The sequence below is a fragment of the Falco rusticolus genome, chromosome 6 (genome assembly GCF_015220075.1).
Source record: "Falco rusticolus isolate bFalRus1 chromosome 6, bFalRus1.pri, whole genome shotgun sequence".
Lineage (NCBI taxonomy): Eukaryota > Metazoa > Chordata > Aves > Falconiformes > Falconidae > Falco > Falco rusticolus.
This window is the reverse complement of record NC_051192.1, coordinates 36,034,956-36,107,044: the sequence shown is the minus strand read 5'-3', so window position 1 is coordinate 36,107,044 and position 72,089 is coordinate 36,034,956. Positions and strand designations below refer to the sequence as shown.

General features: G+C 40.1%; 2 protein-coding genes across 2 annotated transcripts in view; one reads left to right on the top strand and one right to left on the bottom strand.

The window, feature by feature from the left end:
• Nucleotides 1-2,916, top strand: part of CCN2 (cellular communication network factor 2) — a 3,143-nt gene extending 227 nt beyond the window's left edge. Inside the window, exons 1-5 of the mRNA XM_037392802.1 lie at nt 1-103; nt 200-422; nt 582-833; nt 1,053-1,264; nt 1,580-2,916. The exon at nt 1-103 is cut by the window's left edge and continues 227 nt beyond it. Coding sequence (XP_037248699.1) covers nt 53-103; nt 200-422; nt 582-833; nt 1,053-1,264; nt 1,580-1,876 — 1,035 coding nt within the window. The 5' untranslated portion in view covers nt 1-52 and the 3' untranslated portion in view covers nt 1,877-2,916. The remainder of the gene's footprint in view (nt 104-199; nt 423-581; nt 834-1,052; nt 1,265-1,579) is intronic.
• A 13,184-nt stretch (nt 2,917-16,100) lies between these two features.
• On the bottom strand, nt 16,101-71,656 carry ENPP1 (ectonucleotide pyrophosphatase/phosphodiesterase 1). Its single transcript, XM_037391294.1, has 25 exons — nt 71,407-71,656; nt 57,774-57,846; nt 55,995-56,111; nt 53,697-53,822; nt 53,478-53,538; nt 48,079-48,176; nt 44,417-44,496; nt 42,926-43,045; nt 41,672-41,781; nt 40,384-40,449; nt 40,001-40,073; nt 38,374-38,482; nt 37,089-37,220; nt 35,545-35,576; nt 34,284-34,411; nt 33,312-33,381; nt 30,051-30,138; nt 26,829-27,004; nt 26,250-26,301; nt 23,342-23,496; nt 22,042-22,177; nt 20,985-21,065; nt 19,772-19,904; nt 18,896-19,052; nt 16,101-18,037 (listed from the first exon to the last, which is right to left on the bottom strand). The coding sequence occupies exons 1-25, from the start codon at nt 71,593-71,595 to the stop codon at nt 17,870-17,872; spliced, it is 2,730 nt and encodes a 909-aa protein (XP_037247191.1). The 5' UTR covers nt 71,596-71,656; the 3' UTR covers nt 16,101-17,869.
• Between the last annotated feature and the right edge of the window lie 433 nt (nt 71,657-72,089).

Here is a 72,089-nt window from a genome sequence, read left to right as displayed (position 1 = left end):
CGCCCCTGCCCGTCCGACGCCGCGTCGCCCACAAGCCGTCGACCGCCGCGGAATGGCCCCAGCCAGCCTCGCCGTAGCCCTTCTCCTCGCCCTCCTCAGCCCGGTAAGTGCCGCCGCCCGCGGCGCCTCCACCCTGCCCCGGCCGGCGCGGCCCCGGCCCCGGCGGCCCTAACGCCCCCTCTCTCCCCGCCGCTCGCAGGAGGCGCGGGGCCAGGAGTGCAGCGGGCAGTGCCAGTGCGGCGCGGGGCCCGGCCCCACCTGCCCCGCCGGCGTCTCCCTGGTGCTCGACGGCTGCGGCTGCTGCCGCGTCTGCGCCAAGCAGCTGGGCGAGCTCTGCACCGAGCGCGACCCCTGCGACCACCACAAGGGGCTCTTCTGCGACTTCGGCTCCCCCGCCAACCGCAGGATCGGCGTCTGCACCGGTGAGTGGGGGCCGGGGCTGCCGCCAACCGCGGGGACGGGGACAGGGTCCCGCCGGGCAGGGGGACGGGGAAGGGGGAAGCCGGGGCCGCGACCCGTCCTCGCCGCGCCTGCCGGCCGCCCCCCGCCCCGCCTCACCCGCCGCCTCCTGCCCCTCGCAGCTCGGGACGGCGCCCCGTGCGTCTTCGGCGGCATGGTGTACCGGAGCGGCGAGTCCTTCCAGAGCAGCTGCAAGTACCAGTGCACCTGCCTGGACGGGGCGGTGGGCTGCGTGCCTCTCTGCAGCATGGACGTCCGCCTGCCTAGCCCCGACTGCCCCTACCCACGCCGGGTGAAGCTCCCTGGAAAGTGCTGCGAGGAGTGGGTCTGTGATGAGGCTAAAGAGCAGACCGCTGTGGGGCCCGCTCTCGCTGGTGAGTGGGGGTACTTCTGTGGACAGCAGTCTGGGGGTAAGGGACACTGTGCATGGATGCTGAAGGCAGCGGGACAGAGCACCCTGGCAGCTGGAGTGCTGCAGTAAGTAGAGTTGTCCCACAGACTAAGTGTGGCTGCCTGAATTTCTTGGGAAAGAGAAGAGAGCCTTTAGCATGAGGTCAGGCACTGGTCTCATCTTGGTGGTTTGTCTCCTGCAGCTTACAGACTGGAAGAAACTTATGGTCCAGACCCAACGATGATGCGTGCTAATTGCCTGGTGCAGACCACAGAATGGAGTGCTTGCTCCAAGACCTGTGGCATGGGCATCTCAACCAGGGTCACCAATGACAATGCCTTCTGCAGGCTGGAGAAACAGAGTAGACTCTGCATGGTCAGACCTTGTGAAGCAGACCTGGAGGAGAACATCAAGGTAGATACTCATCTTTATGTATGATCTACTAGACTGCTTCAATCCCCTAGCAAAACCCCAGTGTCTTAACAAGAAGCGTCCGGTTCTGACTGGTAGTCTGTTTCAGGTGGTATTTGACTTTTGCCCCAGTGGTGAATAGTTTACAACTAAACGTCATTAATTTTCTCTCATGGTGCATTGTGGCACCATGTAAGACACTCTTGTCTAATGAGGATATAATGAGGATTAGCGTGTCTGCTTGCCCTTAGGCTTTCCCACAGCACTAAGCTTGCAAGCTATCTTCTAAACATTTTGTATTCACTTATATCCTAACAGAAAGGAAAAAAATGCATTCGCACCCCCAAAATCTCCAAGCCCGTCAAGTTTGAGCTGTCTGGCTGCACCAGTGTGAAGACCTATAGAGCTAAGTTCTGTGGTGTCTGCACTGATGGGCGCTGCTGCACACCCCACAGAACAGCCACCCTCCCCGTGGAGTTCAAGTGCCCTGATGGGGAGATCATGAAAAGGAAAATGATGTTCATCAAGACCTGCGCGTGCCACTACAACTGCCCTGGAGACAATGACATCTTTGAGTCTCTGTACTACAGAAAGATGTATGGAGATATGGCATAAAGCCAGAAGGAGGCACTAACTAGATTCTCAACTTGAACTGATTTGCATCTCATTTTGTAAACATGATTCAATAGCACAAGGTATTTAAATCGAGGTTTTTTTGGTTTTGGGTTTTTTTTTTAATTTCAACAAACTGCTCCATGTGACTTAAGACGATTTTTCTACTGACCCCAAATGGTGGTTTGAAGAAGAAGGTAAAACGGACAGTGGGACCACAGCAAGATACAGCTTCAGAACATGTTTTTTGTGAGGTGGTGTGAAGGGGTTAAGGTAAATAGGCAGGAAAAGCAGATTCAAGCAATTGTTACCTTAATGTGGTACAGCGTGCTTCATCTAGTAGTGCAATTGAGAAGGAGACCGTTAGCACGTTTGCTAGCGCTGGTTTAGTGACAGCAACAGCTGGAACACAAACCCTCACCCAGCAAAGTGCTATGTAGGAGGTGTTCTGTTAGTCAGGACAGTAATGTTTCAGCTCCGACACTCTGATTCATGTACCTTGGTTAACAAGAATCAGAATTATGTCTATTAGACTGGACAGCTTGTGGCAGTTAATTTACCTGTAACAAGCTACTTTTTATTAATATTGTAAATACTGTGTGTATATATATTTGTACAGTTATCTAAATTAATTTAAAGTTTTGTGCCTTTGTTTAATGCTTTGAAATTTCAATGATAGCCTTTTTTTGGAACAAGATAGGTAGGATTTAAAGCTTGTCTGACAATGCATTCAAAGCATGAAATAGGTACTCTAGTGGAAATTGCTCAGATAGGGCCAAATGGTGAGTTGAGATCAAGATGGAGATGTTAGAGGTGCCTGTATCCTTACAAAGCATTCATCTGGCAAAATATGTTTACTTTTTGGACAAGTGGCTTTAAGAGAAGTGGCTCTTCTGTAGCTCATCAGTCTTTCCACTGGAGCATTTGTTTCTTTCTTTGACTATGGCTCTTTCTGAACAGTTTATTTGTTGAGAAGTGTGACCAAAAGTTACATGTTTGCACCTTTTTAGTTGAAAATAAAGTATTTATATTTTTTATATAAATGGCTTGGTATTTCATTTACCTTTAGTCTTCCGTATTACTTTACATATTTCTAAAAGGGCTTGGCTTTGTGCACTAGATGAAAACAATGCATGGAGAGTTGGGGTCTCTTTGTCCAGAAGCACATACGTTTCTGAATAAGCTAATAATTTATGGTTACTTTCTCTGTTACTAGTGAACCCACTGTAGTTTGTTACTTGCCTGAATTCAGAATGGAGGACAGGGCCAGGCTTGTGTTTCCAGGCCTGGTATTGCGCTAGAAAGTGCAGCAGGTTCCTCGTGCGTCACATGTGGTGCTTTAAAATAAGCCAGCTGCTCACTATAGTATTTGACTGCTGCAGTAAAACGCCATGCAACGTGCTTAATGTCATTGAAGTGTTCCACCGATTAAGATTTGCTTTCAACTAAGGCAAGGAAAATGTTTTTAAAGTGTCTGTGTTGAGTGGCTTTTGACTAGAGTCAAATCCAGACGTTCAAAATTCAGTAGAATTCTCAGTAAAGAGTTGTATGATGACAAATGACAGACTAATACAGGTTGGAAGTGGCCTCTTAAGACTTCTCTGATTTAACCTTCATGCAGAGTAGAGCTAACTTAGATGTGGTTTTATTTGCATTAAGACCTTACTATGGTAGACAGAGCACTGAATTCAGACAGCAGATACTTGGGTGATATTCCTACTTGCTGACCAAGGGCAAATCATTTTACGTGACAGTGTGAAATATTCATTGCTTCAAACTCTTTCAGGCCCACAGGTGAGAAGTGTCATAAGAGCTACACATTTTGGTAATAGCCTCAATGTTCTCAGATAAGCAAAAAGCAGTATAAGGACAGTTGTGAATCATTTACCCCATCCCCCTAAAGCTAAAAGGGAAGCTTAAGTCCTGTGCTAGGTCTTGCATTAACAGACTTTTTTTTGGCCCTTGATTAAGACAATGGGATTCTTTGAATTTAAAATTAACCTTTGCACTAGAAGCATTAGTTCTTGTTTTCAGAAAAAACACGTACTCTCCAACAAGAATCCTGTTCAGGCAAACAAGTTCAATCTGGAATTTTCTGGTGGCGAAAGAGTGTTAGCTTACAAAAATGTCCATCCTTCCTGAGCACCTTCCAGTCCCATTGATTTCAGCTAGCATTAGCAGCAGATCAGTGTAACACCAGCTTTGACTAATGATGGACAAGAGTGCCCTAAAGTAATGGGAAGTCAATGGGAGTCTTGCCAGTGGCCTCACCAGGCTTTGCACAAGGCCATAGAAGCATTTCCCCTTCCTCCAAAAATACGAGGAATTCTCTTGGCATGAGGAAGTGGCTTTCTGTGTCCCATATGAAATAGTTTTGGGTAGCCTCTGGCTCTTACGTTCCCTGAGACTCTTCAGCATTTTTTCTCTCTCTGTTCCCCCTCCCCCACCCCCAGGTTACGAATATGATGCAGCCATTCAGTTCAACCTGGAAACACTTCAAACACTCAAACCACAAGGACTGGTTGTCTGACTGCTACTGTGGCTCCACCCCCAAATAACAAGAAAATTCATTTCTAGTTCCAGCAAGGACAGGACATATGTGGACTTCATTCATAGCCATCACTATAGAAGCTCTCAGGATCAGAAGAACAGAAAGAAGCACAATACATCTGCCAGGTTGGGATTGATGGTCTTAAGAGATGGGGTGTTTACGATGCTGCTCAAGCCTGTTCCTTTTAACAGCTCTACTCTACTGTAGGTGCATTCTTTTACAAGTTGGTATCAGACATTATAATGAATGGCCATTCCTTATAACATCAACTTCTTGAGCCTCATGGCTGGCTCATGAGAGTCATTCAGGTTCTGCTTCCAGTCTTCTGTGGTGTGGGCTGTCTGCTATCTGTCAGACACCTAAGATGCACAGCACTGTGGCCTCCCCTGGCACTGTCCACCAGCTGTGTCTGGCAGACCAGGCTGCAGGGCCAGAGAGCAGCAGCAGTGCTGTAGTTTAGGAAGGGTCATCTGTAACCAGACACCTACAAAGGGGGTCCCCCAAAACAGCTTGGGACCACGAACTATCATCCACCTGGTAACACAATGATGCAGCTGCTTTGCCTGCCATCTGACAAATTATCACACTACTTCACAGGCCAGAAGACACCTCCTGTCAAAATATTTTAAAGGTGGTTTGCTGTTGCCAGTGTGAATTCAGGAAGTATGCTGCATATGCAAATCTGTTTAGCAAGTTGTTGCTCTCCCCTAAGCATATCAAGGATCATAAATCTAAGCTATCACTTCATTATAATGATTTGCACTCCCTTGTTTTTTTCCAGGGACACATGTAGTCTTCTGACAGAAGCATGTATTTCACACCACTTTACAGGTGTTAGAGTGTTTTATCTCTGAAGGTAAGTAAATTTAAATACTTTGTGGTAAGGTCTCCTAGAGGTGTAGCTAGGCATCATACTGTTTGTGAGACTTTCTGTCAAAGATATCCTGGGAAAAAGGAGCCCTTGTGTGGAATTTATGGCATCTTAAATGGTGGTTAAAATGTGGGCCTTTCAACCATAAAGATTTTTCCTGGTTTCATTCTTTGTGCCTAAGATACATAGATGCAAGAATAAAAACTGGAGTTCAAAAGTCCAAAGTCACTTACATGGGAGAGAATATTGGTTCACATTCCTTCCAAAACACCTTGTTTTGGAAGTTTGTTTTTGGATGCTCAGAAAATCTTATTATGCAGGTTTGTTACTGTGCTTTTAAAATATTTTATTCGTAGATGAAAACATATACCTTCAAATGACTGGCTTCTTAAAATGGATCTCCAGCAATACTAATAATGCAGTTGGTAAAGAACCACTGTAAAGTCAATACTCATTTAATAAGTGATACTCAATTAACCATTAAACAGAAATTCAAGGTGTCTGGAGACCTGAATATCGAATAATTTGTGAAATAACACTAAGCCGTCATATTTCAAATTTTTGTGCTATAACACTTTTGTATGGATTTGCAGCTTAGCTTTCTAACACAATACAGATGTGAACAACAGACACAGATTATAGCCCTTTCATATGAAATAGGCTCTACTCTCCAGATGGAAATTTGTCAGATTCCTCAGAGCTAAGAAACATCCAAAAGACACTAGTTAAGAAACTCTTCAAGAATGAGCCACTTTTAGTGATCCGTAACCACACAGGAACAAATAAGTCTTTGAACAGTATCCAGTTGTTTGTCTCAAAAAGACAGGGACTCAGCTGAGAAAACACTTTTTGGACACCACTAGAAATAGCATACTCTGAACTAGATTATTTGTATTTTTTTCGTGTAGCATCACTTTTTCAGACATCGCACTTGATGAAAGCATTACACTAAAAGGGACATTAAATGTAAGAAGGAACCGTAATATTCTTACCTAAATGTATAATAATTCAACCATTCTGACTTTGCATCCTACCACCAAAAATTAAGTTGTTTAAAACCAGTGCTTAAATGTGGCTTTAACTGACACTATACTATGCCTACATATGGAAGTAGTTAGCAAGGAGAAGTTGGGATGAAATGCCAGTGTAAGCTTTGCCCAAAACCCAAGAAGAATCTGAGCGAGGAAGTAGCTCAGTTAACTTATTTTTCCTCTAATTTTCCACTTTTTTTCCTCCCTGCAGTTCCTTTGATTCATGCCCATAAATGGACATACCAAAAGCCACCACATTCTCACAGTGTTTTTCAGCCTGCCTGGAACCAGGAAATACCAGGAATTTCTTCAAGGAACCTGTTCCCAAACTATATTAAAGCCCTCAACACATTTAGCATTTGAACGGTTTAGAAGCATGACTAAGGTCCCGTCGCCACTGCACGATCCAGCGACCCAGCATTGCTTCTGCATCAGAGAACAACTGCCTGCAGCCGTTACTGCTAGCCCTGGCTGTTTCAGCTCTTCTCTGTGCTGGTCTGAGCTCACATCCCCAGAGCAGTGAATCTGGGACAATTCTGAAAAGTTCCCCCAGAAACCTCTGACTGAGTGCTGTGGCAGCATTCCTCAGCTCCTTTCCGTTATTGGGGCAGTGCCAAATGCAGGAGTATTTACGTTTGCTTAATGGTAAGTAAATCCAACCCTAATAGTAGTATAATAGTGTTTATGCTGTGACGAACAAAGCATTTTACAGCCTCACGAGCAGGACCAAAAGGTTGCTAACGTGCTACTGCAGTCTAAACACAATCCAACGGTGCCTCCATTCATTACTCAGCCCCATTAATTGGACCGCTGAAAGAAATGCCCAATCTAAAGAAATGTTTGTTGTTTTAAATTAGTCCTATTAAAAAGCAGGTATTTAACAGCTTTCAGCAGCTATAAAATATGTTTTCCAGCTCCTGAGCTAAATGCTAAGAACTAGCTTTTCAGCCAATTCTCAGGACTTAGGTCAGCCTAGGTAATTGACATAACTGCAGTCACACTGGTTTAGACCACCTGTGGCCTAAAGTCCTGAGGCTGTACAATGTTAGGGAACTGCATGGGGCTGTGTGCCTGGGAGGGCTCCCAGGAGGACACAGGCTGACTCCTCTGGCATTTGCTGGGCAATAAGCACTTGCAGGAGCACAAATTTCACAAGAAACTATTCTATAAACAGCTAAAAGGGCAGCCTACTGGGGAAGTAAGCGGTAAGCCAGCGTATCTGGTAAATGAATGTGATGGACAAGGATTCAAAATAGACCTGAAATCCTGTTCAAGCTTTAGACAGTGTAACATCTGGGAAGGCATAAGATATAATCTTAATACACTGTGGTATGGTATGGTGTTAATTATGCTTTCTTAATTACATTTTTCTTAATGTATGCAATGAAAAAAAAAAAAAGTCTTTATTCTTAACCAAGGAAGACACCTGATGTCTTCTGATGAGAGAGAATGTCATCATGGACTTTGTAATTTGGCGCAATGCCATGCTCTGAAGGAACTTACTTTGCCCTAACTCTCAGGCTTTGGTTACTTCACATGGGCTGAGCCATTTGCTGATCCAAGAATATGTATGGCCCAGCCAACACGTCTGTAACAGTGCTCTGGTATCACACAGCTCCAGCCCCAGGTGAAGAGCCTGTTGGGAGGAGAGGATTGGTAAAACAGAAAACAGATGGCCATCCCTCTGGGGTTCAGCTTCACAGCCAACGAGAGCAAGACAGAAAGACTACACTGTGCAAAACTTGCACCTTCGTCTCCGTGAATCAAGAGCAAGAGAGCAATGCCTGTTTGATGAAAAGCATGAGAATTAGTTGAGGACCACTACACACTGTAAAGCCAGGGAGTGAAAGTAGACAGTCTTGCTCAGAAAATACTTGTGTTCAGATTTCCAGTTTCTGCCACCTTAAGGAAGGTCAGCGTTAGAGTTCATTGATCTCAGTGGAAAAGAGTATTTGTTTTTGACTGAATTCTCAAGAACACCATGTATGCAAGAGAGCAAACACGCAGAGCAATGGAAATACTTAGAGAGTCACATTTGACCTTTTCCATTTATACATATTGTTTGTATATCATTCTAGGTTTGTTCTGAGGTCAAAAAGTCCAAGGTCAGTAAGTTGATCAAGCTTCTGAAATCTAACATGGTAGGAGTTAATGAAGAAGGCCAGCTCATCTTACCTTGGGAATTGCCATGAATGTCTCTCAATGGGTTTTCCCATCAGTATCTAGCTGTAGTTGCCCATCTAGGGGAATCTGCTCAGCTGAGGTTTTTCTTCTGCTTGTGACTCCAAATATTTTTATAAGATGGCATAGAAATGAAATGTTTCTTTCTTTCCATTGATCCTTCTGGTCACAGCTCCACAGCCAAGAAGTAGCCGCTTTGGGAAGTCCTACACAGATCAGAACATGTCCCAGCCAGTGATCCTGAATGGATCACAGCATAGCTAATGCCTCTGAGAAGCCATCTGGGATCAGCATTGCAAGGGAAGGCAACATTTGGCTTTGCTTGCTGTGTCAGAAGCTCAGCGTTGCTGCTCGTCCTTATGTTCCATAGCAGTAATACACAGCACTGCAGAATTGCTGTTTTATTTTACAGTTATTTGATTAGATACCCAACAAAATGCTGTTAGAGAAGAACTGGCAATATTACCCACTTTAACAGCCAGAGTACTTGACTCTTAGAGCTAGTCAAAATGGGATACATCTAGTTATGTGCATATATGATATATACATCTTTTATCTCATGAATGGGTTTAGATGAAAATTGATTTTTTGATGAGGCAATTTTGGAGCATGTAATTTCTATGATGCTGTAGGAAGTATGGCAATATATTCTAATATTTAATATAGCTAACACTTAATACACCATCTGAACCACTATCAGACTAACAAGTGCTGAAACAGCAAATACATCCTGTGCTGGGTGCTGGCCAGGCCCTGTCAGGCCCCAGCTGGCACCCAGCTCTGCTGCTGGGCGTTGCCAGACAGAGCCGGGTCCCAGGGAGGAGACCGGGCTCTTTCTCTGCGTCACGCTGACACCGTGTGGCTGCTCTCCCACAACAGCAGCCTTGTGCTCCAGGTATAAGCTTAGGCCTCCATACAAATGTAAACCAAGCTCGTTATGCTCTTTTTGGTGGTAGGTATTTCGTTTCTTACTTGAAACAATCTGTGCTGTTTTGTTAAGAAGGATGGTGTGAATTAAGCATAGACTTGTTTGGAATACAGGTAATCTTTCTGATTTTCTCGAAAGGTGTTTAAAAGTCATAGCTGCACAGGTCTGAACACCATGCATTACTTAGACATACACTTATACATTTGGCACATTATTGTCCCCTATATTAGAGATGCAGAAAATAAAACACCCAAGCATACCGTTAACACTCCTCTGGAATCAACTGCAAGTCTCAGGATGAGGTCCCACTGATCCTCTTTCTCTCCTGCTTTGGGCTGTTGCCATGCTTTGAACTGGCAGCAGAACAGAAGCCCCTTGGAGACCCTCCCTGGGCATCCTCTGACTTCCCAATGGCACCCATCCTGGAGGAACAGATCACAATAATATGTTATAATGTCACAATAATTGTGACCAGCAGATACCTGGAAAGATCATCCAAAAGAGAGGTTTATTTATTAAAGGCAACAATATATAAGAGTATTTTTTAAATGTCTTGCTTTTGATCTTGCATGTTTCTTAAAAACTAATCGACTCTCCAAGGTTCAAGGTTTAGGATGAGCAGAGCTTGCTTCTCCTCCTTAGATGGATACATAGGCGTTGGGCATCTGTCAGAAATCCATGAAATGATTTTATGTAATTGCATCTCTTTTTCCAGTTGACTAATTATGTTACAATAAGCCTTTGAGTTGAATTGTTGAAAGGGAAACTCATTTCCCTCCTGACTTCTTCAACGTGCATAGACAATGAGTCACATTTATTTTGTGTAAGTTTGGTTTGATAAATAGGACTTTGAGTCCGATGCTCTGGCTCTAACTGAAAGCTACTGTAAAGAACCTCTGATCTAGTTCCTTACTTGAGACCCATTTCACAGAAAATGTATGCTTGTACAAACAAGGAGGCAAGAGGGCTGCTGTGCCTCGTCCTCTAGATCCTCTCTACTGCAGATGGCCCCCCAACCAAATTGTGGAGCAGGGTCTGGTACATGGACAGCTACATTACTTAGAAAGTGGTAAGAAATGATGGGCATTTGTTAGACGCATACACTTCCTCCATAATTAAGTTTTTTACAGCTTATTTGAATAACACCTTTATTCACTAGTAGCAATGATGGACTGGCCATTCTCAGTCACTCAGAACCAGAGATTCACCTGCGATTTGCTTTCATTACTCTGCTCTTTAACAGCACTGTACACTTTGTCTTCTTCCTGACCAAAGAAAAGAGGGTTTTAGAGAAAAGTTGCCTCACATCACCTTTGCCAGGTGAACAGCTTCTAGCAAGGAGTCTTCACAGAACTTCAGACCTTTGCCACTGACTTAACTAAACTGGCTGAAAATGCTCAGTAAGCCTCAGACCTGTCACAGGACCCAGAGGCCTTGAGATACCAATACCAATGGGTCAGGCAGGCTTCAAAAAAAATTCTTCACTAGGAGTGCAAGACTCCTTGGAAAGGCGTGTGGACAGCCCAGCTTTGTGCTCACCATCAGCCCAGTCCTAACTGACCAAATTCTTCCATGTATAAATCTCTACTAAGAGTTACATCCAGTAACTACCTGTGCACAAGTACTCTCAAGTTGCTGGTTTGAGAATCCAGGTTAGCCAAACATTTCCTTACAATGTTTGCTTTACACAGAAATCTCTCTACCCTCTTTCTTCATATTAAAGGTGGTGGCTCAGCTAAGCAGGTCTAAGAAAATAATTCCGGTTAACTTATCTTCTAAGCACTATATTCCCCACATAAATACTTTGTGCTGTGATTGAGCCTTAGCACTGCTGTTCCAGCTGCTTTCAGGATGGCTTTGAAATTCTTATCATCCGCACCACCCAACAAAACCAACATCTGCATAAAGTGTCAGCACTGCCCCTCTTTTGATGCCCTTTCAGTAATGGAAAAGTTGGACTCTTGATGAAATACCTACAGCTCTATGATTTTTGTGGACTCTGATATTAAGATCCACATGGCTTTTTCTTGTAGATAGGTCTTTTTCTTCCAATACTTTGGGTGTGCCATTATGTCTTTGATGGAAAATATGTCCGTATTCCATAATCTTTATTTTGGCATGGATGATGCTTTGGCAAATTGTCATTGCAAAGGAATCATTCTGGATGTTGCAGGTATCTCCACACTTTATTCAAAGAGCTACATGTCAAGAAGATCTGTGAATGTATCTTTCATCAAAAGCTGAATCTGAATGTCTGTCACTGTTTTCCCAGAGCTACAGCTCTCTATGCCCTCAGATGACAAAGCTATTGAGTCTGCAAGTCATTGTAATTCATGATAAGGACTTAGAGCCAGCTGGTGGGTATGTCTAAGAATTGGTACCTTCTACCTCAAGGTGTTTTCTGATTTTCCCAAGTTTGTTTGCTCTGCCCTTGACACATACTGAGAAGTGTCCAGTCAAATGAAAACTCTCCTCCACATGAACAGTGTATCAGTCCAAGCCTGGAACTTCAGATCTGCAGACAAATTTTTGGACTTAATGGAAGTACAGACCTTACCACCCAATCCATTAGCTGACTTTCCTCTGAAGTTGTGAGAGTTCATTGCCATACCACCCCACCTCTCATGTTTGAATCAGGCTATTTTGGCTCCAGCGTGTTCTGATCTTGCAGTATATGGGGGCAAGGTGTCTGGGGTCATGCTTTTGCTGGTTTTGATTTCCTTTTTTTTGCAGAAAACTGTGGACCACCTGGTTTATATTATGTAAACTTTAAGACGACATCCGTTTCTGGAAGATATCCCAAGAACGATTATTCACCTCAGTGATGAAGTGGTTGTTAAAGAGTGACACTGCATTTCTGCTCTGTCGAACTCAACAGAGGGAGTTAGCAATGTGTGTTTAGGTGATTTTAGCTCATTTGTACAAGGAGAGAAAATTGTTAACATCTGTGGTGCAGTTAGTTCCACTGGTGTGTCTGATACACAGGATATACAATCATTTATATATAAAAAACTTCCTCAGTATTAGAAAGTTACAGCATAACCTTCTTCTGCTGATTTTTTTTGACTGTTTGCACCCCAGTAATTCAGTCTTCCCAGTGGTCTCATCTCTAAAAATTATAGTAGGAGTGTTAGCTAATAACAGGAATGTGAAGTATTTCCTAAAAAGCCTAGGAAAGCCTATTCTTTTCCAGCTGGTTTGCCTGGATTTCTCCTGTCCCTGGGCCATATTTCCTTAGAAAATATACTTACTGAGCGCAACAGATCTTTTCCCAGCAATCTCAGACCAGACCAGAAGAGGGCCAGACACCACCACCAAATGCAGCTGCATTCATTATTCAAAGTAAAATGATACACATGTGATTATCAAACATTGCACTTCCCTAAGCAATTTGTTTTGGACAGCAGAATCAAGTGTACATCATTCCTTTCTCCAGTGTGAAGAGGCTAAATACATTTTTAAACCTAGTTACAGCAATATAATGAAGAGTATAATTACAATTTTGTAGTGGACTGTTCCATCTTATGCAGCCAACAGGTACAAGATTTCAAAGTGAATTAATCATCTGCAAACAGCACACTTTCTGCCACCGAGAAATTCAAAGCTCTGGTACAGATGCAGGATGACAAAGGTGAAGCTTCCAGCACAGAGATACAGAGACATAAACAAATGCTCTTTCAAGCCCCACAGAGAGGCTTGTGCTGAAGTGCAGTTTTTCCAGAGTGCTGCAAACACAGCGCCTCATACCATGTAGACTGACTTTCAGTCATGTCTATATGCCTTTATGGACATGACCAGAGGGCGCTTCTGCTGTCTTCTGGTTGGGGGGAAATCAGTCAGGAGCTTTGGGGTGACTCGAAATGTTTCCATCTAGCTATATTTGTTTTATTTCAGCAGAGAAACTAAAAACAGAAAGGACTAAACCTGCAATAAAAGGCAACACAAATTTAACACATGTTGTGGCTGAGGAGGAATATGATAATTTGCAATGGCATCCTCTAAAATCTGTTGCCAGGCTTCCATAATTATTGCAAGTTTGTCCATGGTCTCCATAGAAGCCTTTCCTGAAGCTTGAGGCCAGTGTGGTGACTCACAGTGGTTCAGTAAGGGCCTTTACTCCTTTCCAAGGGAGTCTGAGTCACAGGACGCCAAACCTGGACTGGTTTCCTGTAATACAGAGGTTCCTGAGTGATGGCAGACATACCTCATGGTACACAAGCCACCTCAGTGTGGTGCTCCAACACCTCCCAGATATTGCTGCAGGGTATACAAGGGTAAGCAGGAGACATTGCTGCTGCTGCCACTGGCAATGGTGGTACCCAAACAAAAATATTTGGAAACTTCGGCTTTAATAAGTTGCTAGGCTCACACTAACTCTGTCCCTGAACTCCTAAAAACAGTTTACCACAGCACAGCAGTAAAAGAGCTGAGTATAGCCCTCGCCATGAGCCCTGGGATGGTTTCCTGACCTCGTTAGTGGTGCTGCTGTAGGCAGAGTGTTACAGCAACTGCCCTGTGACCCTGAAGGAGAGGTCCCACACTGTGCTGTCACCCCTGAGCACCACGGGTATGATGGGCAACTTGTTCTGGCACAGGTGCTCCTCAGCAACAGGCTTGCATTTTGTGGCAGATCTTGGAAGAAGGGAGGTCAGAAATGAGATCTTTCCTCCCAGCTGAGTGCCCTAACCACAGAGTCACAGATTTCATCTTTTATATTCCTTTTTGTCTTCTGGTCCCCATGAATCTTGTTTTCCTGGAAAAGTGGGTGCCCTCCCAGGCAGCAGAAGGGTAGCTCCTCCTGGCTTGCCAAGCCTGCTTTAAAACCTTGTATTTAAAGGGATAATTTTGTACTGTGAATCTCCTCAGACTATGGAAAGGCAGAAGCCCAGGCCACCCACTCGCCGGATGAGACAGGGCAGCTCTGGCAGGTGCCGTGAGCAGATAGCTGTTGTGCACTAGGCTGGACACAGTGGTTTATTGGATGCTGGATGTGTCGAGAAGAGATTTGCCAGATGAAGCCAGTCTCAAATACAGGTAGTTAGATATTGCTTCATTTTCTTAAAATAAAGCAATCTGCAGTAGATCCTGAGATAAATGAGACCAAGAAACCTGTAATGCATTAATCAAGTGAATTACCTTGCAGTTACCAATGGGAGCAGCCAGCGACACAAATCTGTACCACCTGAATACCTCTGAAAGCACAATTCTACATGCATTTTTCCAGCAGCAAACCCATCCTGAGATGTCCCCTGCCTCTCCGCTGATTCCTACCTTGGCATCCCAGAGCTGTCGGCTTCTTGGGTAGGTTAAGGCTTGCCTGCCCAAAATCGTGCGACAACCCATTTAATTCCTTAAGTAACCAGCCCACCCCACTGCTTAACTTGTCCCACAGTTAGACAGCCCATGCCTTAACCAGATGTCCACTGTTGCATCTTCAGGCCCTTTCTTTCTGAACTCAGCAGCCAGAAGGACTAGATTAGCTCTGCCCAACCTGGAACAATCTTTGACATCTGCGAAGGCTCCTACCGCCTCCTTCCTCAGCCATCCTTTCCTTACCCTAAACATATATTGCTGAGGAGACAGACTGTCAGCATCTTCCCTGTATCAGTGGGCACCAACTGCAGCCTACAGCATCCCCTGGCGCCTTCCCCAAGAATGCCTGGCAACACACAAAACTGCTAGGCACATCCAGTTCAATGGCCTTTAGTCTGCCCCTCCACTGTCTTTTTTTTGCCTGCAAGAAGGCCAGGCTACACAGCAGCTAACATTAAGAAGCAGTTACACGTAATAATGCTGACAGTCATGTCACAACAGCATTGCTGTTAACACCTTCCAGCTTCATTAACCGAGAACGTTCAGTGGAGCTGCGGCACCATCCATCAGCTGAAACAGAAAATATTTTACACCCAGATAGACAAAGCTGTCAAGTTTTTGCAGAATTACAAGTTTGATGGTGGCTGCAGCATGCTCCTTGGGGCCCACTGGGCTTCAAAACCACAACACAGTACATGTCATCCTGTGGTATTACCAGCTACTGGATACCATGACTAGCACCAGCATTTACTCACAACGCTCTAATATCACCCTTACAAATGTCTCTAAAATGCAAGGACGAAGAAATAAAATAAGCAAAACTATTTACACTAAGATCAAATCAGGCTAGCTTTCTTCCCTATCAAGATCACTTCTCAATTTCTGGCAGTCACATTCCAAACCCATCTCAGCCACTACCCTCTCTTTACGACTATAATGGCTTTCACAGCCACTCTCTCTTCCAAAATCCTCCCTAGGTCAAACCAGCAGTCATCTGCTTGAAGCCTACCCTGTTCCTTCTTTACCCAGGAACTAGGGTAGCCCTGCCTCTTAGCTGAAACTAGCATTGCTTCACTTTCTGAAGATGTGAACATCTGCCATTTGAATTCAGGAGACCGTACGAGTTCTAAAAATAAAGAACCTCTTGACCATCTTTCTTCGTATCTTCCCCTTCCAATTATGAATGCAACTTCAACATTCCAATTGGAGATGTTATCTTCAACTTAAAGAGCAGGGATTGAAGCGAGCCTCTCCCCACCCCCCCAAAAATAATGTGAAATTGTGCTCTATATCTGCACTAGTGTTTAACTAGCCAGTAGCACTTGGTACAGAAAGGATCATGAACAGCACACTACTAATAATGTTTTTATTGGTCACAGGCAATGGTACAAAGCAGTTACACTGAATAATGCTGTCACAGTCATATCATAATGTGAGGTTGCTACAACACATTTAAATTTCACACAGTGAAACTACTGTAGGAAAAAAAGTCATGCTTGTAACAGAAGATCAAGAATACATCTGGTTAGAAGAAAAAAAAAAAAAAATGGTCCCAGGATTTCAAACCACTCAAACTGAAGTTAATGGAAAAGCTTCCACTGACTTAAGCAGGCTTTGAATCCAGCTTCCAACATCCCCTGACCAAGCTGTAAGGTAAACTGCCTCTCTGCTCAGTCACAGGCTCTTCATTCTTCTAACATACTTGTGCGTGCTGTATTTTCTTCTTTTTAAATGAGAAGAACATAAATGTGTAATTGACTATGCCAAACTTTATACATAACAGAGCCAGTTTTGGCTCATCAGCTTTAGAGAGAGTGGGAGAATTAAAAAAAATGATAGCATGTGTACTGGAAAAGGAGGGAGTTCCTACACTCCTGAGTGCCTGTAGCAGCTGTTTGTGTAGCCTGAAAGCTTCCAAGAAAGCTCATTACATGCTTCTTCAGAATTTGCATCTGGCAGTGTCTGCATTCCAGATGGGTAACTTCTGTGAGCTGAAATTTGGATGATGTAGCACAAAGAACAGCTACAAATGCAGCTAGGATCTGGTCATTTGCCACCAATGGACAACCAAAGGGGGCTGGAACTAGAGGATCTTTAAAGGTCCCTTTCTAACCCGAACCATTCTATGACAGGCCTGTGGGCATTTACAGTAGCAATGAGATGTGCCATTAGAGAAGATCATCTTACCAGTCTAAGGCAACAATCTCACTGCAAAATTACATTTTCTTGACAAAAATGGGATTTCAAAACCATAGCTGACAAAATCATGCACCTAACTGAGAAAGACCTCTTTGGTTCAGGAAAGCAAAATCTTTTTTTATCAAATCTAAGTTTAATTTGAAGCAAGATAATTATTTCTCAGAGCTCAGAGATTTCCTGAATTAATTTCTTCTGATTTGCAGGTGACTTGACACATCCTACATATACCTGCTCACTCTGAGGATGCGTAACAAGCAAGCTGTGCACCACACCCTCCATCAGTGTATCGGAGCATCAGAGACACCAGAGGGCAGCAACATGCCAAGGCTGCCCAGCCAACAGCTGCATTAGCCAGGTGCCTGCTCATTTTGGGGAAGTTTCAGTTAGCAGTCTTACTAACCTCAGCATAGCTTCTTGCACCATAATGCTGCACAATTTTATGAGACCCACAGCTCAGAATGTAATTCATGCTTCAAGGAAAAGTGGAGTTAGAGGTGCTGTTGTTTGTATTTCAGTGGTCACCAAGAATGTAGTTATTTCCCAGAACCGTATTTGCTAGTTACCTAGATTTTTAAAGTAGAATATAGATCGTAACCCATGCTTTATAAGCTTCTCCCTCTCCAGTGCATATAAAAAGATAACATTTTTGTTCGTGTCTCAGACTAGGATGATCAAATGCTGTTAGCATTTAATAATGGACATGGTTCTACCACATTCAAGTGGAAATGGCAGGAGTTGCCATCCTGTGTTACACACGTAGTCCACCAGGAGTCCCTGAGATACAAATATGGCACCCACTCTCCTCCCTACTGGCATTTTGGTCAAAAAAGTTCTCAATAAATGTTCCAGCTTATTAAAAAAAGTTCTCATTCTATTTACAAATCAGTTGTGAAATGTATACCAATATTCCATAGGAAAAAAATCAGACCATTTCAAAAGTTGGTAAATATGTTTTTAACTGTAAAATGTCAGACACAGGCTGTTTTCTTTCTTGATAGAAGCTGAGTCCAGTAATTAATTCTACATCTCTGATCCGAGCTGTATGAAACTTCATTCTCTCTTCAACCCACATAGACTCAGACTTGCCATCCTATTAGGACAGAAAGAAAAAGGGTTTGTAAGACATCTTTTCTTTCTGACGTACATTTAATCAATTAGCAAAAGACATTCTAATGTTTTAGAAAGATCGAAAGCAGTAACTGTTGGCAAACATCTAACAAGCAGTTAGTACAGATAGTTATAAGCTTGCCTGAATTTAGCACTTGCTGTTACTTCCTCAAGGGTACAGAGCTTGCAGCTGCACCAGTGGAAGTTGGTGATAATGGGGAAAGGCAGGTGAGGTTCAGCATTAATCCACCACCCCTATGATTAAACTAGTCCTGAAAGCTGTGCCTGACTTGAGCAGTGACTTGTGTAATCCTACCCTACAGGATAGGTCTACACAATTCCCATGTTTTTTTTCCTGTTTATATGGAGTGTTGCTATGTGCATTCCCATCACAAGGCCAAGGTACTTGATCTAGAAGCAACCAATGCTCTTCAGGAACATCTGTGTCTCCTTTTGAGTCCGCCTTTGGCCTAGCACTGACCCTTCTTTGTGGGTGACTCATCTTTTCCTAGAAGCCCTTCATCCTTCTCAGCTGTTGACTGGGTATTTGCTCTACAGAAGCCTATGTACACATCACACTGATGGTCTCAATGTACTCCGACTCTACTTTGCTAGCTGTTAAAAGTTTTGCTCTTCAAAGAGAGAACTTCTGTTTCAACATTTGAGCGTATATACAGACTTCAGTATAATTCTGTTTACAAAAATATTGTCTTCTCTCTCAAGACTACCATGACAGACTGTACTGCTTTTACAGTCTCTTAACTAGTTAATCACTGACATCCAAGCAAAACAAGCTCAAGCCTGACTTCAGGTATTTATGGGGACCGAGCAGACTACTTACTGCACAGCTTTCACTGTTGTCTTCTCTGTGAGGTACGAGGAAAGCCAAGGCATCTAGAGACTCTTCACACTCCAGAGGAGTTTCAGAAGTATTTTTACAACTAGTCAGCACAATGAAGAAGTGAGTTGGAATTGCAACTTCTGAGTTACCAGGGTGTCTGAAACACAAAGGATGTTTCTGTAAATCCACCAAATCATACTTGCACAAAGAATAAGTGACAGCAATCTGCTATATTCTGGCATATCAATTTTAGCAACCCACCTATTTAGCCCAAAGAAATCTTAGGCCTGGAAGGAAAACTCCAGATTACTATTTTGCAAATCAAGTTTGGCTTGTAGGCTGATCTAAGTAACATGTTTGGTGAGGTATAACAACAAACTGATTTATCATAAAAACACGTAAGAATCCAAAGTAGATGGAGAGTTCAGCCTGAGCCCAGAAAACCATCTGCCTGCTGGCCTGAACCAGTTTTGCCAACTTGTGTATTTGTACTCACAACTTTGTAGTGGAACACTACCAGCCTAGGAAGTGCTGACCCCACCAGGGATAAGCCCCTGCTCGTCCACTCCTAGAGACAGTGTCATAAGATTTCAGGCTAGTGGACATTGTTCTGCGTGCAACATCTTCCATTACACTTCACTTTCAGGTTTTAAGATCACATATTTTGAGAGCGCATTTTTCCTTTGTGCTTGTTGCTCATTTCTTAGCTTTACACTTCTGTATCTGTTTAGGGCTATTTGACTGTTTCTTTGAACTGATGCAGCCTCCCAAGGCCCCACCTCCACAAGATGCTTTCCTTGATAACAAGGATCGTAATTACTTTTTGACCACTAATAGAGAAAGGAAACAAAGAATTAGGATATGAAAGGTTCCTACCTTTTCACCTTTTCTGGGGTATCATAGAGACCATCAGAATCATAATCAAACACAGGACCACTGACTACATTGACACCACTCCTGGCTGCAACATATTCAGGTAGCAGGTATTGATGGAAGTAGTTCCATAACACTGAAACACAGTAATGGAAGTGGGAAACACAGTGTGCAAGGTAGTAGCTGTTAATATAATTCTGCAGAGTTTTCAGTGGAGTATAAACAGACATGATAAGCTAGAAAAATAACAAATTATACAAGTGTTACAGTTTAAGAGATTGCATCTAAGTGAGCAGCAGCATGCACTGCAGCATCTCCTGGCATTGTGGTTTCACAGTCACCCTACCACAAACCTGACTGAGGCATACTGATGCTGCTACCCTGTGGCCTTGGGTTTCTTTCCTTGGAAACCAAATCATGGAGAGGCTACAGGACAGAAGGTGAGAGAAGACCATGCCTGCTTGGGTCTTCACCGCTATCAAGTTGGCCTGGCTAGCTTGTACAGCCACACCTATGATCTGGGAAGTATCTTACCTGTATGATATTTTTAGTTACAGTTAAGAGTTGACCACTATTCCATTACAAAACAAGACATATCTTTTGTCCAGAGGAAGCCATAGTTAGCCTTCTTTTTGACCAGGAATATGCTTAAAGTCAGTCAACATCTCATGTTCCCTCTCACCTAGGAAAGGCCAGGTCTTCAGATCTTTTCTACTGGAGATGTGATTATTTTCCCATTTCCTTAGTGATTCAGATCCTAGATTCCTGCCTGGAAACCCTTCTGAGTTTAGAAGGCATTCCTAAACTGGAAATTAATTGAATTCCCATAATTGTATGTGGTATCTGGATTCTCTAGAGAATATTCAATATAAACCCCTGTTTAGGTAGGGAGGAAGATGTAAACAAAAATGTCACACATTAAATGGAGACACTTCTACTATGCTCCCATGTAACGAGCCAGTTGATTAGGAATCATAAGCTCACAATGGTGGGCCTTTTCCACATAGGTGATAATCCTACTTTAAGGAACTTTTCACTCAAGTAAGAAACCCACAGTTGGAAGAGGTCTCATTTTATGGAAGCAGCTGAACCAGGGGTCATTTGCATGGTTTGAAGGCAAGCAAAAAAACCAAACAAACACAAACCAACCCACAAAAAAATAAGTAGTCTTTCTTACATTCAGCTGTGTACAAAAACATGCATACAAATAAAATACCTTTAAATGCAGGATACATTGGTACAATGTTGCTGTTAAGCAAGGCATCATAGTGATGTTTCTTTGCATCTGTCATAAAATCTAAAACAAAAAAGCAATTCATTACTTGGATTTGTTACTTGAAGCACAAAAATGCAAGTTTAAGGATTGGTGTAGTAAGGTGCAGCTGACCTAACTTCACTTTCCAAAGCTGATGTGGGTCTAAGTGCTAATTTCAGTACATGCTGGATCCATCCCAAATAAATAGTCTTAGCAGCAGCAGCAATTGCTCTTGTCAGATAAAAAGTGGACAAATTTTCATGAGATTAAAAATATCAGCACAGGCTTCTGAGTTGTGGAGAGGGGAATAAAATTCACTTTATGAATGTCAGACCAACTTTTTCTCACTGCAGAACCTAGGCATAAAAATAGGAGCTCTACTGGAGCTTTGCACTTGTTACAGATGTTTAACTAACCTACTACCCAGTACTTTATGCAGTAAATTTAAAATGCTTCTAAATCAGGTCAGCAACAGTTCACAAACAATTTAACCATTTGTAAACAGCTAAATATTTTGTAATATGTTTGAGAATCTGAGATATGCTCTTCAGACCAATGCTGAATTGCTTTACTAAAGACTACATATGGCACACAACAGTATATTTCACATAGAAAATAAACTTGTCAAGGCAGCTTTTTTACACAATGAAACATCCCTAAATTTTACTTTGGCTAGTTCCAATTAGCACCTGTCATACACAGTGACTTTGCAATTTACTAACTTGCCAGATTTGGGTCAAGGTTTACATGTTCCTTCCAGTTTCTTCTATGAGATGCCACTTTAGAAACCTTACAAGTTCCAAAGCTTTTGGGGAGTACTAAGTGACCTTGGACAACCCCACTAACTGCTGGAAGTGCCTAAAATGTTTTTATTTCTCATACGCCGAACTGAACTGCAACAAATCAGCAACTACTGCTTCATACTCTTAGTTATCAAGAACATCTATAAAAGACTACACCCACCACACTACAAGTTATTTAAATCACATATGCGGTACAATGAAGGCTATGCACATACTTGGAGGAGAAAGGAATCCATAAGTTAGGCGAGGATGATTGCTGTAGAACAAGCATGTCTGGTTATGATTAAAAGAAATACGAACATCCTTGTGTAAACAGCTGGAGGTAGCTTCTGTAGCAGAAACCCACTTGTCCTATTGAATAAGAAGAAAGTATCACTGGTAAAAGATACTTGAGTTACAACAACTCTCTTAGTGAGGGGGACTGCAGAACTCTAAATATTTAGCTGCAACTGCTTTTTATGGTGTGAAGGGACTTAACTAAGATGCAAGAATTGTTCCTTTTATCAGTGGAAAACAAGCCATCCCATCCATTTCATATGTTTTGGAAATAAAGTGAACAGAGCTGCAGCATTTTAATTGAGTTGAGAATAACATATTCCAAGAGAATTTAAATATGCCCATTAAAGATAACCTGATATACTGTAAAAGTACTTGTTCGTTCAAGCTAGGAATCAGAGGCAGCCAGGTGTGGTGTTAGCCATCTTTCTCCACTGGGCCCCTTGTTACAGTAACTGGTTGCTTCATGCCACTAACTTCAAAATATTTTTGAGGAAATCTTGGAAACCTTGCCAGAGTTTAGTATAAATTTAATTGTAATAGTCATTGTTTAAAACCTGATTCTTAGATAATCAAACTAAAAAACATCTTCTACCATCCTAATTCCTTTTAAGGATGATGTGGCTTCCAAATTTTCTCTGAATGGGAAAGGCTAACTTGAAAAGCTCTGCATGAACAGATGCATCTTTGCTGCCCCGAACCCTATCCCAAGACCAGATATATCCTTAAAGTGCCTTTTTTGTTGTTGTTGTTTCCGAATCAGGACAATCTTCTGAGAGAAGGATCAGATCAGGGCATGAATTGTTCAAGATAGTCCATAGATTTTTTCAAAAGGATCCTGCTACATTACAAACACTGCTTTAAGACCACAAAACCCCTGCTGAGATCACACTAAGGACAGCACCAGAAGACTGCTATAGCAGACCTATGCTGCCAAGCAGTAAGCCAGTGCAGACTCATAGGGTCTCTATATCAATGGCAACAGGCTCCTCACCCCCTGGTGGATCTGCTTGCTTTGGAGGCAAAACTGCAGCTCTCTCAGAGAAACAGGAAGAAGTCAAAGCCAATTCTTATTATAGGAAAGTGAAAAAAGCTCATACAAAATTCTGTTTCTCATGTAATTCTATATAGTTCCCTGGGAGATAACATCATAAGCAGATCTCAGAAGCATTCAGGAGTAATTGATATTCAAGCTTTTTACCTTTCAGTATTGCTTCTAACCTTTTTTCATATACTTACATCTTTGTTAAGAGTATATGCACTCCAGAGAGGCATTCTGTAGTCTTTGCTGTATCCACTCACATAGCGGTAATGGTAGAGGAGGCAGTAATTATGTCTCTTCTGGAGAACCCTGGGCCGTCCGTAGGGCAAGGTAAGTTTCTCTATTTTCTTAACTGCAGCAGAAATAGTGCTTGTTACAATTAAAATCAATATTGGTTTTTAAGTATCTCCCTCTTTTACACACCTAACATTGGCAATTGGAAATTGAAGCAATCAGAGAACTCAGTAACAAGAATGAAAGTTTTTCTTGTTCTGTATCAAAGGTATATTTTCTATGCTAAGGTAATAAATTCGGTGGCAAAGCCACTATAAAGCAATATAAAGCTTATACTGTACAAATTAAGTTTATATTTAAAACAAAAAAATTTACACTTCAAAACAGGAGATGGATTAAAGCTGCAAAGTTAAAGTCTTTGTTCACTTTGTATTTCAGTTTAAACACAATGTGGGATCTGCTTCCACATAATATTTAGATGGGACAGTAACCAACTGTGGCAATTTGAAGTCTGCTGAGGGGACTATTTTAGTAGAAACCAAAGTCATATGTAAAAGTGACATTTAAAGGAGAGAGAGATCTAAATACATAATCCAGTGAAGTACTGATTGGATTCTCAGACCTGCGAAGACTTGCTTTGTAATAGTGCGATAGTCATAAAATCTTCATCCTCCCTCTCTCTCATGGGACCACATCTCCTTAGAAACTTTGTATATGGAGAAAGGTATCTCCAAACCTTTAATACATGATACTGCAAAGGTTTTTTGCAGACCTTTGCCAAAGGCATTGCCTGTTTATTGGCCAACTAGTATATCCAATGGAAGAGTGAAGGCTTTCCTTTAAAACTGTATCAGGAAGAACCCACGGGGGATCAGCAAAGTGTGAAAAGCAAAGCAGAATTAGCAACAGAATTACTGTAGAGACAACTACCCTAAAGAACAAAAATTATCAAAACAAAGTAACAAAACATGTTTTGCCATCATTTGCGCAGTCAAATGTCAGTAGAAAGTTTCAGGGTTTAACTCCTAAGGTAAACTTGAATTTCATCAAAACTTTGAATATTTAAATTTTTGCCAAACTGGAAAAAAAGAAAAATAAGATTTTCACATTTTGAGTTCTCTGATGCAAAATAAAAATCGAGGAAAACTAGCACATCATTGAAATATTTTAAAATAAAAATATTACTTTGCCTTTGAAAATGCAAGCATTTTCAACCATTATATGACTGGAATTATAAAGATGACATCAGTATATTTTCCATTAAGGATGTCAAAACCATCCACAAATTATGCAGAAACATGATTTCAAAGTAACTGTTTTATATGGGGAAAGAATGTGAGCAATGAATGAATGCTGCAGTTATTTTCCACAGTAATTCTACAACACACACACAAAAGACAAGATTGTGATGTTTATTTCTCCACCCATGAGGGAAAAGGCAAACCATTCTTTTTTCCATAAAACTAAAAATGCAGTTAAGATTTTGTTGTTCTTATAGGCTATGAACTTAGGACAATCAATGAGAGAATATGAAAACTGAGGTAACTAATAAAGCCTGAAGAGTCATAAGGAGCATCTGGGCTGGTTACTAGAATTCTGTAATGAGTGATAATACTTTTTGTATCTAAGTAATAAGTGCTTAATTAATAAAATTTACAAGGAAATTACTGCTATTAAGACCAGTGCTAAGCCAGCTCTCACTGATAATCCAAGCAAAATCCTGCAGTGGCAAAAAGATAGGTTTAGAGCCTTAGGCTCCTACTCCTACAAAACGGAACTGAGACAGGTTATGCAGCTGGCCTTGCAATATTTCTTTAAAGCCCAGTTCAGCAAGGCATTCAGGCATCCACTTACAAATTAGCAGAGTCTGTTTCTATGCAACCACTTGCACACTGAGGGGAAAGCACACCGTATCATACTAACTGGATTTAATTTTGTTTCATAAATGTTACAATAGTGATAGAGTTATTTTAAAAGGGTTCTGGGACACATTTTAAAAAGATGCCCTGGTTGCTAGCGGAAAAGAATCAAGAAACTTCTATCTGCTTTTTGTGCCAGAACAAACTATACAAATTAACATAAGCATTAAATTAGCTCTGAATAAGCAGCAAATACTGGTTCCTGCCTGTAATTGGCATTTAAGTCCAGATCCTAATAGTGAGCTACAGTGGAGTATTGCCAGATACAGTTTATTTGCATAAGAAACAAGTTTTCATGAACATACATGAGGCAAAGTCTTTATCAACCTATTTCTTTGATAGCCTATCATCTTGATTTCATCTTTGAAAGTATTAGCACCAAGGCTTATATTTCATTTTGACTTATGGTTTTCATTATTTACTTACTGTCCTACTTGCTTCATGCTCAAAATAGTTAATTTTGTTTTACAAATCATCAGCACATCTATAGCCTTGCAAACTGCAGCTCAAACATGGCATGTAAACATCCAAAGAATGGAAATAAAGCATAGGTAAAAAAGGCAACACCTTAAGACCGTGTAGAATACACCTTACGCTTCATTAAAAGTATTTTGCCATTGTGATGCTGGTATTTCCAGGGATTTCTTATCAGGTACTTTCCCATACCATGCTTTTGCTTCCCATTCTAGAATGGTCATTACTTCAGTGCTAGAAAAGTCAGAAGTATCACATAATACATGTGCCATAAAGACACATGCATAAGGGTAGACATTTATTTCAGAACAAGTTGTTCCATAGGACTGTATTTGAAAAACTCAGAACTGTAGTCCCAGCAAGTATTTCAAAGAATATTTACCTCATGTACTTGAGTTATTCAGAAGCTTAAATATAGAACATTTTACTTTTTTAATAATTTTTGTTACCCTTCTATATTACTATCAAAAGTTCTTACCTTCTGTTTCAGTGAGATTTAAACGCTGATGGAAATCCCTTATTGGCAAACCCTACAATTATAAAGCAAAATCAATGAGATTCTATTGTGTTCTACAAAGCGTACTATGAGCCACTACTACATTTAAAACACCAAATGTAACATCTGCCTTGCAAGTTATCCCTATACAGAACTCACTAATATCTACTGAGTAGGGCCACAGAATTTTCAGAAACAAATAGTTTTTGCCACAAACAGATCTACAGCCTTGAAAACCACAGCCCAAAACACAACATTCACAGAATGGAAAATTCAACATAATTAAGTGAAGCAAGCAAGAACTGAAAGCTTTCCCCATCAAAGCTTGCTTCTCTGGCATTTTCTAGGTTTTTCAGAGCTGAATATGACTTAACATAAGAAAACTGCAAAATGAATATATTAACACAGGCTAGTAACCGCTAACTCCAGGTGAGATTTGATTTTGAAACCAGTAGTAGGGGACTGCAAAACTAGTAGGAAAACACTGGAAAAGCCAGAGTTTCATTCTTTAAATACAACACAGATGTCTGCCTCCACAGCTTTAACTGTTCCAGTACTTACCTCTGTCCTGCAGGAGCAGCCAAGGCTCACTGAAAAGGCTCTTTGTCCCACCACAGAGCAATCGGAAGGATGGCTTGTTTCTTTGGGATGGTGGGGGGTGTAAACAGGGTTCCTTAAAAGATGGTTTAGGCGTCCATGGGTTCCATTGTTTGGGGCTGGTTTCAAATCAAGCAAATCTATGAAAGAATTCATGTGATATTAACAGGAGCACTGCTGCTTGTATTGCAGTTACAAGTATGGGTGAGTCAATAAAGCTGCACTGCTTGCTGCTCATAACACCGAAAAGGGAAAGCAATACAACCCTTTTAAAAGGGAGCATACATGTTCTTAGCTAGGGCTCAGGATGGTATTAGTCTGCTTGTAAAGTGGGACAGAACAGCACACACACACAAAAATTAACAAATTAAATGAGAAGTGAACTTGCAGCATCCAAACTTGCAGTGGGGAACAGAATGGCAAATCTCAAACACATGAAGCTAGTTGCCACCTAACATTGAAGCTTTGTGAGAATAAGTTTGGGGTCTTTTTGTTGGTTTGGGTTTTTTTTATTACCTGGAAATTAAATGCATAAGCTTCAGCTAATAAGCATCACTAAAGGGTAACGCCACAGAAGAACCTAGACAGAACACGGTTTCTTTCTGCTTGTCACTTAGGTCTAAAATGTTAAGCTTCAAAAATCTCAAAGTAATCTAATCACAAAACCATCTCTGCCATTAAAGTAATTTAAACAACTAAAAGCTGCTTACCAGTAATGCTCAGAGACACTTCAGACACCTTCAAAATACTGAATAGACCAAGACCTGTGTCATGCTTAATCCTCACTAGCACTCACAGATCTATTGTTCTTCCGCTTAACTCATACTGAATCTATGAAATCAGGCATTTTCAAAACATAACAGGTGATGAGACACGTGTCTCCAAATGCTTGGTGTCTAGATCACTCACCTAGAGCACAAGAATTAGAGCTGAACTTCCCTTCCTATGTGGGGAACCAAACACAATTCTCCCTGTACCGTGCCACTCAGATATGTTAATGGAATTCCCTCCAGATGAAGCTGTTTTGGTTTGGAAAGAATAAAACAACTTTTCCAATCCTAGGAGTCCCAGTTTCAATGAATACTTCACACAAAGCAGTGATAAAGCAAATCACAACCAGTCCCAGAACTCTGATCCCCACTTCAACAGACAAATTACATTGTTATGTTACAATTACTTGAAGTGGAGCATCCAGGATTTCACAGTGCCCCAGAAAACCTGGTAATTTTAACACCTTGGAGAACATGAGTTGAAATCCCCCTATTCAGACAAGGCAGTTAGTGATACATATCCGGTGCTTACGCTTTAAGTGCTGAGATGTTGGACAAACAGGAGACAGTATCTCTTCTCTGGCTGCACTTTGCAAGAAGGTGCAGTCAGGCACCTCTGAGAGAAACACTAGAGCCCCAAACAAGTGAAAGAAGATGCCTTTCTGCAGTCCAGATGGCACTTAGCCCTGGGTAAGAAAAAAGGTGAGTAAATCACCTCACATCATTTTCTATCTGAAAGTTAGTGTGCTGGCTTTTGCACATCCTATTCTTTTAATTCTTTCTACACAGGATGGAGGAAATATAGACCCCAATGACTGCACTTAAAATGTCTGATCTGTCACTGAACTTGCTTTACTGAGATGCCAGTAAGGACTACCTCTCCCATGCAGTGTACACAGAACAGATCAGGGGATTGCAAGAAGGTGGTTCAAGATCACACATGACATAAGACAGCAAAGTACAAAAGGCTGAGAGCCACGCTTCCTGACAACGACCTCTTTCCTGTTCCAGCAAATTTAAACACATGGTTTAAATGTGGTATACCTGAATATCACCACTGATTTCGAGCGTGTGCTGTGCTCCTGTTAAGTGTTTTCTGGATCAAACCCTTTGGTAATACTTTGTCTCTCACAGATGCAGATGTTCGAGCAAGTATAGGTCCTGGCAAGAGAGAAATAGGCAGGAAATAATGGAAAACAGGTGAAGACCTCAAGGGGAATAAATGAATAGAAAGCAGTAGAACTACTGACAGACTTCTGGAGAAACCATGAAATACAGAATGAAAAAAAGGACAAAGGAAAAAGGAGACACAGTAACATTGTGTTTGAAATGGAGGGGGGTGGGGGAAGGGGCCACAAGGCATTTAATTTTCCAGAAAGAAACACCACTTCTCTGGTGCAGTGTACTGTACTATGTCAGAAAATAAAGCTAAGAATACCTATGGAGTGGGCTGTCTGTGATACTCAGATGCAGAAGCAGACTGCACAGAACAGAAATCAATCATGAATTCAAGAGTGACACCATAGGAGGTGTGAGAAATGGGAATTCTGACTATTGCAGATACAACCAGGTCTAGAGCAAGACTCCAAAGCAACAGGACTACAGACTCACAAGACTGTTGCAGTCCATTGAAAAACCAAAAAAAGCGTATTTGGAACACCTGTTGCATTAGACAATGACAAAGGACAAGGAAACATCCCAATCTAGCATTAAAAGATATAATACATAAGTTGAACAAGTGACACATGCAATGATGAATTTGGGAGGAACTGTATTACATGAATCAAGTAAAAAATAAAAGTAGTCTAAATTTTATCTGAACTAAAAACCTATTTATATTTAGTAACTAAAATCAAAAATATGGTAAAGGAAAACAACAAATAAGAAAGCACATGACAAAATACAAGGAATTGTTCAAGTACATAGAAAGCAGAGGGGCTGACTGATTCAGGCTTTCTGGAAACGTGCTGCCTGGCACCTGCACCCATACCATTATAATGCTTGTTTATATACAGTTCTGCCTGGATAAGGTCACCTGAGCAACTGATCTGATAAAGCTTCTAGTTAGATAGAAGAGAAATATCCCCTCTTCTCAACAGTAAAGAGATTGTCAAGTAGTTGCTTTTAGTAGGTGAGTCAAAGCACCAGCTCTGGAGCAGCCAAAGGAACACACCAAGTGACCAGTAGAGAGGAGAGATACAAGGTGGCCTGACCAGTAGATCCTAAACAGCTGTTATGCATTTAGAAGCTGGACCTTTCTGAGAAAGGCAAACAGCCTTTTATTTGTGACTATCAGCAGCAAGCCTTAAGGACAAATTTCTAAGGACACTTAAAAATCTGTTATTAGAAGACTTACAATGCCCATAAGACATTATATTTTATTGAACACAGATGACCCCCCATCAATTGTACTTACCACACATTAAATTATAGACTTCAATGTTTTCAAATGGGTCAACTTGAGTACGGAACTTGAATCCTGGTCCAAACCCAATAAAGATAGCCTAGGATTTACAGAGAAAAAATAAAGTGGAATCCTCTTTAAGATAAGTTAAAATGGAAAATATCCTGAAAGAAAATACCCTCTGTATATGAAGAACTTAACCTTTACTTCATCAACATAGTTTGGATCAAGTCAAAAGCATGTTTTTCCCTAAAAAAAAAGGAGATGTATAAGAATAACTTTAAGCAGTGAATGAGTATTAGAAAACCCAATTTGTCTCATTGTTGCCTTCAAAAAGTTGCCTTCAGCTATTTATGAAGTCCCTTGCTCTTTTCTGCCTTTCAAGAAGTTAAATTCATTTTCTTAAAGGCTTTAAGAGATTTAATGGAAATGTTGAGCCAAAGTAACCATCAAATTTCATGCCCTGTAACCAATTTAGAAGCTTTTAACTTCAGGCTATAAAAACATCTGTTGTTAGTAATGTTTTAAATGGCTTAAGCAATGGCAAGATGCTAAGCGTCTGTGCCTGGTTTGCAGCTGTTCTTTCTTCTTGCACCACTTCCTGAGCTGTACTGGCACAAGCTATTGTGTAGCCATACAGTGAACCTGATCCAGGAATGCAGCCAACTTGAAAAAAATTTTCTTTTTTTCCTGTTGGCTCTTTTCCTTCTGGTTCAGTTCCCCGACCTACTTAATGCTGCAGTCATGCAGAACTTACACTAGCATAGAGCAGGGCTGGCTGCACGAGTAAGAACAGGGAGGCAAGGGAAGCAAATGCTTAAAAGCAACTGCTACCAAAAAGATTTTTTTTAAACTTATTGTGAGATATTCAGCTTATTTTTAAAGTAAGTGAAAAAGATTGCACCCATCTGTGGTATCAAGATACTGAGCGAGTGCTGGATAGCATCTTCCTGATCTCAAAGCTCTTTGCAAACAATGCAATTCTCAGATTTCATAGCTGTGTGGCAAAAACAGAGGGTAAAAACTCAACTCCAACTTCTTTCTCTAAGATTAAAGTATGAGGCAGGCTGTCATTCCATAACTGTTGATACTAAAATCTGTAGGCTAATGATTTCCTCAACATGCCTAATTTGAACCAGATGAGGCAAGAACATGCCACCTCCTCTGTTGAATGAGGTAACTACAGAGGATGAAATTTAGACTGCTGTAACATTAGTCACAAAAAGTTAAATTATATCTGTTTTAAGACCAACTAAGGATGCTATGAACTGACTATCTCAAGTCTGGCACAAAGTTTGAATACAGTCAGCCTACTAAAAAAAAATTTAAAGTCAAACTGTAGCAGAGAGAGAATATACTAAACTGGCATTTGGCATCATGTGGCCTTGCTGGTTGTAACCCATTACCAGTTACCCTATCCACAGGTTTCCCATTGTCAAATCGGGGAAGAAAAGTAGGCCTGGAAGGGTAAACCAATGAAAATTATCACAGGTTTTGGCTGACAGTTTTTTAATAAACAGTTTGATGCCAACACTACATAATTCTACAAAACATGAAAATAAGACTTTTAAGAGAAATCTATGCTTAACACTATGTAGGTCTTTTCATAAAGCTTGTTTTCAGTAACTTTTTTAATACAAGAGTCTCTCTCTACAAATGTGTTTACACAAATTCACTGTAATAGTACCAAGCACCTAATGACTGTTAGTGAATTTTATCCTGAAAATAGCCTTTTGAAATGAAGAGTATTACCTTTCATTTTATTAATAGCAGAAATTCAAGCACAAGGATAGGTTAAGTGAATTCCTCAAGTTAGATGGGGCTGACTAAGGATATGATTCCACATTTCCCTAAGACCTCTTCCCATTTCTCATTAAAGAGAAGAATTTTGGGACTCTTATTTTGAACATGACTAACATGCTTTCTTGTGAACAGACTACCTCAACATATACATATTCTAATCATGACACTATAAAATTACAGAGTTGGGAAGATCATTTAGTCAACTTTCAGAAAAGACAGAATCAAAAGTAATTGTTATTTCTAACAGATACTTGTCTGACAAGTCACTGGCAATTCCTGTGGTGGAAACTCCACAGACTTCCAGGGAAAATTGTTGAACTCATGTTCTTTTTAAAAAAAGCTTCACAAGAAATCAAATCAGTATTTCTTTATTGCAGTTTAAGCATTACTTCTGTTCTTAGGCAACCCAGAAAAACAAGAAAAAAAACAGATTAGCCTTACAGACCTGGCTGGCAAGGGAACAGCTTTGCTTGTAAGAGCCTGGGTGACACAGTGGACAGCAAGCCAAACATGAGCCAGCAGCACACCCTGGCAGCAAAGGCGGCCAACAGCATCCCATGCTGTATAAACAGAAGCTCAAGGAGCAAATTGAGGGAAGGGATTATCCCTCTCTACTCAGCATTTCTTTAGGCCACATCAGGATACTGTAGCACCTCCAACATAAATTGGAGACACCAGTAAACAATCATCACAAATTCAGTGGAGGGCCCCCAAGGTGTTTGTGGGCAGATGCTCTTGCCCCATGAAGAGGAACAAGGCTTGTTCAGCATGGAGAAGAGACTACTTCAGGTGGATCAAACTGCAGTCCCCTAGTACCTAAAAAAGTCATCAAGGAGATAGAGCCATGCTCTTCAGTACTACATAGCAGGAGGCAGAGAGAAACACTGAATCGACAGCAGAAACTGAAACAAGAAAGGCTCTGGCTGGCTATAACTAAACACATTTTTAACCAACAGGACAGTCAGGTAGTAGAATCAGTTGGTTAGAAGCTGTGGAGCCTCTGACCTTAGCAGTTTCAGAGATGTAACTGCATAAAGCCCTAAGTAACATGGTCTGGTCATATAGCTGACAGTTTTGAGTTGGAGGTGGGACTAGAGACCTCCTGAAGTCCCTCCCAATCTGAATGCTCTTAATACCTATAGTGACTGTATTAGAGGATTTGATGTTTCCTCTTTTCCTGCTTTTAATGTTACAACAAAAGAACTTGGCACATTATAGTCTTACCAGCACAGTGAAATCTTTAGGGCAAGTCCTGTAGTACTTTTGCCCAACTCTTACAACAACGGAATCCCACCCTGTGTGGGTTACCCAGCACATCACAATAGCAATCCTACAAATACTTGATTTCCTTAATTGCCGATGGAATAATGTCACAGGTCTTAAAATAAAATAAAAATCAGCACCCAGCAAAGACAACATTCAGAAACAGAAGGAGATAAAAATAAGACCTAACATATGTTTAAGTCTCACCTGCATACTGGTGAAGCGATTGTCTGAGCCATGGAATCCACCTGTGCAACTTTTAATCTCAAGAGGTTTCCTATTAAAAATGCAAAGTTTATATAACTCACATTTTACAAATCATGTCAGCATAAGAAACAGGTAGTGACGTATTGTTCATTTGTTAGAGTATTATTAGAGGCTTGTCTGCAGGGACTAGAAGGTCTTTAAGCTCTGGAAGAGAACGCCTTTAAAATCAAAACGATAGTTTTCTCTGCAAATGTTATCCCTTTGGAATTCTCAAGTATCTAGAGTAATTTAAACATCAGATGACACATGAACCAGATGTTTGTTCTCAGAATAACAGATTTTTCACATTACTGTCATTTGGGTAATAGACTTTTACAGTACTTTACATCCTTTTTTTTATTATTAAAAAAATAATTCTAATTTAAAGCATTAAAGCATTCAGCTGGGCATCTTAAAGTAATAAAAACAAATCTCCAACATATGCCAGGTCCATGCATATTATTTGAATCTGTACAGTTCTAGTAACCCAAACCTGATTTGCATATGTTACTGGTGTTACACAACAGAACTTATTGAACATGTGGAGCGAGAAACTTTCATGATGAAAGCCCTGGCATACAACAGAGGTGTTAAAAATTATATTATTATAGCAGATACCATTATTCTGGGAGTTTTAAATTCATTGGTCAGAACATGTAAGGTCATTAACAACAGTGAGCTCAGTAAGTTCAATGTATGCCAGTGGATCACCCCTGAGACTGGTTCAGCCAAGTAGTTATGCATGTGAAGTCTGAGGAGACTCCTCAGGCCAGCAAGAGCTGCAGAGAAAAGCATGCATCTCTTTGCTATGACAAGCTGGAATACCACACTCCAATAGCTGTCATTGAACTCTAAGCATCTTGAAGAGAAAAGTTATGAGAAAACAAGAAATTGTTTTTTCTGTATAATCAAGTACTGAAAAATTTAACTTACCTAGCAAGCTGCCATTGGGAGTCTAAATAGAAGTGCAATGGTTCAATCCGGTCATTATAGGAATAATGGAAACGCTTGGGTAGCAGCTGTTTCATATAAGCTTTGAAAGGCTGATGTGGTTCTATGCACTGAAATGTTTAAATATAAAATGTAAATTTCACCAAAATTTTGCTCATGTCATGCACATTTCCTATAAAGCATCTCAATTGCAAAGGGTCTGCAACAACTTCCACTAAGGACAATGGAACTCCATCAGGTTTGGAATCATATGACCTAGGATGTAAACATTAGTAACTATTTAAGTAAAAAAATATGACTGGTTTTCTGTTCAATAGTTATTAAGAGTATTTATATTGATTCATGGACATGACTTTTGCTTACAGCCTACAATTGTACAAAAAAAACCCCAGTACTCCTTAGAATTAGTAAATAATTACACCGACACATGAACATCATGACGCATGAACATCATGACACTTTCACAAGTGGTAGGAGGCTACCCAGTGTAATAATTCTACAGCTATTTAATATGGAAAGTAACAGACATTCAAAGGGTTTTTAGAGTAGTCACTCAAAGACAAACAAATTTTTCACCAACTCAGGTCCATAAATGATTTTAAAATAATGCAAAAAAAAAAAAAAAAAAATCAAACCACCAAAAAAATTAAACTAAGTAAAAAACCCTCTACTGTAATATTTTGAATAGTGAAGTCATCCAGACAAACAGCATAGCTCTCACCAACAGTAGTGTCTGCACAACTGAGGGGCAAACAGATTGTGGTGCAGGGATGAGAACAGAAGCCATGTACAGAGCAGAAAAGCAAATTCCTTAAGCTGGAACTGACAAAAAAATATAAAATCAATATCCTCTCTCAAAGCTGTTTGTCAAAAAGGTGTGAGCAAGAAGATCTTATGCTTGTCCAGGAAATGGCGCTGAGCTTTACACTGACTTGGCCCTCAGCCAGTATGATCCAGATACACATGTTCCCCGTTTCGAAGAGCAACATAATATAGGTAGTGAAAAGAAATGAACACAAACACTTAGTTAATGCACAACCACAGCCATATGACACCATACTCAACTTTGACCTTCCCTTCCCCTGTGCAGAACTACTTTTGTTGTTGTTACCTGTCTAGAAAATGGAAGGCCACTGATTCAAAGTCCAGATGCTACGTAAGTAAGCCCAACAAACAGCTGATGCTATAAAATACCTGTAAGTGTCAGTAGAAATTAAACTAGAACAGATACAACAACACTTACTGTGAGGTTTCTGACAACGCCTTCATAATTAACTGGAAGAATCATATGTAAGAATTAGTCACCTAAGTTAAAAAAATCAGATTTAAAATTAAAGCACTCCCATCACACAATATAATCAGCTTATTTTCAAAAAAACTCTGGACATCAATTATTTTTCCAGAATGAAGACCATATGAAGTAAAGCAATCACTAAGCTGTCAAGCTATTGCTTTTATTAAATTTTAGTTCACAGTCTCTCCTTCCTTTACTTATTTACAGCTTTAAAATTTTAAGCTGTATTAACCACAGTTTGAAAAACAATCTGAGAAATAAGTTTTCACAAAAGAGGCAACTAAATGCTGTGCTAATCAAGCTGGAATTCTCCTGCTTGCTAATACACTTCTAAGGAAAAAGAAACAAAACCAACTGTCAGGACAGCAGTTTTATCTGGCAAGCATCCTTAGAAAGATAGCCAAGTGCAAGCTGGCTAAGATTCAGATACTTAGACTCAAGCCAAAACGGACCATTACATCATTTAGTTTGACATTTTGTGTAACGCAGGCCCATTACATTTCACACAGTTACTTTGTCCTGAGTCTTGATATCCAGTGCTTGACTAAAACACATAATGATTACAGTGGCAAGGGAACCATTAATAATTCCTGCATAGATATAAGCAGTGCTACAGAGACAACAATGCTACTTCATGAAAACTGCATGCGTCAAAAGCAGGGGATACTCTGCTTTTCTTCTTCCTGAATTTGTTTCTCCAGGGAGAACCTGGAACTGCAGTTGACTCCATGTTCTCAAAGGAAGCATTTAAAAAGAGTTTAAATTAACATCGAGCAATGAAGTAAACAGGACTTAAAGTCATTGGGGTCAAGGCCTACAAGCTTTTAAGGGCATGGAGAACAATAATCTAGATAGAAAAAAACCCCAAAACTATGAAATATGAAGGAAATGCCTGCATTCAACATTAAGTAGTAACAAAAACAGCAGACAGTGTTCACCTAAAATGTGACTGCATAATGCATCAAACTAGAAAATTTGTAAGCATGGATTTTTACTTGTTTATTAACTTTGCAGTTTACTCAACTGCTTCAAGCCATTAAGCCATTTTTCAATAACTAAGAATATAATATTTCTAAAATAATATGTAAATACAGTAACAGTCTAACATTTAAGACAGAAATACAGCAAATTTATACATAAACTGGTAAATCAGGAAATGAGTGGAGATGTGAGAGGAGGATGATTTTGGGGCTGTCTTGAGCACCAAATACCTGAATCAAAGGACTTACTTTCACAAGGCAAGAGCATCTGCAGTTAGTCACTCTGAGGCAGCCCACAACAGCAATCTGTAGGATTCAGATATGCTTTCAGGCCTTAAAGTTAAATGGTCTTTAAAACCACAGGTACACTAGTCAGTATTTCTTCAGCATCCAGGTTGTCCCTAGCTGACCTTCACTCTGGTTTACCAATAGAATATATGGATCTTAAGTTTGTATTCATAAAGTACAAAAGCATGTAACTGAGTAATAAAAATTAGTTTAGCAATTACATACAAGAGAAATACTCATCTGGAACATTATTAGGTCTTAGGCGAGCTGCAGGACCAGGTACTACTATGAAATCTTGAACATTGTCCAGATAGCTGTTGAGATATGCTGTTTTTCTGCAGCTCCCTGCTTCCATCCCTGCAAAAGGAAACAAATTTTAATTAAAAAATGGGAATGTTAGTGTAGATTAGCCTTGTTAAGGAGACATGTAACTGAAGTTGTAGAAGTCAAAAATGTAAGTTCTCAGATCTTTTTATCAGAATCCCCAAGATAACTAAACCAAGGAGACGACAACATGTATGGAAGAAACAAAAAACTGCATAGATACACAGTGTCAGCCATTTCCCTCAGCTGAGAAAGACACTCCAATTGAATAAATAGACATCTTTTTTTCTCTGAAGGGAAGAAATCTTATAAGCCTAAGAACAGTAGCAATGCTTAGACCAGATATTGATTTAGTCCAATATCCCACCAATATCCTATTGAACTAGTGTTCACAACATGTCTAGAGAAATACTCGATAAGCCCAGCAATTATGGACTGATCTTCCTCCTATAAATGTTACTTATCAGTTTCCAGAAGTACAAAGAAGTACATGCATTTGAACTCTTAATAATTCTTGAGAGGTTTATCCTCAATTAATTCCATAAATATTTTTTAAAGCTGTATAGATGCTTGTCTTGGATCATTCCCACTGACAATGAATTCTGCTCGTCAATTTTGTGCTGCATGGAAGTGTGCTTATATTTTTTTTGTCAGGAAAAGCAGCAGAAATAGATTATTGGTAAAATACATAACTTTTTACAAAAAATTAACTCCAGAAATAAAGAAAAGCTATTACAGGAATAAATCAAAGTTTCATGTTAACAACCCCCTAATAATGGATAAGGGAACTGATAACTCAAAGGAAGCTATGGCTTATATTTTCACTTCAGCCATTTGCAAACAATTGCTGTGCAGTGTAGTTAAGAGACAGAATAAAATGAAATCTATTTTTACCAGTTCACATTTTATTTCTGTTATCAGCTGGTAATGATCACAAAAGGAATTAGAAATAAAATATGAAAATCATTTAATCTCCCCTTATTTCTCCACTTCTCCCCCCCCACCCCCCAAGTCTGATTCTCACCTACACTGCTTAGATCTTACACCATCTTGATAATACAAAATATAAATTCTAGGTATCAGCTGCTTTGTTAACTTTGTAGAAACATGCAAGTAAAAAAACAGAATATTACTGTATGAAAATAGCTCTTCAAAATGCTGTTATACTTTATAAAATCAAGTTTACCATGATCTGATATAAAAATAATGTTCAGGCATTTATGCAAGTTCATTTGCTTGAGACCATCCATCAGCATTCCTACTATGTTGTCCACTCTCTGTAATGCTATAATGACCTGCAGGACAAAAACAGGAATGTAAAGTAAGTGCTAACTACTTCAATTAAAAATTTGGATTTATTTCTAGGGAGAGTGAATAAGTTTAAACTGTAACAGTATATGGTAATAAAGATTAAGAAGCAACTCTCACACACCATTCAAGGCTCGCTGCAATCCAGACATAAATGAAGGCCACAGGGGACATACAACTGTGCAGTAACCCCCAAACTTAGGAGTGGGAACACATATAGTGTGCAGCAACAGGAGGTACTGTGAGGACAGGATACTTGGAGCATTCTCAATAGACCATCAAACCTGCTTTTTGCCTATTCCTACTTCTCTCAGTTGCACACTCTTTAGATGCATTGTCTTTACATCTACTGAGAATGGACTCAACAGGTACACCTATACTGAGAATTAAAAATGGGAGCCTGCAGATTGCCTAGCACCTGCACTGCTCAGGGCTACCTCCATCTACAGAAAACCGGCTATATCTACACTGCACAGCTCATTGCCCCATTTTTTTCTGGGCCCTACACCATACTAAGACATACTAAGATATTTCTGAGGAGATTATGTACAAACCCTCAGGGTCTTTCTCTCCAGAACATTCCTGACATACAGAATTTTAGATCCACTTATTAACCAAAGAAAAGGATAATCAAATTAAATGTTCCCTATACTGCAGTTCCAATTAGTTGTGTGCTACTGCACTTGGCACTTACATCCATCTGACTGTTCCTTACAGTAGCAGTAACTACTCACACCTCCAGAGAAATTGGCAAGAGCTTTTTAATGTTGTCACCACTGAGGTCAACCACCCATTTAATATGCCCAAACATCCTGGCCGTTCAAAATGGCAGAATTTTACAAAGTCCAAGAGTTTTTTTTCCTTCGCATTTTTCATTTTGGTTTGTTAAAATGTAAAGCTGCTTAATACTTTTGAGAACAGCAGCAGTCCCAAAGACTTCTTATTTATACAAGAGGTACATAACAGATTATGACAGGGCAAATGTCCCTTTCATCACCCTTTTTACAAGCCACCATAAAATCTAACTGCAGGGAGATAAGACCAGTATTCATCTAACCTTTGCATAGAGACTGGGGGAAAATGAAGGACAATTATGACATAAATACTTAACCACCAAAGCTTGGACTACTGCTACAAAAAAAAAAAAAAAAAAAAAAAAAAAAAAATCATCTCTGCTCTTGCTAAATGGAAAGTATACCTTTCTGTCCCCTTCCTCCTCACTAAAATTAACACAATGAATTAGAAGACACAAACCATACACAAGACATATCCAAACATGCTTTGGCAATTTAAAAGTTACCAAAATAAAGAAAATAAAAATTAGGCCTAAACAGCCTATTTAGTACATGCTTTGTATCAATGTTAATTAAGGATGGGCTGCCTATTCACAACTTATTTCCTAATAAGCATACTGAACATGGTGTTTATTAATCTAACATGAATTTTGGAAGTTCATTACAGAGTCAGAGAATACCTTCAAATCTAAAAAGAAAAAAACTACTTACTCCACTGCTTACTGGTCCAAACTTATGGCCCGAGGAATCTGGTTCTTCTAAATACAGAGTGTAAAAGTGTGGTCTATATCAAACAGTACCAAAAATGTAATATTTTACATACACGTTTAAACAGTTTGAAAAGATTATATTTCAACAATGGATATCAAATATTGGAAACAACACTGTCATTCAGAGGAAGAACACATTAAAGGGAAATAGAGAATGTAACTTAAAAAAAAAGTTTCAGTCATACAATCAGGATTGCATTAAATAGTACTTTAACATCATTAGAATAATGCATAAGATACTGTTTAAAAAGGAAGTAATATTTACAAAGTAATTCATTGCAATACCACTTGAACAGGAAGTTACACTTGCAATTGTATACCTACCTTTCATCTTCAGGTAACTGCAGCCAGCGAAGAACAGTTACCACCCTTTCTTCAAAGGGGATTGAGCTGTATCAGAACAGTATAAGATCAACCAACCCCATATTTTCAAGAGCTAAAAAATTTTAAGTCACATATTACAAAAATTAATGTACTTTAGCAGAGAAAACTGAATTCAGCTGGATGCCATTAAGAGCTATTTAGTAGGATGCAAGTTTACCTATGCTAAGTGCTGTAACTCTACAGGAATTAATGGGAACTTTAGATTGGGCATTGGATATTGTCCCTATTGATTGCAATGTGATTAGAATAAAGCTCCCAGTATTGCTTGTGTTTATTATACAAAGAGAATAACTTGGCTTCGAGGTGCAAAATGATGTACAGGTCTTCATTCCTGTACTATGTTTTGAAAAAGCTTTGGTTTGGTGGTGGGTTGGGTTTTTTTTAATGTTTAAACAGTTTGAATACAAGTTATCATACTATGTCACAAAGTAGATGCTCTGTATCAATTACTGAAGTAGATCAACAATAAGCATGTTGACATGTAATAACATAAGGCACCCATAAAGTTATTAATTCAGCTACTTAACACAAGTAACAATGTAGAAGTTCATGGAGGGGGGGGCGGGGGAAGTAGTAAGTCAAGAATCAGACTTTCCATGCTATATGAAGAACTTAAGAAAATAAAATGATCCTAGGAAGATAGAAATGGAAAAAACCCGATTTCTTGGGCAGGGTTTGAGGTTATTAAATAAATACCGATAAACAGATTTATGTAGAATTTTCATTAGGCAGAAAGTGTTACTTGCAGTGAAAAGCAATCACTAACTAAAATATGACTGCCTTAATGTGAAATATTTTAAAAAATTACAATGAAAATAATTTTATGTTAGAACAATTTACCACAGTCAACAGTAAATTTTAGTTTTCATGGACAATACTGCACCAAGACCTGGTCCATTCACTGTTTGAGAGGTTTGGACTGAATGAACCAACACAAGATTTTTATAAATAGAAACAGAAAAGTACTAAAGCTTCAAAGCTGGCTGCTCTTAAAGATGATTTTTCCACATCTTTCCCTTACAATGTTTGCTAAGGAATGGCAGAACGATTAGACAAAGAATCTACACTGTAGTGAAACAAAGTTAATTGCATCCTATTTTGGTTTTTTCCTCACGTTGTGTACAACTACTTAGAAAAACAGGGGAAAAAAAATTATGCTTTCTCCGACATCTGTCCCATTACAACAGTTAAAGTAAAATATTAATCCAAGACACAGGAGTTTACATACCTATTGTATTTTTCATACAGGTTTGGGAAGGTTCCATTAACTGCCACATCTGACCCAGGCCAAAAGAATGTACCTGCTTTTAGACCTTGGTACATAGCCGTTAACCAGATCTGCAGGAGAACAATCAGCATCAGTAGTGCAAGTCACTGAATTAGCTGAGTAACTGCCAGAGCTACCGCCACCCCCACCAACTCTGCACCTTCCAGCAAGTTCAAAACCTGAAAATATAAGTCGAGCACTCTGGACAGTCAGTCTTACATGTCATGGCTATCTACAGTCCTTGATTCCTTACCGCAAACAGAATTACAGAAACACTCACATCCCTTCTGCTACTACATCAGGGGGAGCCTGGACAGAAATAGGAACCATTAGCTTCCATGGATGGAGTGCTAATGCAATGGTAGAACCATATCTGAAAACTAGGAAGAGGAAATGTCTCAAGAACAGCGAAGTAAGAAGGGATAGGAATGTCTGAGGACCTACGTCCCATATAAGCTGAAATATGGGACCAAGACTTCAGTTGACTTTTCCAATTTTACTGCTGATGTCATGATTTGCAGATTTCTGTCTGCTTTCTGCATGTTTTCCTGCCTGACTTGTACACCATGTTCTTCTCAGCGGTCTGCAAAGTCTACATTTGTGTGTTCCTTCCTCAAACAAAAAAAAAACACCAACCCCAAAAAAAGCCAGCCACCACACACACAAAAAAACAGTTGTCTTCACATTACTAAATAGTTGCATCTGTTGCCTTGTTATTCTTCAGGCTAGCACTCACCAAAACTTCCCTATGCCACTTCATTTTGATAGTAGTCTCAACAAATTTGCCAAAGCTATAGAATTAAACCAAGACATTTTCTTTAAAACTACATCTTTAGACTTAGCAGTAACTTGGGCAGAGTGTAAACCTTTACTATTGCTTATTATTAAAGTTAACCGGTCTGTTGATTTCCTCAAAAAAAGTTAACCACAAGCCTACTTCATGTTAAAAACAAAACAAAATCTGGTATCTCTATTAGTCATTTTAAGCTAGTTTTCTCCCTAGAGAAAATTCCATTTACATTCAACAAAATCTGTTACACTTAGTTACATTTGTCATTTTGCAGCTCTAGTATGGCAGTTCCTAATCATGCTGACTAATTCTCCTTGGCTGACTTAGAAGTACCCTCTGTACTCTTTCAACATCACTATGCATCCAAGTGATATTAGGTAACATAACAGGCTGATGTACATTCTCAGCAGTGTATTAATACTTACAGGCTGTCCTTGGTACCACAGTGGATTAAACTTCTCTTCACTTTTAAGGGTGAAGGATGCATTTCTTTTGGGGTCATACATCTTGTTATCAATTATACCATGAGATTCAGGATACAGCCCCTGTAATTGAAAGCATAACTTGTGGCAGCACTATAAAGAAAAAGAACCTTCCAGCTACACAAACCGAAGTCCACTAGACAAGTATGTCCAGTGGATAAACTTCTACTCCACCGCTACCTCAAGACCCAAGTTTAACAGCATCACCAACCATTACTACCAAGCCCTACTTTAAAAGTCTTAATTGCTTCTCAGCAAAATTGGAAAAAAAAAAAAAAAAGGGCAAGCAACTTGCTCTGGAATCAAGCTGAAAGACACTGTCTCAGTTGATGCATTTCTTTTATCTTTAGTACCAATGACAAAGCAATAACCTATGCTGGACCTCCATCACATGACCAAAACCTGAGGATTTCAAAGGAGAATTGCACATCAGCAGGTAAAAGCTCTAGCTAGGAATCATGATTACATAAGCTGTGAAAGAAGTGCTCAGGGGCACCAGCTGTTAGGTGGTTTTAAGAGACTTTGTGCTCTGCCTTCAAATAGGCCAGCTCCTTTTTACATTAAAGGATGTAACACCACCACCAGTAGGACCCTGATAACCACACCTGCTACTTTTCACAAGAGACAAAGCTCTGTACTGCGCTTGGGGACACTCTCACATGGTTGCAGGGAACGATTAATGCCTCTCAGTTGAGTATACAATCATGGATATTTGTGAGGATTACACAATTAAACTTCTCATTCCTGAACCTGTGTTCCTCAGTGACCAAAAGTCCTGACAAACTGCGAAGGGAAGAAGGAAGTGCAGATCCTCAAATATTTGATTGAATTTTAGTTCTGACATGAATAAACTAAGAAGGATCTGCTCAATTCCGACCCTGCATTCAGTGTTGAAAATCTCAATTATTTTTTTTCCTCCTATACACAGGAGGCGATAAATTTACAAGATCAGCTTTGTGACATTCCTATCCAGGTTTGGGTAAAATCCATCACGGAGTCAACATCAACATGAAGTTCAAATGTTTCTTTTCATATGCTTCGTTACATCATGCCAAGCTACCTTAAAGTCTAACAAGGCTAGCAGTTTAAAAGAGCCAGGTGGCTCTCGCTCTGAGAGCAAGTGAGCTGCTATTCAGTGGAAATTTCTACATAAAGGAGGAGTTGTAAAGTGATGTGACCTTCCACCTGTATGGGAATTCTTGCAGCTAGTCTTGGAAAGATTAGATTACTTAATCAGATTAGATCTGACCAATTAGCTGTAGTGTTATAACTGTTAATCTAAATTAGGTAGAGAGTATAATATATATATTTTCCTATTCTGAAGGGAAATCCTATTATTTTTAACAATCCAGAGAACTACACTACTCCCTTGGAGACAACTTGATAATCAACATTCTTTTCAGTAGTGGAAACATAGTATACAGGAATTCTTACTGTGACAATGGAGTAATGATTGGGAAAGGTTTTTGAAGGATACACTGGTCTCATACTGGAAGTGTATGTTCCACATTTCTCTAGAGGGAGGAAGAAAGAAAATCAGCAAAGTTACAGAAATAAACCCCTTGCAAGCTTCTCTCATGAAGATATATACCTATTTAAAAAGAGAAAATCAAAAGCTATTTCCAGAAAGTTTTTGTTCTTCACAATTGTGGGGTTAATACTCCGTATTTCTTCCCACATTCATTTACAAGCAACTGAATGGCTATTAAAAATTGTATGTACTCATAATGACTGCAATGGTCACATGAGCAAAACCTATAGCCCTTATGAAAAGAATAGATAAGAATTAATAATCAAAGAAATCACACCCTCCAAAGTTGCCCTGGTATGCTGTAAGTGACGCCTGCAGCTTGAGACCAACTAGCTACTTCGCCATGGGCCCTCCTAGAGATGAAATGGCCACTGGCAGTGGTGCCCCAGCTCTTTCAGTCACCTGTGAAGTCACTATTTTTCAGTCTCCTTTTTGGTTTTGGCTTGTTGTTCTGTATTGGGTTTGTTGGTTTGTTTTTTTTTTTTTTAAATAAAAATAAGCTCTTATTTTATTTATCTTAGTATATTTTTAAAAAATATCAGTCTTTAAGATTAGTGCACAGTATTTGCTAGTATCAAGAGTCATTAGCCAGGCCAAAGCACTTAAGCAAACCTTACTTAAGTTAGGTGCCTAAATTTCACAGGCAAACGTATGGGCGCCAACTTAAAAAAGAAAAAAAAAAAAAAAGCAAAAATAAAATGCCTTAACTTCATAATTACTATGCAATAACCAAAACCACTTCAACTGATATTAAAGAGCCAAAAGCAATGACCCTATAGAAAGGCCACCACTAGGATATGTTTATTGGCCCTCTGAGTCATTATATATAATAAAAATAAAATAGAAATGAAAGGTTTGATAACACAAGAAGTGTTGTGTCAAGGCACTTTGAACTCATTGGATTGGGCATTTGCATTAGATCTCAGTCAAAAACCCCGAAACAACAGTTTGAGCTAATTGAGACAAAAAGACATCAAGACAGAAAAATAAATCCTCTCAAATTACATAAACATCCCCTCCCACATTTGCATTCTGTAGTAACAAATCATCAGTTATGCATTTTTTGCTACTGCAACACACTTGACATATTTCAACCATTGTTGAGGCCATTTTCCAAAACTGCAGGGTTTTGGTGGAGGTAGGTGGGGAGGTTGGGGTATTTTTTCTTGCTTTGTTTTTGAAGTAAAGAAAAAAAAAATACACTAAAAAGCTTTCATTTTGTCCAAAATCATAGGATGTTTTGCTGGGACTTCTCCATGAGAGTTATTTTTCTTTCTGTTTAGCTTGTTGCCTTCAAGGCAATTTAAGACAAAATGAGGATTTATCTAAAACTTACAGTATTACAACATGCATACTTGAAAATGTCTTCTCTGAACCCCCTATGCACATGTGTCTATGCCAGGGTTCACAGAAAACCCTTAGCTCCATGCTGAACGGCCCACCTTTCAGCAAATAGCAGAGAGAGTGAGTGTGTAATAAAACTTGCTAAAAGTGTAATTAAGGTATTGTCTTACAGGTATCTGATCCAACATACTTCTTCAAGGAGACATCAGAATTTCATTGTAGGCATGGCTGAATTAGAAGGACTAGATAATGGGAATACTTTTATCTAACAGAATGCTGCACTTGCCATCAATTCTTTTTAAAGTGGAAAATCCAGGGATTTTATGTTGCTCTAATTTAATAAAGAATTAAGCAGTCCAATAAGTTACTTAATGCAAGTAACTGTTCACTGCTTTGTAAATGCAGTCATTCATAAATGTTCAAAAAGACACATTTTACTAGTCCTTTAATTGGCTAACTATGACTTCAAAAGGATTCAATACAATTTTTCAGCAATAGTCAAGTAATTTATCAATTATTGTTACTTGTCTACCACAGAGGAATATATTTCATCACCCTTTCCTGCACAGTAAAATACTGTAGTAGTATTTACACTCATAGAAACATTTATCTTTACAACATAACTGCTTCCACCATTTTCAGTGCTTAGATGCATGGGATATGAAGTACATGGAGATTTGAAGCCACAAGCCCCCAGAGTGTCACATGATACATACCCCAGTGACACTAATTTTCGTTCATAAGACTATTTTTCTCTTGCCGAAGAAAGTTTGCCTTATATGAGCTTTTCACCCACCATTTTACTATGAGGTGGGAAAAAAGCCTAGAAAGCAAGGTTTTGTAACAAGACAAAGCTGAAGATCCTGTAGCATATTGTATCACAGAAGGTTTCTACAAGATTACAAAAAACACCCCACAGTAATGTAGAACTGCAAACATAATGCAAAAATAATTTTTCATCCAGACTGTTGCTTATTTTGCTGTGTCTCAACAATGTGTTATTAAACATTCTGATTTTAGAATCCTTTAGAAACTTAAGTTTTGACCATCAAAACCTCCATGGTTCTGGAGAAGTAAAGTGACTTTGATGAAGATATCAAGATATTTCTTAGTGGTCTGAATCTATCATGGGAACAGTGGAAAGAGAAATACAATTTTATAATAGAAGTCAATGAGGGAAGTTGCACTGTAGCCTATCCTGACCAAAGAATGAAGAAACTTTACATGTGGAAGTGGATGTCACAGCCTAGAAGTCCTGCAGACGCTTTGTGGCACTGTTATCTTCCATCTCGGCCACATTTATTATAGCCAGCCTCTCCTCACAATGCCCAAGAAGTCTTCAGTTAAAATGCTTATAACTGCATTTAATGAAATTGTTTCAAATGCGTCATTTTATTCTAACGTGAAACAAAACCTCAAGTACATCTGTGAATTGTTATCCTCTGGAACAGATCAAGTTGTAAAAACCACTGTACAAAACAGCAAGTATTTTTACTGATTTATGTTTAGTCAAATTGGAAAGAGCCACCCCAGGTAGTAATTTATGAACAACAAGATTGGCAAATTTTTCAGACAAGAAACTCCATCAGTTCTTTACAGACCACAGCCAGAACAGTGATATGAAAAGTAACTGAAGTTACTTAGATGCTACAAAGTAAGACATTATAAAAGCTAGGGGCGGGGGAGGGAATAAAATGTGCTTATGAGGCTCTCATTTCATCTGAATTTTTTTGTTAAATGAAGAATCTCTGAGATTCAGCATATTTCTACCAGCCATTCTGTACCATCTGTTCCTAATCTCTTCCTTCTCTACCTTCTTTTTCAAATATGATCAAATGCTTTCTACCTTGCTTTCCATTTTGCAAAACTATTCTACCTAAATATTAGACAATATACAACACAGAATAAAAAGCATGTCTACTTCTATTTTGAAGCAATAAAGTATGCTCACAGCTAAAAGCATCCACCTCCTAAACATGGGAATGGCTACTTAATTTTTAAGGTTTCAATGAATATTGCAAGCGCCCTTTCCCCATGCCCTCCCCTGGCTTTGCCCTTCTGCCCGCCCATACCTCAAGTTCTCTGTGCACAGTTGTTACTTAGAACAACAACTACAATTTCCATGGGAGAAGAGTGAGGATTTTAAGGTTAAGCATAGCTACATCTATGTGGGTTTTTTTAGGTAAGACATCATGATATTTCTTAGATAAAGACTACTCACGTAATTTGCTAATAACGGGTAGAAGTCCACCCCAAGTCTGCAAATACTCTGCTCTGAAGCCATCCAATGAAAACAGTAACACTGGAGATTTGGTAAATCTGAACAAACAGAGATTCAAGTATTAAAAGACAGACTCTGAGAAATAATTTCCTACCAGCTATTTCCAGAAAGTTTCCCCCAAATCACGGGGATGTTCATTATGGGACTATAAACCAGGCCAAAGAAGTAAAGTCTTCCTAAGCAGGACGGTGTGCAGGCTGGCGCAGCCGTCATCAGAGCAGCTGTTTGCTCCCCTCGCTGGTAGGCTGGCATAGCAACCCTGCCCAAAGAGGCTGAGGGTTGCAGTAGGCCACACACAGGGAAATCATGACAAGGCCTGATTTCACGAACACCCATAAAATAAAAAAACAAGCCAAGATGCTCATGTAATCCATCTGGTACTCCTTATCTTGACATCAGCTCCACTGGAACAACGCTCAGCCCCTCCAACCCCCCATCCCAAGGTAAGCAGGGAAAGAGAAAAGGCAGTGTGAAGTCATGGCTTTCCTTTATTCACTTAGTTCCTGAACTACTTGTAATCCAGCTGAAAAAAAAAAAAAAAAAGGAATTTTCCTTTTTACATATACATGCACAAAATCGTAAGAAAGTCTGACATACAGGATATGTTAAATCAGCAATTGTAACATTTTTCCTTTCATCTTATAAAGATTATTTACCCAAGAAGAATTTGTTTACTGTACAAGAAGTACTAACAGTTTCCAAACTAAAAGATGTGGCCTACAACAGGAACCCTGTAACAGTATTTCTGCCTGGAACTTGACATGTAAATTAAGAATGTGATTTCACAGGAACTAGCAAAAATAAATTCTTCCCTTCCCTTCTCCACAGGGCCTGTGTTTTCCAGCCTTATCCCTGTTCAAACAATTTTCCTCCAAGTACTTAAAACATTGCATCACAGGCAGTAACAGTCATCAGTAACTTCTTCCTTAAGAAAAAAATATTCTATGTTTGACCTATAGGTATAACAACATGTGAGACTGCAAAAAAATCACTGCAGTGCAGCAACAACCACTGAAAATACAGATAGGCATAGAAGAATCAAATATATTTTACATGCCAATTACAAGTTTTTTTCTTTTTTATGTTTACAAATTGTAAAATAAAAATGTTTTTCTAGAACTTTGTTGCACTTTGATTTCCCAAAACAAATGGGTGAAGACAAAAATTATTTACAAAGCGTTGACAATTTCTTTAGTGAGGTACACAAAAAAATCCAAATACTCACAACTGAAACATTTATAAGCCTTATTTCAGTCAAACAAACGTGACTATTAAGCTGAAGATCAGTTAGGCAACCAAAACATGTCTATTCAAGAACATGTTAATTGACAATTTGGACAATGCTTCAGCCAAAATGATTTCACTAGTCAGAACCATTACATAGCCTACCCTGCACCCCAGACAAAATAAAACATGATCAGAGGGCTGGAGCGCCTCTCCTATGAGCACAGTCTGAGAGAGTTGGGGTTGTTCAGCCTGAAGAAGAGAAAGTCCTGGAGAAATCTTACAGCAGCCTTCTAGTACCTAAAGGGGGCCTACAAGAAAGCTGGAGAGGGGCTTTTTACAAGGGTATGTCGTGATAGGACAAGAGGGAGTGGCTTTAAACTGGAAGAAAGCAGACTTAGATTAGATGTTAGGAAGAAATTCTTTACTGTGAGGGTGGTGAGACATTGGAACAGGTTGTCCAGAGGAGCTGTGGGTGCCCCATCCCTGGAAGTGTTTCAAGGCCAGGCTGGATGGGGCTTTGAGCAACCCACCCAGCTGAAAGAGCTGCTGCCAACGGCAGAGGGGTTGGAATCATCTGGTTCAGACCTTAAGGTCTCTTCCAAGCAAAACCATTCTATGATTCTACGTATTTATAAAAATGTGGTTTTGTCACCCGGTTTTTATTTATATGGTATATTTATTACCATCTTTTGAAAATCTTAGTAGGGACAGTTAGGTGGGAACAAGTAGTGAATGATCCTTCAGACTGAAACTAAAGTCCTTTGGCAGAACAGAGTAGGGAAACTTTCATGTACTACTTTTGTCCATATTACAAGTATTTTTTTGCACCACCAATTCTGATTTCTGTAACTTTTGCAAATACCTTCTCTGCCCGCCTGTCCCGCCCCCAACAAATGGATTCCCTCCAGTGCAGAAGTCTAAAAGTCTTCACTGCAAATTTTCCTGCAATAAAATATGAAATTTGAGGCAAAGACTGTTCAATATTGCTTACCAACAAGTCTAACTGGAAAAAAAAAAACCCACACACAAAAAACAACCAACCAAAACAAAATTTAAAACAACTCCTTAGAAGGGGACTTTACGCAACTGTTTCTGGTTTGGCATTTACAAGTAAACCAACTGTTAAGTACATGTTTTTATTGTCTGCAAATCTAGCTGCTGATCCCCTTGCACATGTAAAATTAAACTTGGCAAAACAGACCATTGCCACAACCAGGGAGATTGGCTGTTTCGCTTCTATATACTTTACACTGAGTGTGCTGAAACTCATAACTGCCCTGTGCTCAGGGAAGCAAAGCATGACAGACCACGTTAAACTGCACTCTCTTTGGAACAGCTCCAGTAAAACCCCCAAACTGATCTGAGCTCAGTTCCAACATACATCAGCAATTTCACTACTCCTTCTGGTCAGTAGCCAAGGTTACACTACTTCAAAAATGTGCTACCATCAGTGAGCAAGCAAGCCTGGGAGGCTCAAGTTTTGGCCCTGCCAGTGATTCATGCTGGCTGTGTCCAAACAGTATGACAAGGGTGTTTCACAGCTCTTGGATAAATATGTACGCCACAGTCACATCCTGACTCCAAACTGAAGGAAATGCCATGGTAATTATCCCCTCCTATAAACTGGTTTCTATGGAAACAATGTAGGCAACACAGGCTTGCTGTGGTCTAGCAGGTTCACCAGTCTAGATGGTCAAGAGCTCAGAACCACAGACCACAATTAAAGGAAAGAAAAGTAGAAGAAAGAAAGGAAAAGAGAAAAAGCCCCCTTGAAAAGCTAAACATACTACACCAAACATCCTATCCCACACACACTACTGCTTATATACAGCCACAAAGCGCAGGAAGTAAAGATTTCTTTTCCGCTAAACATACATAAAGGCTCAACGGGAGACATAATAGCAATCTTCAAATACACAGGAGAGATCTGCAAAAAGGAATGGAATCAGCTGCTCTTCCAGCTCAATGAAGATAGAACAAATAGTAATAAATACTTAAAAGTACAGCAACAGATAGTAAGACATCAGGAAAACCATCTAGCTAAGCACTGGGATAAACTGGTTAAGTGTGTTTGAATTTGCTCCTAGAACAGTGGGAAAGACTAGCTTACTCCTGAAATCTTACAGCCCTTTAGCTTTATGGTCCTATTAAACAACATAGAACTCAGTATTGGAAAGACTTAGGTGCATGCTTCATTTTAAGCATTTGATCAGTCTCATTGATATCAGTGGGATTTCTCAAATTAAGCACCTCATTTAACACTGCAATGTCTTTTGTCTCTTCTGTACCACAAGAGCAAACCCAACTAAAACAGAGTAAAACCAGCAATATGAACCCACAAAACATTCTGTATTAATATGCACAGAATCAGAACTGTTATCTTGAGACCTCAAAATGAGCACTATGCTGAAGTCACTGGCACTCCTGCCTACTTCACCATAGGAAAAAGTGAATTGTTTACAGAGTTATTAGTTATGGGAAAGGCTTGTGTGCTAATAGGCTGAGATGAGCCTTCAGTCAACACTTTGATTCAACTCTGACCACACATCACCCTTTCCTGGGCTGGGTTTTATTGCAATATTTTTGGTTTTGCCAGGATTAAAGCAGTTTTAGTAAACTACATATCCCTTTCATACAAACAAAAATAAAAAAGCTGAAACCAAGTTAACCAATAGGAGTTGCCATAGGGCATTCATGCCATTAACCTTGTAGATGTGCCCAAGGCTCTTGCTTGTTTATCCACCCTTTGGGGTTAACACTTCCTGATCTTTCATTAGTGAAATCAGCATCCTAAAGTCAGTTCCCAGCACACAGTCCTGAATGGCCCCTGACCTCAGAACAGGAGTTAGAGATAAAAGTTCCCAGAACCACCTGGCTACCACACTCCTACATGTGTGTTTATCAGGAACTTTGACTTCAAGCTGGACAGCAGCTCCTATTCGTCTTGATGAAGGTTCTGAAATGTAACTATGTTTGTTGATGCTTGGAATCAGAATGAAAAGTGCTTATTTGGTATACAAATATTCCAAAAGGAAATGTATTTTGTCAACAGTATTATAACTCCAATGAACATAGCAATATATAAATATTTTAGTGTAAGTCACAAAAAGTAGTGACATAAAAAATGAGAATTTTTTACTTTCTAGAAACATTTCAGCACGCCATAATTTCAAAATCATCAAGCTGAAGATAGTTTTGATTTTTTCAAACCCTTTTCAGTAAAAACACAATTGAATTCAATTCATCCCCACAACATATCTACAAACTATTTTCCAGTGGAACACTTTTCAATCAAGAATGTTTAAGTCATTTCTATTGATAACTTAGACATACAATCATAGTTTACAATGAACTTTAACTTTAAAGTTAACTTGAAGATCCCACAGCAAAAACAGCACAAGGAATGCAGGCTTTTTTCCTGACTGGAAGCTTTGCTGTCCTATTTGAGCCCGAGTGCTGATGCCATAAACTACACGAGTCATCATTCCTCACACAGAGTATACATAAATTGCAGGAGTGGGACCAACATGGAGCTGAGCTAGAAAATACAAGGATCACATGACAGTTTACACTTTTTAAAGAAAGTAGTTCAGACAGCTTGCAAATAATGGCTGTCCCACTGCTGGTGGAACTGGGACAGCGATTTGCCCACATTTGCAGCTCTGGGGCTAGAACAGACAAGGGAGTGGAAAGGTCTTTAGAAGTGACTGGGGAGGGAAACAGTCTTAGGAGCCTGAGATTGCTGGATGAGTCCCACAATATTTAGGACAGTGGGTATTGGAGCACATGTAGGACAGTGAGGCTGGTACAAGGCAGAGCTGCCCAGAGTATACACATCTGTGAGAGACAGCAGGGTTCAGGAACAGGCATGTCTTGCAAGTCAAGCAAGTGCTGGAATATACAAGTGCTGCTGTGATCAGCAACGTGATCTGTTATGTAGTGTTAGTAAGCATTACCAAATGCTGGCTGAACAGGTGTTCTTCTCTGTCTAGTAGCTCTCTTGTAGTGGATAGGAAAGGCAAGCAGGTCCCAGAAAAGCACAGTAGGAAAAATAATCTCAAAAATGAAACATAAGCAAAGAGCAGAGCTAGGCAAATATACAATGTCCTCACCCTTTTGGACACTGAGGTTCAGTAATGTCCTCACATTCTTCTTCAACCCAGCTTGCCTCTCCTTAAAACAAATGAGTGCACTTTATTTTTTAAGACAGTACATTCTTATCGATAAATGCAAGGGGTTTTTTTCATTTTAAAGTTGTATTATCCTTGCTCCTTTCATACAAATATGGGTACACATATGAGAGACCATAGGAACTTGTTGAGGATATTTACCTTTACAAACAGCGTGATAATTCACACAGCAATCTTTATTTTCCACACAATCATCCGAACAGGAACAATGATATTCTGGTCTCCTCTTCTCTCCACACCTGAATTTATTGCATGTCCATATATGGGCTAAAAAACAGATGAGAGAAGGACAGCACAATGATTAATACCAGAATAAACTGAGTGTTAAGTTCTGTCTCAATTACGTACTCCCTGAAAAACAGTTCCAAGGTATCTCATGCATGCATAATATTGCTAACTTTGGCACTTTAGAAAACAAACACCCATGGCTGAATAATCCAAGTGTACAGCCACCTGAATAAGATTATGCAGCATATGGTTATAAATATCAGATCAGAAAGAGTCCTTTCTACAGGCCTCCTTCAGATAAGGTAATTTATGTGAGTTTTATCTGGTAAATCCAAACAACTCCCCCAGAAAAGCCCCAAGTGTGACATTGAATTTGGAATGCCCTGAAAACACTGAGCAGCAGTAACTTAATCTAACTTGCACTGAAGTCACAATGGATTTTACCAGTCACCAACAGGCACTCAGCTTCTTTCAGCATCTCTTAGGCACCGACATCACTGTCACTATTTGAGACTATATTCATAAGCTCACAGGAAGACCTACTGCTTTCAACTTCATTGTTGTTTTTATTTTTCCTGAGTCATATTGATTTTTCTGAACGGAATACTCCAATACATCATATCATTTTGTTATCAAGTGTAAACACAAGTAGATCCTTCGTAGCCAATGAGAATAAACATGAACTAACTGACCAGCTGAGTGAATACTTAAGTGAAGGTCTTAACAGAGACATGGAAGCCAAATCTCAATGTTTGATTACAAGACAATCAGCAATCTTTGTATGCTACTAGAAATTAGAAATCCCTAAAAGCATTCTCAGGTTAATCTCAGAAATACTGAGCTTCAGTAACTTCACCAATATCAGTAGATCTTTACTTTTGTGAGACAGAAGAATCTATTATGGGTTTAGTTACATGATACTATTTGGAATTTGATTTTCCACTGATCTTAAGACTAATCTAAAAAAAACCACACACACCACCAAGCAATGATTCCCATTCTTAGTGCCAAGACAGATTCTCCAGTTTACTTCTAAATAATTCTTTAAACTGAGGGAGAGTAGTGTAATGAAACTAAGTGAAAGATTAAAACCCATGCAACTGTTCTATAAGAGAAAGCTTTATGCAATTCAGAGGACCTTTTAATAACAGTCGATTGAAGCAGGGATCTAAGCTTAGTTTAATCATTTGGTTTTAAAAGTCAACATTGAATTTTTAATTTCAGGGCAAGACCACATTGATAAATTTAATAAATACACATAACTACTTTTTTTCTCACTTCTCTTTAACTGAAAGGAATGCTGCACATGAAGCATGAAGTTTAAATTAGAGAAAACAGTCAAGTTCTGTCCTTAGTGTTACTACCCACACTAGCACCTTTCCCTGTAAAATTTCTCCACAGTACTTCTCACACCTTTGCCTATCTGGCCTTTGCTTTCTGGCAAATCATGAGAACTGCATGATTTGCAATCACTTTGCAATCACTCTCCACCTCTACAATCTGTTTTTTCATCCTGCCTTGTCCCAAAGGCCAGAACATGACCCTTGCTTCACACTTAAGCTAGGGAGTAGCAAGGCAGAGGGTCTGAATAGCTGTGTAAGGAGAGACAGCAGCTTTCACAGAGCTGCTCTGTCCTTCCCCTTTTTCACGTGGGTGACAACCAAAAGATGCAATATACAGAATGTTCTCCTATTCCTGGCTTTCTTGAGAATGTAGGAGTTCTCCCTGACCCCAAGGACAATGCAGGTCACTGTTCTCTCACTCCCATACAGAGAACAAAAGGCTGGCTGAGACCATGAGTTGCAGTTTTTCATCCTCTTTCCAAGGGGGAGGGCAGCAGCACAGTCCTCTGAAGCCTCTCCCCCCACAGGAGCTATCAGAAAGCCAGCCTACTGGCTATGTCAGCTCCTATGTAGTCCAGCTGGGTGAAATACAAGCTTTGTGTACAACACAGCAGCTGCACCAGAACCATGAAGTTTCTACACGATTCCCAGTATCACCATCACCACTGAAAGTCCACCTCTGGTTGCAAGCAAGGGAGCACAAAGAGGGGGAGACCGCTGGCATCAACCACCCTGCTGTTCAGCAGCCCCCCTTTGCACTCAGAGCCCATCTGAAAGAAGTCAGGTATTACAGCCACCTGATCACAACTGTACTCACATTTGTCACAGACCAGAGAGTTCGACCCCACAGCTTTTTTTCCATCCTTACCTGGTTGTATACATGTTTCCTGGTAATCTAAGCAGCAGTTTCCAAGCTTGACACAATCTCTATCACAACGACAGCTTCCAAAGGTCCTTTCAAAGCAACGACCTTTGCAGGTTTTCACTGTAATATTGGATAGTGTTAGATGTCAGTGGCTGAGCCCAAATCAGTCAACATGCAAAAGAAATTATTAAGGTCAGCATATGGAATGACATAGCTAGTCATTCCACAACTTAGAAAATGGCTGCAAACAGTGACAGCCAAAGGAAAAGTCTTGCTCCGACTAAATGTTTATTTTCCTATTGGACAAAAATATTTTTTCATGTTGAACAAAGGGTTCTGTTCTGTTTTAGCAGGAACATGATGTTTCATTATTGGCAAAAACAAGTGAAATAAAAGACTACGATTCTAGTTGTGAGCACCCCACTTTCTGTATCACCAGAAGACACGAGTACAGTCATGCAGAATACAGATCTCTCTGAGGAAATCTGAACCTAGGTTTTCATTAAGGGTGCTCTAAACAGTGATTTTTTTTGGCAGAGAACATTAATCTTCATTTTCACATCTGAACATTCCACCTTCTTTAAATAATTAAACATTAATTAGAATCCAGACCGCATTGGCTATGCTTGCAACTCTCCCATGCTCGTGCCCTGTTTGAATGACTGTTTTCATACAAATCAAAGGAACTGAAGGAAGCCCCAGTTTTACATCCTGCTGTACCATGGTTAAGGTACTATCTCAAGACACAGGAAGGGCTGTTCCAAACCAGACACAAGAGACACATAATTGCGTGTACTGCTCACTAGCTTCGTTTCTGTTCAGTTTTAATATACAAAAAAATCCCCAAACGTAGCATGCTTCCACTAGACTGGGGTTGCCTGGGAAAAAACAACTTGTGATGCGAAGCATTAACAGCACTTCAGGATGAAACAGACTGACCAACTACTGTTCAATCACCAGAAGGGAGTGAGGCAAATCCTTCATCATTTGCCTTCTCTTCTCAAGAATCTTGAGGGGTGTGATATTAGGAAAATGAGATAGTGAACTAATATTGCAGAGTTGTAATAAAATAAGAAAAAACCTAAACAGATTCTGTGGGGAAACTAAGAATTTGAAATGTAGTTAAAAGTAATTTCAGGACTATTTGTTAAGCCGATCAACTTTGAAATTACTCTAGACAGCTGTTCCCAAAGTAAAGCTTGATTTCTTTAAATATCTTTCATAACCTTCTACCTGAAGAAACTTCACCACTGAAAAAAACACTTATTTTTCAGGACAGAAAACAGCCAGAGGAATTCCACAAGGAACATTTTCAGACTACAGTTCTAACCAATAAAAAAAAAAAAACCATCAACTTTTTTCCTCCCCCTAATTGACTGGAAAAGATGAAAAACATGTTCCAGGACAACATGAAATACAAATTGTTGGTTTAGAGGGTTTTTTTGTTGTTTGTTGAGGGGTTTTTTGTTAATGGTGAACTGAGAAAAGCCAGCCATGTGACATCACCACAGTGACAGTTGGGATACATGGAAGCTGCCAGCCCAGACACTGACTGCTAGGATCAGTTTACCTCTCAAGTACACACACGTACAGAGTACACCTAAGGTTTGCTTCTCGGTATTTTCATTTCCCTCTAACTGAAACTGCTTCAAGTAATGCATCCAGTCTTCTTCCCACAGCAAGAAAGGATGGTGTTCGGATACTATCAAAATTAATTTACAAAAAGAAAAAAGAAACAAAAAGGAATTTCTTAGAAATATTACTAAAAGGCGTATTAGTTACCATCTTTTGAACAGCTAGGCTTCAGGCCAAATATACATCCTAGGATTGTCGTTAACATGCAGACACAGAGTACCTGTGGGACAGGAAGGAAAAGAAAGTAATGTTAAATGACCATTGAATGATTTTGAAAGACCTCATTTTCTCTATAATGTTATACAATTGCACTGAAATTGATAAACATGCAGACTAGGATGTCAATTTCACTGTCTTCACAGTTTTCACTCACACAATTAGTTACATTGTTTGCAATTAGTTACTGGTACATGAACATTCTTAAATAACTTGGTAAAAAGGAAATACGCAGGACCAGTCTTAACATAGACATGATGATGTATTTCTTTCTCTGAACCAAAAAAAAAAAAAGATATTCATGGTTACACATATATCAATTTTATAGAAAACTTTCTTTGCTCCACTTCTTCCTTCCTCCTAGGTTGTTCTAAGAAGGTGAAGCGAAGTTTTGCCATTGACCACAGACTACAAACAGAAGGCATGGCCCTTAAGTGATACTTATAATTTTCTCAGGCAGGAAAACCTTTTTCCACTTCCTAGTATCCAGTTTGTACTAGATGTTGGTCCATACCATGGTAAGCAACTGTGGCATGTCATATTAGACTGACCACAGTGTCTTACACAGACCAGAAACTATGGCCATGTTTATTTTGGATTCTGAAAGTTATCAAACAAGCACCATATTGTACTTGCCCAGCATTTCAGGGGAAGACCTAATGCCTACTTAAATACACCAAAAGATTCCTTTTAACCTCATTAAATACTGAAATTGGTCCATAAACTCTTTAGGAAAAGTGTATATATTATGAATGCATATACAGTAATTAAAGAGCCCAGGAAAGCCAACAATGCACTTATGATGTCCATTCTATTCAAGTGTACAATGTAATAAGGCAGTCTGCCAAGAGTCCTGAAAGAGAAGGGACTGTAATAATGCAGATTTTCTCATTCAAACGCAACTGGGGTGGTATAGGTAGGAGAGAACGTACATGTTGCCTTTCCAGTCATTGTTTTCTGAGGAAAAACTGCTTTCAAGCAATATTTCAATAACTTCACATGCATGTCTATACAGTATCTCCCTTTCTTCACTCCTTCCCCATCAGCAAAAGCTGCCAAATCACTCTTGAGTATGATGCCCGAGTCATGTTGTAATGTGGCAATAATTCATCCCATTTTAAAATGCACCTGATTATCAAGCTCACGTTTTTAAAGACTGTGAGTACTTGAGTAAATACAAAGTAACTGTGTTTTTAACAAATATATAGTTCACTGTACACTTTTGTTCACCGAGCAGTTAATAAAGACAGTAAAGCCATTTCTAGAATGTGTAGCATTGAAATTCAGATACTATTCTGGACTTGTGAAATGTAAGCTATCATACACCACATTAATCGATATAAAAATATTCCATATATAGCATTCATGAAAAAAGGAATTATAGACTGGATCTGATTAAACTCTGGCCTAGAATTCTGAACCAGGCAAGTCTGGAATGTTAGATTATTCAGCGCAAAGTCTAGCAGAGAAGTAAGTACTTTGAGTTCAAATCTGTCTTTGAATTTACATGGAAAGAATGAAAATAAAAAATAATGAGGGAAAAAAATGGCATTATCAATGCACCCAGATATGCCACAACTGATAGAAAGGTGCAATTCTCCATTAACCCATCAGTCAAAAATGAACACAACTGCAGAGCTTTGTACTTATTTTCTAAAGAGTATACCAATATGTGCAGTATCAATTATATTTTCTGTTAAATTGGTATTAGCAGTAGTACTTTCCATATAAATTCTTCTAGACCTTTGAAGTCTTCCATGTGAAAGAAACACCTAATAAGAGCACATGCACAGTCAAGTAGGTAGCATGTCAGATGCAAGATGTCAAAGCCCAGCACAATCAGTGTACAGTGCAAACCCTGATATTGTCCTTTTAACTTCTTTATTATTTGGAAGTTAGAAATTGATTGATTTGTTTTTAAAAAGCCAACTTGAGAACAGTTTTTCAGAGTGACAATATATTGCTTCTCTACTCCCACCAGGCCTTGCTACAAGGGTCAAAGAATAGAATGTCCTCTGACGTGACCACAAACATGCTTTAAAACAAACACCACCCACACCTACTCTATCTGGAAGAGCTTTATTCCCGTATCTTCAAATAGCTACATGACCTATGGGACTTATGCCACCTAAGGCACCCTTGTAACAAAAACCCATTGCAGTGCCTCTAAATGGACTATTAATATTCCCTTATGGAGCTTCAGTGTAGGTAATGCATGGTCAAAACCCAGGAATTTAATTGTGACGCCAAATTAACATAAAAATTAAATCTAAATAAAATTAATTCTAATGTGGATCCCAACTAAAACTGGTAGATCCTCATTAAAGTTCTCACAAACAATTCCTGATGCTTTGGCACCAAATGTTCCTAAATCACAGTTCTGTATTGCATTCCAGATTTTGAGTGTTATACTTCTATCAACATAATTAATTCCAACAAGCAAAAACATGAAAGGATTATGTTCACTGAGGCATACAAGTGTTCTTTTGGGTAGGAAATACTACCAAGTGGTAATGCTACTTGATGCAGTAATGCAACTTGTTTCCTACAAGCAATACCCTGGAAACTTCATAGCATACTACAAATGCTCGCTGCATCTCTACTACAAACCAATTCTGCTCTCAAATTTCTTCTATACACACACATCACGAAAAACATTGCCCATGTCCTTACCTGGTATACTGTGTCCATCTACAACAAATGAAGATCTAGGAACTTCTATTGACTCATCACATTCAAGTCTTTGCTTTCTTAACATTCGTCCCACTAGCTTAAATTTTAGTCTTAAAAATGTCTTACTGCAATGTACTAAAGCTTCCCACACACACACTTCTTTTCTTTCTTTCACACTTAATAAAGAAGCTTTACAAAACTGGTAAGCTTAGAGGTAAAGCATTTCACAATGTTCAGGGACAGCCAACTAATCCAGCGGACTATACCATGCAATTGCAGCTTAGTGTAAAGGCTCTGAATCAAAGCTTTATCTTGAGCCTGAATGACTTCATTCATGTGCATATTATCCACACAAATGGCACAAATGTTCAGCTGGAACAATGTAAAGCAATTAATACTAGCCAACAGCAGCAGTACTCGACTAGGAACAACAAGAGGGGTTACACTAGCAGTTGACCTGTTGTTAGCTGAAAGGCTCTAAGACTACCAGCTCTTCAGATGACAAGGAATATTAAAGCTAGCCCTAAAGGTCACCCAGGCACAGAAAGTCATCTCACTGCTGCAGTCCAAGTGCAGAATAATTTACTTTGTCTCTTGCTATATGGGACCTTGCTGCAGCAGGTAGGTTACCAATATTACCTGAACTATTTTACATACAGGTAGCCCAGTTTTGGGGTGCTGCAGTCTGTATGAAGATTATGTATTCTTTAAATCTAGATAAGAACAAGAAGTTGCACACACAGTTTAAAATTTAGTATCAAGAACCTTGTTAGAACCCTGCAGCAAGTACCAGACTCAAAACTCTAGTTACCACCACACTGTCAACCTTACACCTGCCATCATGGTTTAGTCTGTCTTTTTAAACAAAAGGAGAAAAAAATCCTACCTGTCCTCTCTCCCATATTCTTCCCCTCAAAAAAGAGAAAGCAAGAAATGAGAAAAAGATGCAATTAAGAAAGAGTATGGGAATGCAACATTTAGTAGGAAGGCAAATAAAGAATCTGGCTTTTCTATACACAAAAGTAGCACATGAACACTTCATGATCTGTAACTTGGGAGATTGCGAGGACAAAATGTTAGGTTTGGTTTTAATACAGTATCCGAGAAAATTCTTTAAACCAACACTTAATTGCAGTGAAGAAAGTGTCCTTTTTAGTTTGAAAAATATTTTTTTTAAAAGTTTGCTTTGGAATTAAAAAACATTGTCATCTAGGGATGAATCTCTCTCCCATCACCACTTCCTTTATGTAGGAGGAAGCAATAAAAGCTTTGCTTTGTAAACATTATAGTGGTCAGGAATAGGTGGTTAAGTGGAAAACTGCAATCCCCAAAAACATTTCAAAAGCCTTTTATTTTAAGCTGGGCAGATGCAAATATGATAACATGGTTAGAGAGCACAATCATTTCCATCACTCATCTCTAGAACTGCAGCTCAGGAAAATTTCTCAGCAGTGATTTTGGGGAGTTGGCAGAACAGCCACAAAACCAACAAGCATGCAGGCTGCAGACATCAAATCCTAAAGGGACTGGTCAACTGTACAGGTCTTAGCGACACAGAAAAAAGTCTCTCACCAGCCTTAACTACCATCACCTTTCCTTTGCTATCATATTTTACTCTTCCTTTACAGTCAATGCTACTGTCCCTTTCTCTTCACTCTTCCTTAGCTCTGCCTACCTCCCCTACTCATCTATTCTGCATTTTCTTTGGCAAAGAATGCATTGATATTTCTTTTAAGGAATAATGATTCTGAATTAAGTTTATTTCTGTGTTGATCTTCCTTACTCTTTGCCTACCATGTACTCAGTTGCTTTCTGTCTTCCTTTCTTCATCCCTGGTACTCCATAGCCAACAAAATGCATCACTCCAAGGTTTAAGGTACTTTCATTAACAACTATGCAATTAAAGTAGTGGGAAGTAGTGGTTTTCCATTCTGATCACCATGATTGACTCTCACAGTTGTGTCACGTCTGTCCATGAAGGGAGAACGTCTAGCCTGGGCCTGTAATGCCAATATTAAAAAAAAAAAAAACAACCACCATGGAATTTTCCAAAACTACTTGGATCTGTGAAGAACATACCATGTTTTCACCATTTTGTGTGCCTAGAATAGATGACTAATGATCTGGACCTTAAAACTGAGATGTCTTTGAGAAAGAATTTCATCTGAAAAGTGTAAAGAACAGAGTAATAAATAATGAATTTAAAGTAAGAACAGAGTCACCTTCTGTCTTAAAAGGGCATTGTTAGAAGTGCAGCAAGCATACTGTACAGAGAAAAAACAAACTCATCTACACTTGTCAGGGGCAGTGGAACACTTATGTTTCTGAAAGATTTTTAAACAGGGATAACCCCTCAACAGCTCAGTTTTATTCAGAAGAAGGGGATACTTAACGAAGTTTACTATACTGAAAGGAGGTAGATACTTCACTCATTCCAGCACAGCTACATACTTAAAATAAGTCACCTAAATAAATAAATAAAAAATAAAGCAGCTATCAGTACTGAAACAAGTGCACCACCTCCTTCTTGCACCACTCATCTCTTCTTTTGATCTTTGTAAATATTTTTGTGCTCTTCAAAGACTTGCTTCTGTTGATCCACATTCCACACCTAGAGCCCAGGAGGAAGAGGAAAGCCACTGAGCCTCACAGGTCCTGGTTGTCTTGAAACACTGAAGGTGACTGAACTGTCCTTAAGTCAGTGGAAGGAAAAGCTGGAGCTTCCACCCAAAATCTTTTCAGAGCTAAAGATTTACTCTAAAAATACATAGGTATTATTGTTTTTCTTCTCAAAGCAGCGCACAGATCTATTCTCGCTGTTTCTATTGAATGTTCTTAAGACTGCTACATACTATTGCAACCTATGGTCATTCAAAAGACAAGAATATTTTAGAGGTAGCTTGAACTATTGTAAGATACCATAAAAAGCCCTCACAGAGCTTACCAAAGAGTGATTAAAAGTTAATTTGCAGGAAGTTATCAGCAGAAGATATTATACTATAGCTCTCTAAATACCTTCCAAGCCTATTAAAGTGTCTGGTTTTTAACAGGAAACAAACAAAAAGACAGGACCTAAAATATTTTTATTTGTTGCTTGTCCAACTGTATAGGTACGTTATTGTCTTAGAAGGCATTAACACATGAGCTGTTACTAAAGCACACACATTTTACCCCCTGGCTGTTTTGTTTCTCAATGCATTTAGTCATGGGAGAATTTACAGAGAAACTGAAGTGCAACTATACACTACCCAAAAAGATGAGGAAGTATAACTTCTGGTTAAAGTCCCAGAAAACAGATAGCAGCTGACTGCTGTTTAACCAGCAGGTAGGTTTTTGTAAAAATCTAAGGATAAACAGGACTGAAAACCGATCTTGGTTTATGAGAAAGTAAGTAAATATTGTACTTTCAAAACAATTACTTTATTCAGCACAGCAGACCATGAACACCAAATAAACACCAACACATGCCACCTACCTTAGTGGCAACCACATATGAATGTGTCATTACACAGAAAGAGAAGAAACTGTCAGTATTATGCCAGCTCAAACCTGTCATCCAAACAAGCAGCAATTGACCCATGAATAAAAGCAAAACTGGAGAAGGAAAATATGGCCTTGAGCCATGTTCATGGTCTCCCTATTCCAAAAGTCCCTTTTCAAGAATAGTAGTGTCATGAGAGTTGTAACAAGAACGGTGTAAAAAGGAGACTGCTTCTACTGGTACTGATAGTACCACCAAATATACCAATTAAACTTATACTCGCCTCCATTTTCCTGTGGCAGATGCTGATGCTGTTGCCACCATGACAGCAACATTAGGCTGCACAGGAAGACACAGTGACCTTAAAAAGCAAGTAAAGAAATCCTGTAAAACACTAAGAAAATAAGGAGTGTCAAAAATTGCAGAACCAAAATGGTATGGGAAGAAGATGTGACAAATAAGCTTTCAAAGATATTTACTATGGGTCTTTACTTTTTAAGTTAATAGCTATCTCTACAGAGAGTCTAACCATTTAAAGTACTAATGTCTTCCTTATTTTAGTATCCAAGAGCCTTGCAGAACTGCATGGAGGTGCTGTTTGGACCTCCCCACTCCCAGCAGTTTGGCTGCCTTTGCTTGGGACTCCAGTACTGTTTCAGCTGTTGAGAGCAGCACTGTCTGGGAAACCTCAACAAGCCTTGAAGACAGCTCTTCAACAAAAAGCTAAAAGAAGTCTCAGCAGAGTCACCTCTTACCTTGTGTAGCCAGCTCTTGCCTCCACCCCCTGCCTGAGCCATCTTACAGCCACACAGCAGTCATGCCCATCCTGGCCAAGCACTCTTGATCCTGACCCCAGTCACTCACCTGTTTTGCCTGAATCGACCAAATGGCTGATGCTAGCACACTACAGGCTAATCCATCAGCAGATACTCTACACTCAGATTCCTAGGCACAACGTGGATGTTTTCAGGCAGGCAAGCAGCCAGTAGTGTTGACAGAAGCACCCAAGTCATACAGCTGGGGGTACTTCAGCCTGTTCCAAGCTTTGCAGTCCAGCTGGAATTTAGGAAGCCAGAAGCACTCACACACTGCACTGAGGGATGACCAAAACCTCCCAGATGGCTTAAATACTCCAGCTCAGCTACATAAGAGTATCTTGCAGCCTGTCCTAAACTCTATGCTGTTTTGCATATGCTGAAAGCAATACCTAAAATACCCACCCTAAAGTGAGCTTATTCTTAGAGAAGAAGTATTCTTAGAGAAGTATTCTTAGCAAAGTTGCAATCACACTTTTGGATGCAGCTAGGCCACAGTCAAAGTCAACCTAGTTTGGCAATAAAATTTAAAATGAGTTCTGAGTTCAATTATAAACAAAGATAGTTCCTACTCTCCATTGGTGACGATTTTCATATAATTGGATTTTTTTTTTTTCAGTACAAAGAAGGCCTCAATTCCTGCAAGTGTTTCTTTGAAGAATTTTTTTTACTTCATATCAGCTTTGTCATCTAGGATAGGATATGCTGATTAGCTCTGTGAAATAAAGTGCAATTAAAGCAAGAATACAAGTTAACCCTGGAAGCCCTTCAGAGTTAAAATGGACTTGATCATCTTAAAAATCTTTTTCAACCTAAAAGGTTCTAAATATTTCTTAGCTTTTTACTGTATGAGAGCGACATTATGCTTTTTTCTTCAATGCCCAGCATGAAGGCACCCACCTGAAGAGTAAAGAAATTTTGCATTTACAAGTTCGTGTGTATAATGAGAATTATTTGCAAATTCTTCCTTGAAAAATGAGCTGACTGAAGAGAAACATGAAGAGTTAAAATGGTCTTTAAATTCACCAAATGCCAAATTTTCTTTTGATAAATTAAATTGGATAAAAATATAGTTATTTATAGCTACAATTACATTGTAATTCAATTCATTTAAGCAAGATAAACAGCAAATGCAATTAGTAAAAATTGGTGTTTAATAAGAGGTATTTTTTTGTGCGTCTTCTGAATTCAAAATAAGCCACTACTGGACCTAAAGAGCTGTAATGTTAACTGAAGACAGCTAAGACACTTACTATAGAAAATCCTTGTTTCCAAACACTGGAATAGATTTTCCTACAAAATATTAAGATATTGGAGACTGGCCAAGAACTGATTTAATAATTTTGAACCAAAAGCACTTCAAAGTATTTAAACTACAGCCATCCTGTCACTGCCATTTTTTACTTTATATTACAAAGGAGGTTTGATGCTAAATGAAGTTAAGTAGCCTAACAGTCAGGAACTGTAATATTACTGTTAAGATGCGTCAAATGACTTGGAACACAAAAGTCCCATCTAAGCTCAATCCAGCACTCTCACAGGAACAAGTAATTTCAGCAAAGACTACTTTTCCTTACTGAAAAAGGAAAAAAAAGGCCAGGCACAAAGCAAAACAGTACAAAAAAGGCTGAAATTGAATGATATGCCAAGGGCCAAAAAAGGCTAGAGGAAAGACTGAATGTGTCACCCAGGCCTCCCAGACTCACGCAAAGTACAATATTATTGAATCCAGTGCTTAAGAACTGACTGATACCCACGAAAATACCCATGCTGAAGTTGGCTGAAGTCAATAACCATGTTCCAAACCACAGGGTTTGGGCACAAACACCTTGCTATCATTCTCTTTCCTCACATGAGTTATGTTAATTTCCAAGCCTGTATGATGAGCACAATGGGAAAATTCATGAATGCAGTCCTTACCCATGAATTAAGACAATGTTGCAGCAACACAGCAGCAATGGCAGAAGACAGAAGTCCATTCTGTTACTACACCCCTTTCAGAAGCCCAAACCCAAGAGCAGAACAAGCTTTTGAAGTAGCGTGGTGGCCCAGACCCTTCAACAGGTCCAACTCATTTCCCACTTGCTCTCTCACTAACTACTCCCTATCTTTACTTCTTCAACAGCACATGTAGAAGAGAAAGTAAGATTAAGTTGACAATAAAATTAAACGGGCATTTTCCATCTTTTCTGGAGAAAGAATATGGAAATGCATTATTCTGAATAACTACTAACCTATACAAAGGTTTAGGTAACCTCAGACATATTTAGGAGGAAAACCAGCAGCATTAAAACAACCAAACATGCAATCTTTCAGACAGATACGCAAGAAAATGTTGTTTCCACACCATCTCTGTGGGGGAAAACAACCAAACCTACAGCTGTCTCCATAATCCTGACACAGCACACCCATCTTTCCCTGTATAAGCAGAAAGTCAACAGCTATGGGTAATTTTGGAAGAAAGTGAGGAAAAACTTCCAGGACTCTTATATAAGGTATCTTAATAGACAACAGATCTCTCTTCCATAGTTAAGACTCTTGGGCCTAAACTGTCTCACTTAACATAAATGGGGGTTTATGATTCAGATCTTACACATGAAACTTAATATAGAGACCAACAGGAAACTGGAAGCAGATTTATAGAATCATAAGGCTAGAAGGTACTTTAAGAGGTCTTCAGTACAATCTCCTGCCCAAAGTTGGGTCAAAACTGACTTCAGACCTGGTTGCTCAGGGCTTTATGCTGTTGAATCTTGAAAAGTTCCAAGGGTGGAGACAACACAATCACTCTGTGCAATCTGTTCCACCACTTAAGTATCCTCATAGCAATTGCTCCCTGACCCACATCCAGTACCAATTTCTCCTGTTTCAATTTATTGCCATTGTCTCATTCCCTCACTGTGCACGTCAGCGTTCATCACACATCAACACACATAGGTGTTCATCACTCAAGCCATCTCTTCCCCAGGCTGAACCAATCCAGGTCCCTTGGCCTCTCCTTACAGGGGAAGGGCTCCAGCACCAGACCACCTTGGTGGCACTCTGCTGAACTCACTCCAGTTGAATTGATCTTTCCTGTACTGGAGGGCCCCAGGCCAAACATAGTATTCCAGGTAGGATCTAACAAGTGTCAAGTATAGGGGAAGAAAAAAATTGGTTTACCAGTCCCTGGATACAGCCCAGCGCACTTAACTTCCACTGCTAGATAAAAGGGCAACTGAGATCAGCGCAGAAGCTCCCAAGGATACCATCTTCATTGTGGTGCCCTTCACTGGCTTCAGTTTGCAGATTACAACACCTTGTCCCACCCACTGCCTCAGTCTGATAAAGAGTCCACTAACCATCCAAAAGAAGAAGTAACTAAACCTACACAGGAGTACAACCACATACCCTGAGGATTGCTTCTCACTGTATCTGCAGCTTTCTTGGCATATACACCGAGTTACACTGTCTCAATTCACTACCTAAAACTGTTTTAATTCACAGGTATTATAGAAGTTCTAGCTACCTTCTCAGTGAATTTCAGAAGGCAATTGAATAGAAGAAAGTTTCAGAAGATTTAGTTTGGCACATGCATAAAACACTAGTCTTAAAAAAAAAAACTGGACTGCCTTAAAGGAACAAATAATCCCAGACAAATATTTTGTAGGTGTATTTCCAGACCATTTTTTAAAACTTCACAATTTATTATTTTTATGCACTCTGAAATACTCAAGTTACTCTTTAGAGGAGATTTAACACACTTTCAATGTTTCAGTGTGGACTTTATCTGGAATTCTGATGATTACTTTTTTTTTTATGATCAGGAATTCTCAAGTTGCAAAAACTCCTTAAGAAATTTTTAGCAAAAGCATCTAAATGAGTTTTCCAGTTCTGACAAAGAAAGCCTGAAATATTAAAAAAAAAACATTGTCTATTTTGTTACTTTTTTCCCCTCAATGTTTCAGCTGTTACAAACGCATGGAAAATTTTATTTTAATGGAATGAGTGAATCAGACCAAAATGCAATGCCTGAGAGTCACTGGCAAGCTGGAATAGAAAACCTCAAACCTAAGCAAGAGCTACACTAGTCTCAGGCAGCAGCATGCTGCTCAGTCACACAACAGCAGCAAGCAGCTCATTGGACTTCGAGGGACAAAGGTACGAGCTCAGGTAATCGGCAAGATGCTAAAAGAAAATGTATGCACAGAAACTGCACTGGATAAAAGGATCGCTAACCGTCACAACTACTCAAAGCTGGATGTTTTCATTCTGTTGCCTTAGAGAAACGCCATGAGTTAGTAAACCCTTGTAGGCCTGTCCCACTGTTTGCAGAATCCCCCCTGTACAGCAAGAAACAGAAGAGCTACCTGCATTGTATTCTGAACTTAATTAAAATGCTTCCCACAACAAACACTGCTAGAAGTGGAGGTGACTACCACTTCTTTATCTACCTACACCCTCCCTCAACCAATGTACAGTCAGTTAACAACTATGTACTGCCATGTAACACAGAAGCTTCTGGAGCAACCAGCAAAACTCATGGGTACGGTTCACATGGTACAACCTTTCATACATGGGAACTCTGCAGCTCATGTATGGAAGCCAGGAATATCAAAGTTCCATTCATGAACTGTACAAGCATCTACAAGTGGCAGGTACATGGGTAAGAAGAAGGGAATGCAAGTAAGTTTGTTTTGGGTTTGGTGGTTGGTTTTTTTTCTTTTCTTCTGGAAAGCACAGTAATTCAAGTATTCTCTAATCACCAGAAACACACTCATCACTCACTTTTACAGTTTCTCATTGTCCAATCCAAAATGCCAAGCAGATAGGTCTCCTTTTTTACATCGGGGTGTTATCATAAATGCAATGGGCTTGTGAGAAAGAACAAACTGTCACTGCCAACACCAATTTTCCACTTCCTAACATATTTCAGTTACAGATATTCTTGTTTCACTCAATCCGCTATCACCTGCACCATACCGAAAGTTTTTCAAGTTCTCAGAATACTCTTAAGTTGTCTCAGTATCTGCAATAGCCAAAACCAATACCACATGGTCATTTATATTTAGAAATTTTTAATTATTTCTGTAGAGATGCCATATTTCACTCTGGCACTTTAGTCAGCACAGGACGAATGTTTCTCCAGTTCTCAGGGAACAGCAGTTTGGAAAATAAGGCCTTATTTCAGAAGAGTAAGTACCTGCAAACATTTTAGCTTGTGCTCAAATCCAGTCTTAAAGTGGCTATGTATCTCTAATAATTCTGTTGTATTAGAGCATAAAAAGCTCACAGTAACAAATTAGGTTATTTTCTACTATTACTACCAATTTCTAAGCCTGAAAAAAAGCTGAGCTGTTTTCACCAGCCAGCTGCAATGGCTTTTATGGTGCAACCTAACCTCCCTAGAAGACAGTGAAATAATGGAACAAGATACCTTTAAGGGGACTTTTCATCAGAACAGTTGCCAAAAAAGCTTCTACATAGGAACTACCATAGACCCTTACACGAATTTTGATATTTTTCTTATCATGTTCTGACAAGCTTGGAAACGCAACTTACCACCCGTTATGTCAGGAAGTATGACCAACATGTAATCGCTGCGATACGGTGGATGGTTCAACTGAAAGAGTAACCAGATTACTAGGCTACCGGTAAATCTGTAAAGGCATCTTGATCCTTACACTTTAATGCACTGAAAGAGGACTACTTATGGATATATATATATATGTAATAGAGTCTGTCACAGCTCTACTGAAGCTTCCACAAATGCTGAAGTTCTTTCACCTTTATAATGATTTTAGCCTCATAATGATCGCTCCAGACAGTCTGGAAGGTCTTATTTTCCCATCTCTACAGGGAGGATAATTATAATACAGAAGCATGGCTAAAACTGGAAAGTGACCTACCTGCTAACAATGGCTTTGGCCACCAGGGCCTCCGGACCAGCGCTGAAAGTGCCTCCAAGCAGCACTTGGCGACAATTTCAGTGCACGGTACTTCAAATTCAGTAAAAGCTAGTTATTGTACTTCCTCTGTCCTTTCAGCTCTTGACATTTTCAGCTTTTCTAGCTATATTTTCCTGGTTTAACTTGGTTTTGTCTTCCCTGGTGTCCCCCCTACACCAAACAGCTAAACCCACATGATGACAGATGGGACCACCATTAATGCTACGGAAGAATCAAGACAATCCAACCCTGAGCGCTATCAGAAGAATAAGATAGATCAAGTGAAAAATTACGACTCCCCGCCCCAGGCAGGTCGCTGTCTACAGGAAAGAGCGTACGACAAGCACCGCGCCGCTGCCCGCAGCTGTCTCCTGAGGCGGGCGGGCGCCGTCCGCAGCACGGCGGGCGCCCTGAGGAGCCGCGGGTGCCCAGGGCGGTTTCCCTCTCCCGACGCCGCTCCAGGCCGGCCGGACAGATCCCCGGAGGCTCTGAAGGGCCCGCCACGGGCTACTCTCGCCCTCGTGCCCGAGGAGAGGCTTGTCCATCCCCAGCCCCGCAGGGAGAAGCACCTGCCCCCCGCCGCACCGCTCCCCCCGGCGGCCGCCGGCGAGGCGAGCCCCGGGGAAGGCCGCCCGCCCCCCAGCTGCCGGCGGCCCCCCGGCCCTTACCAGGGAGAGCACTTTGTAGGTGTTGGGGTCCTTGCTCTTGCCGCCCGGAGCTCTCTCCGGCTCCTCGGCCACCTCCATGGCCGGCAGCATGGGCACGGCCGCAGGCTGCAGCCCGCCGTCAGCCGCCCCTATCCCACCGAAGTGGTCTTCGTGGCCCTTCGCCGCCGCTCGTTGCCCGTTACCCTGCATCGTCCCCACCGCTCTACCCTCCGCCTGCCGCGGCCGCGGCTATTAATAGCGTGGCTGCCCGGCTCCGCCCCGCCCGAGAGCGCGGCTGCCGGCGGCCCCCGCTCCCCCGCCGGCTTCCCCGCCGGCCGCGGTACGGGGGAGGCGGCGGGCTGTTCCTCTCCCTCCCCGCCCGCCCCGCTCGGCCGCCCCACGCTTGTCGCCCCCTCCCCGCAGGTGAGGGCGGGCCGCGGCCACCCCTCCCTGCGGGCAGGGCGGCGGGGAGACGGGGCCGCGGAGGTGCGGCGGCAGCTCGCCGTGACATCACGGCGCTCCAAAATAGCGTCCGGGGGAGGGCGCCGGGCCGTGTTTATGAGGGAGCGCGGAGAAAGTTTCCGCCGCCCGACCCCCGCCGCGGGAAGCGGGCGGAGGCGCGGCCTTCCCCGAAGCCGCCCGGCGGCGGCGCAGGTGTGCGCGGCCCCGGGAAGGCGGGGGGTGCTGGTCCCGGCGCCTTTTTT

What these genes read in the sequence shown, in the direction of transcription:
- ENPP1 (XM_037391294.1), bottom strand. Translation starts at nt 71,595, where the DNA reads ATGCAGGGTAACGGGCAACGAGCGGCGGCGAAGGGCCACGAAGACCAC. An exon ending in CCTACAAAGTGCTCTCCCTG is followed by an intron (nt 57,847 to 71,406) that starts GTAAGGGCCGGG and finishes CCTGTCCCACAG; the next exon opens with GTACTCTGTGTCTGCATGTT. An exon ending in TGTGGTACCAAGGACAGCCT is followed by an intron (nt 41,782 to 42,925) that starts GTAAGTATTAAT and finishes GTTCTCCTGCAG; the next exon opens with ATCTGGTTAACGGCTATGTA.